Source organism: Gossypium hirsutum, chromosome A03, assembly GCF_007990345.1.
Source record: "Gossypium hirsutum isolate 1008001.06 chromosome A03, Gossypium_hirsutum_v2.1, whole genome shotgun sequence".
NCBI classification, from domain to species: Eukaryota; Viridiplantae; Streptophyta; class Magnoliopsida; order Malvales; family Malvaceae; genus Gossypium; species Gossypium hirsutum.
In genome coordinates this window covers 95,799,165-95,871,253 of record NC_053426.1, presented here as the reverse complement: position 1 = coordinate 95,871,253, position 72,089 = coordinate 95,799,165, and the positions used below count along the sequence as shown (strand labels likewise).

General features: G+C 35.7%; 2 protein-coding genes and 2 non-coding genes across 4 annotated transcripts; 2 read left to right on the top strand and 2 right to left on the bottom strand.

Moving 5' to 3' along the window:
* The first annotated feature begins 8,497 nt into the window (after positions 1–8,497).
* On the top strand, positions 8,498–11,735 carry LOC107938283 (uncharacterized). The gene is made up of 4 exons (XM_041095348.1): positions 8,498–9,175; positions 9,265–9,933; positions 10,089–10,431; positions 10,660–11,735. Exons 1-4 carry the CDS (start codon positions 8,498–8,500, stop codon positions 11,733–11,735), a joined length of 2,766 nt encoding a protein of 921 aa, XP_040951282.1.
* A 5,394-nt stretch (positions 11,736–17,129) lies between these two features.
* On the top strand, positions 17,130–17,235 carry LOC121225794 (small nucleolar RNA R71). The gene has a single exon (XR_005923698.1). It is a non-coding gene; the product is annotated as a small nucleolar RNA R71 (small nucleolar RNA).
* A 32,547-nt stretch (positions 17,236–49,782) lies between these two features.
* On the bottom strand, positions 49,783–49,889 carry LOC121226646 (small nucleolar RNA R71). Its single transcript, XR_005924390.1, has one exon. It is a non-coding gene; the product is annotated as a small nucleolar RNA R71 (small nucleolar RNA).
* Positions 49,890–57,004: 7,115 nt separating this feature from the next.
* LOC107936605 (uncharacterized) lies at positions 57,005–58,165 on the bottom strand. Its single transcript, XM_016869673.1, has 4 exons — positions 57,913–58,165; positions 57,652–57,840; positions 57,365–57,609; positions 57,005–57,247 (listed from the first exon to the last, which is right to left on the bottom strand). The coding sequence occupies exons 1-4, from the start codon at positions 58,163–58,165 to the stop codon at positions 57,005–57,007; spliced, it is 930 nt and encodes a 309-aa protein (XP_016725162.1).
* Positions 58,166–72,089: the final 13,924 nt, after the last annotated feature.

Here is a 72,089-nt window from a genome sequence, read left to right as displayed (position 1 = left end):
TTAACCAAGTAACTGGTATATTGATCATATGCCTGGTAATGTAATATTATTTTTATGCATTTAGTTTAGCTATAATAACTAGATTTCGGCTAGCAGTTAGTCTGCTATTGTATAAGATGATCAAGCTCACAAGAATTTTTTTTCCGCATTTGCACCGAGATTTCTTTATGGGTTTCTATACCTCCCCTTGTTTTATTTGTTGAGATATATTTTTTATTGTTTTCCTTTTTATTCAATGTAGCTTAGTGTAATCTTGTTGCGTCATATTCTCTGCTTCTGTTTAAAATGTTTTAAGTATTTAATTGATTCATGTATTCTTATAGCTAAACAAAATAACAGTTATTCGTTCATATTATGCTCCATTCCCCGAGTGATGTAGCAATACTAACATTTGAAAATAATATAGAGTCATGGTGTCATTGTAATAGGATGTGTTGAAATTACTATAACAGTGATACTTCTAATCATAAAACGATAATAATGATAATTTAAGTTATTGAAATTCATACTACCGATGTGGTATAAAATGCATTAGTCATGTACCTACGTTTAATCTGTAACTTTATCAAGCATCCATTAAAAGAGAAGAACAAAACTATATTGAGGCAATTTCGTTAGCCCAAATGATGAATGAATGATAGCTTTTCAATATACATTTATATATAATGCTAAGCTAACTATGCATACAGGTGGTGATTTAAAGGCGTTATATATGCTTATTTGTATGTTTCTATTTTCCTCATTAAAATAGTTTTATTATTTTCCATGACTATTTGCATATTTCTTAAATAATGTTTTCTTTTAAAGAAATATGAAAATTTCTAATTTTTGGTTAAACCCAAGAATAAATACATTGTTACATAGATTTTGCTATAACATATTCTATCTTTAAGGTAAAGATTTTCTCATTAATATCTTATTAGGTAATGCGAAGTAATAAAGGCTTCAGAAGAGCTATAATAGTATTTTCAAGGGTAAGTATATTATAGATGATGCATTTTTTTCTTTAAGTCTAAAAAAAATAGCTTTATAGATATTCACTGAAATGGATATCTATCAAGACTACAAATGAGAAATATTGAATATCTATATGTTAAATGTTGAATGTGGAAAGAATATGTTTTGCAAAGAGTATCTGCTTTTCATCAGGTTATACTATGCACATATTAATGCAATTAAGACACATGTTACTACAAACTAAAAGTTTGTAAAGCACATACTTTTACTATTTGATATGAACGGTTAGACCATCCTAGATCATATATGATGAAAAAAATAGAGAATTCATATGGACATTCAGTCGGAACAGAAGTTCTTTACTTAAAGAATTCTCATGTGTTGTTTATTCTCAAGTAATTGATTATTACAAGCTCATTAGTTAAGTTGAGATTTAGGTTTTGCGTTTCTAAATGATATGGGCTCATTCATCCACATGTGGATGGTTGTGATATTATATGATTTGGTAGATGCATCTACAAAATCATATGTATTATCAACGCACACTTGTCGTTTGTGAGATTGCTTGTTTAAATGATCAATTTTAGATTATACAATTAAACATTCATCTTGCTAATGCTGGCGAGTTTACATTCCAAACTTGAATAATTATTTTATGTCAATTGGGATAAAAGTTGAAATCCTGTAGCTCATGTTCACATGCAAACGTTGGCTGAATCGTTTATCAAACGCCTCCACTAATAGTTAGATCATTTCTTATGAGAACAAAACTCCCTGTTATAGCTTGGGATATGATATTTTGCATGCAGCATGTAACGCCCCAAAATTTGTTTTTCAGCTTTTGTAAATTTGACACAAATCTATATCTGCTTCGTGGTTAAGTGTTCTAGGACTGTGTATGAGTCCCAAGTTCAGCCCTGTCTTGGAAAATTTTTGCATTTTTCTAAGTGAAGCCTTAACTGGCCTGTAGGGTTTAAGTTTAATTATTGGTAGATCATATCAGAATGGCCTTTTGGTCTGGTGGTTAATTATGTGTTGGCTTGCTATGGTCCTGAGTTCGAATCCTTGCTAATTTTTGCTTATTTCTTGAGGTATTTCGTAGAGTTGGATTTAAGTAGTAGGTGGTGGTTGTGAATCTAGATTTGAGTAAATTTATTCCAAAGAATTCTCTGCAGAAATTGACGTCTTTTCCCATTTTCTTTTTCCTTTTGCCGAAATTATCTGAGTTTTTTCGTCTTCCATTATCAATTTCTTTTCCTGAATTCTTTCCTGTCCTTTCGTTACTGGTATTTTTCTATCCCTCCCACTGTATTGTTAATCACGCACGAGTGGTAAGTGTATGGTGGTTGTTATCGTTTTTAAATGTTGTTGTATTCTCGTTAGTTTGATTTTGAATTTTTGGCAGCAGCGTTTCGTGGGGATTGAGGCTCTCATCATACTATTCCGTAAACAAATCAATAAGAAGTGTTAGGGGTAAGTTTTATCGCTCAAGGAAAGAGTATATTATTTCGGGATTGGTTAATTCGATTATGTAAATGATTAACTAAGTGAAATATTGGTCATCTTAAGTACTGGAGTGCTCATGATGGTTTATACATAAAAAACGACACAGGTGTGTACCCGAAATGCAGAAAACTAGGTTCGAAAAAAAGCCGAAATAACCTTCTGTCGACGCCACATTAGCGTGTGGTCACTCATGTAGTAGGCCGTGTGATAGAACACAGGCGTGTGGTCGACGAAGCCAGGCCGTGCGCACCAGACATGGCCGTGTGAAGACACGAGCTTGACCGATTTGGGCTATGTGGGCCACACTGACTTGTGGGCCCATAGAGGCAAACCACATGGCGTGTGGGATTCTGGGCCAGGTCGTGTGATCCATACGACCAAGGCCAATTTAGGCCGTGTGGCCACACGGGCATTTTGGCCCACACAGGCAAACAACACGAGCGTGTGAGCCCATTTTCACTAATTTTTTTGCTAAAGTTGCACGAGTCGCCGAGACGACTGTGAACCTACTGTAAGTCGGTAAGTTTACCTAGACCCTAATTGTATGAAATGACTGAATGACTGTCACACATATATAAGTATTTGAGCATGATAATATTTCACTGAACTAATATTGTATGAACTATTACTATGAGATAGCATGACATAATTGCATGTTGCATTGCATCGGGTTAGGGTTTGATATTGACAGGAGGAAGTGTACTGAAAGGCTTCGAGCCTAATTTACTGGTAGCTCAGCTGCAAATCACTGTCTAGTGCTGCATCTAGTACTAATTTGGAGTGTAGGGATGGGTGGGTTTATTATATCCTCACATAGAGTGTAGGGTTTGACAAAGATGAAGTGTAGAGGCTATAGTTAGGTAGGATTTTTTTTGTATCTGCATATCTGTTACTGAGATAGGCTATGGCCCAACTGACACTGATATTGATATTATAGAGGGCTTAGGCCCAGACTATGATTATTTATTTACTATTTGATTGTTGTATGGGGATTACACACAGAGTTTACGTAAACTTACCCCTTCTACTTAATCTATGCAGGTAACCCCCAGACATAGGCAGATCAGTGCGGCGGAGGACTCAGGGGTGACCACATGTCTTCTATTACACTATCTATTACCTATTTATGAATTTACTTTTATTTGGGTTTATTTTGATGTAATATGGCCTATATATATTTTTCCTTAAATTTGGGATTTTACTAGTTTTGGATTATAATTACTAGACCTTTAAAAATTCGATTTTCCAAAAAGGCAAAGTTTTCTCTAAACACACGATTTACACAAATGACTTTTAAAAGCTTTCGCAACAAAATATGTTAAGTGATTGAATAAATAAGTAACGATCTTGAGGGCAAAAAGTGCAAACAAATAAAAATTATTTTATTGTGACAACTTAGTTTCAAACGCTATTATGTGACATCATCAGATTCGACCATAACGTCTAGGCTGGGTTTGGAGTGTTACATTTAGTGGTATTAGAGCCAAGTTATAAACTCAACTGTGGATTTGGGTTTTAAAGAAAAACTTATTTTTAACTTATTTTTGAATACCGGATATTTTATTGAACGTGTGGTACATTGAGTCTCCAACATTGATTCTGTAAGTTCTCTATAACTGTTATATATTTTTGATTGAAACAACTATAGGTAGTATATACTGCGACTATTATGATGAACTGTACAAAAAACACTCAAGATAGTGTACACTAAGACTATAGTTAAACTGATAGACACTGCGTAGTATGAAAACAAACTCCGAATTACTGATATTGTTCTACGTAAAACTTTTGTTATAATTACTAAAACTGTAAACTGATGCATAAACTGTTAACACAGATAAACGCATTAGATAATGAACACACGAGGTACTAGCGAAGAGGTACAAGAGGCCATGGTAAAGGCCGTAGAGGGCTGAGCTGAGTCCTCTTCACTAGGCTGTATGTTAAATTTAGACACTAGCGAAACACCGATGGCACCTGTTATAGAGACTGGGTCTGGGTCTGGGTCTCATGATCGAGCGGCTGGGACGACGCATTGTCCCAGCCATGTTGAGGATTTTAAGGAGGGTCGTTGGGCCCAATTCTAAGTTAGAGCCATGGGTCGGTTATAGAACGACTCCGGTCTAATAGAGCCGAGATTTTTAGAGATATAGCTGGAGTTGCCCCTAACGTGGCTAAGTACTAGATTGAGGCCAGAGGAAGGATTATGGACGATTTAGACTGCACCTCGAACAGAAACTGAAGGGTGCAGTGTCACTGCAAATATGAGGCTTACCAGTGGTGGCTCACTGTTAAGGAGGGCACTCAGCCTAATCGACTGACCTGAGAGTTCTTTAAGACTGCTTTCTAATGGAAATATGTGGGGGCTAGTTATGTGGATACCCGTAGGAGGGAGTTCTTAAATTTGACTCAGGCAGATATATTAGTGGTCGAGTATGAGGTCAAATTTTTAGATTGAGCCACTATACACGATGTATGGTAGCGACTGAGTATGAACAATGCGTTCACTTTGAGGACAGCCTTAGGGATAACTTGAGGGTTCTAATAGCTCCACACAGAGAGCGATACTTTGCTGCACTGGTTGATAAGGCAAAGATCACTGAGGAAGTGAAGCGAGCTGACCGCTAGAACCGAGAGAGAGGTAGGAGCATGAGGGAGTCGGAGCCCTCAAGTTTTATTCAGAGGCCTGAGAAAAAGGCTAGAATTGATGGGCTAATCAGAGTTGGGGCGCCTATCAATACTACTGGACAGTCGCCGTGTACTAACTGCAGTAGACGCCATCAGAGTGAGTGTTGGAAAAGAACTGGAGCTTGTTTGAGGTGTGGTCCATTAAAGCACCGTATTAGAGAGTGTTTGTGGAGGTCCGATCAGATGCAAGCTCTGAGTACTGGTACTGCACCACCACCAAGAGCGGTTCAGCAGCCACCGAGAGGCCATGGTCAGGCCAGAGGTGGTAATAGGTTGGACTGTAGTCAGAGAGTATGTAATGACCCAAAATTCATGGGCATCGAAAAAGTATAATATCGGGCCTCCGTCCTAGTAAATTGAGTCCGAAAATAATTATTAGAAATATTTACGAGACTAGTTGTGTGTTTAATTAAGTTTTAGATAGGTGAATTTAGTTTAATTATGAGTAATTAGTAAAAAGGATTAAATTGAATAAAGAGTGAAAGCATAATTATAGATTAAAAGAAATCATAAGGGACCAAATAGGTAATTAAGCCTATTTTATTACATGAGGCGGCAAATGTGCATAAAAATCTTAGATTTTTATGACAATTAATTATAAAATATTAAATATATTATTACTATTATTATTAAATAAATTAAAATAAAGACATGATAAAGTAATACATGTGTAATTAAAGTATGTATATATTTGTAGTTTATAGATTTAATTTGCTTATTAATTAGTATAAGATATTTATTATTTATTATTAGTTATTAGTTATTATTAAATTAAAAGATATTTAATAATTAAATAATTAGTATAAGATTTTTGGGTAATAATAAATTATGATTTTGCCAAGTGTGTGGTAAAAATAAAATACAAGTGTATTACATTTATTTATTTACTTGAAAATTAAGTAAAAGATAATTGTTAATTAAATAATAATATTATGAGATTTTTATTGATAAATTAGTTAGATTGAGACAAGTGTATGTGATGAATTAATGCAAGAGTACTAATAAAATACATACATTTGTAATACTTATAATTAATTAATATAATATAAAGTAAATGAAATAAAAAGAAATAAAAACAAAGCAAAAGAAAGGAAAGAAACAGAATAGAAGAGACGAAACAGGGGAGAAACAGGGGAGAAAGAAGAAAAAGAAGAAAAAAGGGAAAATAGGGTTTTTGAAGCTTGAAATTTAAATTGGTAAGTCAAATTAGCCCTTTTCTCTTAATTCTAATGTTCTAAAAGCTTTAAAACAAAGTTTTGATGGAATTAAGTTGATATTTTGTAAGTTCATAGGTTTTCAAGTATAGTTTATGTTGAACAAAAGAGATGAATTAGGGATTAACTTGAAGGAATTTTAAGTTAGAATTGAAAAGGGATTAAATTGTAAAAGAAACTATAAGTTTTATGTTTTAGGGACTAAATTGAGGGAAATTCGAAATTAGCAAAATATGCTGAAATTTTGATAGTTAAATTTTAGTTTGGATGAAATTTGAATAGAAATAGAGTGTGAATTGAATTAGGAAAGTAAGTGAATTTAGTTAGGATTAAATTGAGAATTAGGAAGAAATTGAATAGAAATTCAATTATTTATTATAATTATAATTAGTGCTGTAATTAATATTACAAATTATTATTATTTTCGTAGCTAACAAAGAACCCGAGGCATCGGCGTCAAAAGGAAAGGAGAAAGTTATCGAGGACTAAAACGGGAGAATAACGGTTTGTATTACTATAATTCAAATTATTTATTTTTAAATGTTAAATTTTAATTTATGTGTCTAGTAAATGAAATGTGAGGTAAGTATTAATATTAGTATTAGTATTATTATTAGTATTATTGTTATTATTATGAGTGGGAATTAAATTGAATAGTTGATGTGAAATAATATTTGAATTGTTTGTTGATTGAAAGCGGGAAATGAATTTGAATCGAATTGTGAATGGTATTAAATTGTATGGAAATGTATTGAGTTGTGAAAATGTGTGAAGTTGTGAAATAATTATTGATTGAAAGGTGGAAAAATGATTGAATTGAAAATGTGAAAAATTGTAATTGAATTGAGAATATATGTGATTTAAATACCCTATTAACTAGTCGGGCTGAGTCGGATATAGTTGGCATGCCATAGGATTGGAAGAGTTCAGGGATACTTCGACCTCGAGTCGATGAGACACTGGGTGTCACTATATTTCTTCGGATAGATTCGATGAGGTACTGGGTACCAACTTTCTTCGGCTTTGCCGATGAGACACTGGGTGTCAACTATTGCTTCGAACTATCCGATGAGGCACTGGGTGCCATTCTGGTGTGTTTGGTTGGATCCGTGTATCCGCCAAAGTCCGAGTTTTGTTAATAGGGTAAATGATGAAATGATAAACCGAACGAGTTGGTCAAACGAGCTATTGAAATGATATGAAAAAGTTGAATTGTGAATTGAAATGTGAAATGAGATTGAGAAATGAACCTAAGGTTCGTGATTTATTCAAACTCAAATTGTGGATATACGATATTGGTTGATGATTTGCTATTGTTGAAATATTGAATTTAAATTGTATATACGATTTATGCATTACATGTACATTATTGTTATAATTTGAATTATGGTAATACCACTGAGTATGAATTACTCAGCGTACGGTTGTTTCCGTGCGCAGGTCGATAGAAGTCAAAGGTCCCGGTTCAGCATCCAGATTAATCCCGGCTTCGGCAAAACTTGGTGATGTATTTTTCCTTTGGTAAAGGTGGCATGTACATAGATTGTGTATAAAGGTTATTATGTTTTATTATACAATGGTTAAAAATGTTAGTGTTAAAAGTTTATGGATTTTAATGAAAGAAGTCTATCTATTTTATCTAATTAGTACATTGTTAAATTTTAAATTGATATTGTGTAGATTGAGTTTGATTAGAAGTATTTAGAATAGAAAATGTGAATGTGAAATGAATTGGTTGAATTGGTGATATTTGGGAACTATATGGTTTTAATTTGCAGGGGGTTTTATGTAAAAATAAGCAGAAATGCTGCCGAAATTTTATAAAAAAAATGAAGTCATTTGGTAAACAAACTAATAAATTTTATGAATTATTTTAATATATTGGTTATTTATTTAAGAATTGTTGTAAATCGTTCGATACGTCCGGTAATGCCTCGTAATTCTGTTCCGGCGACGGTTCGGGGTTAAGGGGTGTTACATTTTGTGGTATCAGAGCTATCAGGTTTAGCCGATTCTCGGCCTAAATCGGGCTTGGAATTGAGTCTAGATGTACATGCCACTGTCGAGTCAAACTGAGTCGAGATTTTTTTTGGATGCTGACCTATTTGTGTGTTTTGTTTTATAGATTAAAGATGTCTGAAGAAAGAATAAATGATACTGATGAAAGAATGTATACTGAAGATAGAGAATTAGATGAAATAGAATCTGTTGCACCGAGTGTGAATCCGTTAGGCAACCAACCTTCTAATGTAGAACGAGAAAATGTCAGAGATAGAGATGAATCCCAATTACTGAGAATTATAGCTGATGCATTACAAAGAGTAGCAGGAACTACTCCTGTTACGACTTCAGTACCTACTGTTAGACTGGCTCCGATAAAGGAACTGAGGAAATATGGTGCCACTGAATTTATGGGTCTAAAAGGAGTTGATCCATCCACAGCTGAAAATTGGATGGAGTCGACTAAAAGAATTTTGCAGCAATTGGATTGTACCCCCCGAGAGTGTTTAATCTGTGCCGTATCGTTGTTACATGGGGAGGTTTATCTATGGTGGGAATCCGTGGTTCGACATTTACCAGAGAGTCAGATAACGTGGGATCTATTTCAGAAGGAGTTTCAAAAGAAATATATCGGAGAGATGTATATTGAAGACAAGAAACAAGAGTTTTTGTTGCTACAACAGGGTGATATGTCAGTAATAGATTATGAGAGGGAATTCTCGAGACTCAGCAGATATGCCTCCGAGTTTATCCCGACAGAAGCTGATAGTTGTAAAAGATTTTTACGGGGTTTGCGAGACGAAATCAAGGTACAATTAGTATCTCATCGGATCACTGAGTTAGTAGATTTGATTGAGCGGGCTAAAATGGTAAAACAAGTTTTGGGCCTCGATAAAAGATTGAAGTTGTTAGACCAACCGGGAAGCGTACAGGAACAACCAGTTCGAATCCTCAGCCGAAAAGACTAAAGGAATTCCAAAGTGGTTGGAGATCCAGTTTCAGGTCAGACAGAGGTGGTAGAAGTAGGGGAAAACAGACGATGATATCTACTGGCAGTGTGAGAGGTCCTTCCCGAGAAATAGATATTCCAGACTGCCAACACTGCGGAAAGAAACACAGAGGGGAATGTTGGAAATTAACTAGAGGTTGTTTTCGATGTGGTTCTACAGACCATTTCATCAGAGACTGTCCGAAAGTTGATAGTACTGTACCCGTGACATCACAGAGATCGGTATCTACAGCTAGAGGCAGAGGGTTAGGAAGAGGTGGTTCGGTTTCAAGGGGAGGAAGTATTAGGAGAAGTAGTGATATTGCTACTCAGCAGTCTGAGGCTAAAGTACCTGCCAGAGCTTATGTGGTCAGAACACGGGAAGAAGGTGACGCCCACGATGTAGTAACAGGTATATTCTTACTATATTCTGAGACTGTTTATGCTTTAATTGATCCCGGATCTTCACATTCTTATATAAATTCAAAATTAGTTGAATTGGGAAAATTTAATTCTGAAATATCTAGAGTGACTGTAAAAGTGTCGAGTCCGTTGGGGCAAACAGTATTAGTGAATCAGGTCTGTCCGAGATGCCCGTTAATTATACAAAATAAAACTTTTCCTATTGACCTGTTGATTATGCCATTTGGAGATTTTGATATAATACTGGGGATGGATTGGTTGGCTGATCACGGAGTGGTATTGGATTGTTATAAAAGAAGTTTAGTATTCAGACAGAAGACGGGGACAGAATTGAGGTAAATGGTATCCGTACTAATGGGCCGGCACGTATTATTTCGGTGATAAAGGCTAATAAATTGCTTCAGCGGGGTTGTACAGCGTATTTAGCCTATGTTATTAATTCTGATTTGGTTGGTAGTCAGTGCAGTAAGATTAGAACCGTATGTGAGTTTCCAGATGTATTTCCTGAAGAGCTACCGAGTTTACCACCTGACAGAGAGGTTGAATTTGCTATAGAAGTGTATCCGGGTACAGCACCAATCTCTATACCACCGTATCGAATGTCGCCCACTGAGTTGAAAGAGTTGAAAGTGCAGTTACAGGACTTGTTAGATCGTGGATTTATTAGACCGAGCATTTCACCTTGGGGAGCTCCAGTATTGTTTGTTAAAAAGAAAGATGGATCGATGCGGCTTTGTATTGATTACCGGCAGTTAAACAAAGTGACGATCAAGAACCGGTATCCGTTACCCCGTATAGATGATTTATTTGATCAGCTAAAAGGAGCTTCAGTATTTTCAAAGATTGACTTAAGATCTGGGTATTATCAGCTGAAGGTAAAAGAAAGTGATGTTCCGAAGACTGCATTTCGTACTCGATATGGTCATTATGAATTTTTTGTGATGCCGTTCGGGTTGACTAATGCTCCAGCTGCTTTTATGGATCTGATGAATCGTATTTTTCAGCCGTATTTAGATCAGTTTGTGGTGGTTTTTATTGATGACATATTGGTTTATTCAAAGTCAGAGTCAGAGCATGATCAGCATCTCAGAACCGTGCTACAGATTCTGCGAGAAAAACAGTTGTACGGGAAACTAAGTAAATGTGAATTCTGGTTATCAGAGGTAGTATTCTTGGGACATGTTGTATCTGCGGATGGGATTAGAGTTGATCCGAAGAAGATCGAGGCAATTGTTCAATGGAAGGCACCAAAGAATGTATCAGAGGTACGCAGTTTTCTTGGTTTGGCTGGGTATTACAGAAGATTTGTAAATGGGTTTTCGAAGATAGCTTTGCCGATGACCAAATTACTACAGAAGAATGTTCCATTTATCTGGGATGATCAGTGTCAGAGGAGCTTTGAAACATTGAAACAAATGTTAACAGAGGCACCAGTTTTAACTTTACCAGAATCAGGGAAAGATTTCATAGTGTACAGTGATGCTTCTTTGAATGGTTTGGGTTGTGTATTGATGCAAGAAGGAAAAGTAATAGCTTATGCATCTCGACAGTTGAAGTCACATGAACGCAACTACCCGACACACGATTTAGAGTTAGCTACTGTAATCTTTGCATTGAAGATTTGGAGACATTACTTGTATGGTGAGAAATGTTATATTTACACTGATCATAAAAGTCTTAAATATCTTCTGTCACAAAAGGAGTTGAATCTGAGACAGAGACGGTGGATTGAACTTCTGAAAGATTATGATTGTGTTATAGATTATCATCCAGGGAAGGCAAATGTGGTAGCAGATGCATTGAGTAGAAAAGCAGCGGTTGAATTACGGGTAATGTTCGCTCGACTTAGTATTAAGGATGATGGAAGTTTGTTAGCTGAGTTAAGAGTCAAGCCGGTGATGTTTGATCAAATCAGAGCAGCACAGTTAAAAGATGAAAAGTTGATGAAGAAAAGATAAATGGTACAGTATGGTGCGGTAGAAATTTTAGTATTGACGAGCATGATTGTTTGAGATTTCGGAATCGAATTTGTGTTCCATCTACTTCTGAGATTAAAGAATTGATTCTCCGAGAAGCACATGATAGTATTTTTGCTTTGCACCTAGGAGGAACGAAGATGTATCGTGATCTACGAGAACTGTATTGGTGGCCAGGAATGAAGAAAGATATAGTTGAATATGTCAGTAAATGCTTGACTTGTCAGCGGGTAAAAGCAGAACATCAGGTACCAACAGGCCTGTTACAGCCTATTACTATTCCCGAGTGGAAATGGGATCGCATTACCATGGATTTTGTTACGGGGTTGCCATTGTCAGTGAGTAAAAAGAATGTTATTTGGGTGATTGTTGATCGACTCACAAAATCAGCTCATTTTATAGCAGTTAGAACCGACTGGTCATTACAGAAGCTTGCCGAGGTTTATATTCGAGAAATTGTTAGATTACATGGTATTCCGGTATCAATAATTTCAGACAGAGATCCTCGATTCACTTCGAGATTTTGGAAGCAACTGCATGAATCATTGGGTACTCGACTTAGTTTCAGTACAGCTTTTCATCCTCAAACTGATGGACAATCTAAACGAGTAATTCAGATATTAGAAGATATGCTTCGAGCTTGTGTCATTGATTTTGAATCAGGTTGGGAATGTTATTTACCATTGGCCGAGTTTGTTTATAATAATAGTTTCCAATCTAGTATTCAAATGGCTCCGTATGAAGCACTTTATGGTCGAAGGTGTCGATCACCAATATGTTGGACAGAATTAAGAGAAAGAAAAGTGATTGGGCCGGAATTGATTCAAGAGACAGAAGAAACAGTTAAAAAGATTAAAGATAGACTGAAAGCCGCTTTCGACAGACAGAAATCTTACGCAGACTTGAAACGACGAGACATTGAATATTCCGTTGGTGATAAGGTATTCCTCAAAGTATCGCCGTGGAAGAAAATTTTGAGATTTGGTCGGAAGGGAAAATTAAGTTCGCGCTTTATTGGGCCGTATGAGATAGTGGAAAGAATTGGGCCTGTTGCTTATCGATTAGCCTTACCTCCAGAGTTACAGAAAATTCATGATGTTTTTCATGTTTCGATGCTTCGGAGATATAGATCGGATCCTTCTTATGTTATTCCCACTGAAGACATTGAACTTCGATCTGATTTAACTTATGAAGAAGAACCAGTTCAAATATTAGCACGAAAAGTGAAAGAATTAAGAAATAAACGGGTTCCTTTAGTAAAAGTTTTATGGAGAAGCCATAGTGTGGAAGAAGCAACTTGGGAACCGGAAGAGACAATGAGAGCACAATATCCTCATCTCTTCTCAGGTAAATTTCGAGGACAAAATTTATTAAGAGGGGGAGAAATGTAATGACCCAAAATTCATGGGCATCGGAAAAGTATAATATCGGGCCTCCGTCCTAGTAAATTGAGTCCGAAAATAATTATTAGAAATATTTACGAGACTAGTTGTGTGTTTAATTAAGTTTTAGATAGGTGAATTTAGTTTAATTATGAGTAATTAGTAAAAAAGATTAAATTGAATAAAGAGTGAAAGCATAATTATAGATTAAAAGAAATCATAAGGAACCAAATAGGTAATTAAGCCTATTTTATTACATGAGGCGGCAAATATGCATAAAAATCTTAGATTTTTATGACAATTAATTATAAAATATTAAATATATTATTACTATTATTATTAAATAAATTAAAATAAAGACATGATAAAGTAATACATGTGTAATTAAAGTATGTATATATTTGTAGTTTATAGATTTAATTTGCTTATTAATTAGTATAAGATATTTATTATTTATTATTAGTTATTAGTTATTATTAAATTAAAAGATATTTAATAATTAAATAATTAGTATAAGATTTTTGGGTAATAATAAATTATGATTTTGCCAAGTGTGTGGTAAAAATAAAATACAAGTGTATTACATTTATTTATTTACTTGAAAATTAAGTAAAAGATAATTGTTAATTAAATAATAATATTATGAGATTTTTATTGATAAATTAGTTAGATTGAGACAAGTGTATGGTGATGAATTAATGCAAGAGTACTAATAAAATACATACATTTGTAATACTTATAATTAATTAATATAATATAAAGTAAATGAAATAAAAAGAAATAAAAACAAAGCAAAAGAAAGGAAAGAAACAGAATAGAAGAGACGAAACAGGGGAGAAACAGGGGAGAAAGAAGAAAAAGAAGAAAAAAGGGAAAATAGGGTTTTTGAAGCTTGAAATTTAAATTGGTAAGTCAAATTAGCCCTTTTCTCTTAATTCTAATGTTCTAAAAGCTTTAAAACAAAGTTTTGATGGAATTAAGTTGATATTTTGTAAGTTCATAGGTTTTCAAGTATAGTTTATGTTGAACAAAAGAGATGAATTAGGGATTAACTTGAAGGAATTTTAAGTTAGAATTGAAAAAGGGATTAAATTGTAAAAGAAACTATAAGTTTTATGTTTTAGGGACTAAATTGAGGGAAATTCGAAATTAGCAAAATATGCTGAAATTTGATAGTTAAATTTTAGTTTGGATGAAATTTGAATAGAAATAGAGTGTGAATTGAATTAGGAAAGTAAGTGAATTTAGTTAGGATTAAATTGAGAATTAGGAAGAAATTGAATAGAAATTCAATTATTTATTATAATTATAATTAGTGCTGTAATTAATATTACAAATTATTATTATTTTCGTAGCTAACAAAGAACCCGAGGCATCGGCGTCAAAAGGAAAGGAGAAAGTTATCGAGGACTAAAACGGGAGAATAACGGTTTGTATTACTATAATTCAAATTATTTATTTTTAAATGTTAAATTTTAATTTATGTGTCTAGTAAATGAAATGTGAGGTAAGTATTAATATTAGTATTAGTATTATTATTAGTATTATTGTTATTATTATGAGTGGGAATTAAATTGAATAGTTGATGTGAAATAATATTTGAATTGTTTGTTGATTGAAAGCGGGAAATGAATTTGAATCGAATTGTGAATGGTATTAAATTGTATGGAAATGTATTGAGTTGTGAAAATGTGTGAAGTTGTGAAATAATTATTGATTGAAAGGTGGAAAAATGATTGAATTGAAAATGTGAAAAATTGTAATTGAATTGAGAATATATGTGATTTAAATACCCTATTAACTAGTCGGCTGAGTCGGATATAGTTGGCATGCCATAGGATTGGAAGAGTTCAGGGATACTTCGACCTCGAGTCGATGAGACACTGGGTGTCACTATATTTCTTCGGATAGATTCGATGAGGTACTGGGTACCAACTTTCTTCGGCTTTGCCGATGAGACACTGGGTGTCAACTATTGCTTCGAACTATCCGATGAGGCACTGGGTGCCATTCTGGTGTGTTTGGTTGGATCCGTGTATCCGCCAAAGTCCGAGTTTTGTTAATAGGGTAAATGATGAAATGATAAACCGAACGAGTTGGTCAAACGAGCTATTGAAATGATATGAAAAAGTTGAATTGTGAATTGAAATGTGAAATGAGATTGAGAAATGAACCTAAGGTTCGTGATTTATTCAAACTCAAATTGTGGATATACGATATTGGTTGATGATTTGCTATTGTTGAAATATTGAATTTAAATTGTATATACGATTTATGCATTACATGTACATTATTGTTATAATTTGAATTATGGTAATACCACTGAGTATGAATTACTCAGCGTACGGTTGTTTCCGTGCGCAGGTCGATAGAAGTCAAAGGTCCCGGTTCAGCATCCAGATTAATCCCGGCTTCGGCAAAACTTGGTGATGTATTTTTCCTTTGGTAAAGGTGGCATGTACATAGATTGTGTATAAAGGTTATTATGTTTTATTATACAATGGTTAAAAATGTTAGTATTAAAAGTTTATGGATTTTAATGAAAGAAGTCTATCTATTTTATCTAATTAGTACATTGTTAAATTTTAAATTGATATTGTGTAGATTGAGTTTGATTAGAAGTATTTAGAATAGAAAATGTGAATGTGAAATGAATTGGTTGAATTGGTGATATTTGGGAACTATATGGTTTTAATTTGCAGGGGGTTTTATGTAAAAATAAGCAGAAATGCTGCCGAAATTTTTATAAAAAAAAATGAAGTTATTTGGTAAACAAACTAATAAATTTTATGAATTATTTTAATATATTGGTTATCTATTTAAGAATTGTTGTAAATCGTTCGATACGTCTGGTAATGCCTCGTAATTCTGTTTCGGCGACGGTTCGGGGTTAAAGGGTGTTACAGAGTACCGGGTAGAGGTGCTGGTCATAGTGAGGCGAGGCAGCCAGCTCTAGTTTATGCTGCATGTCGCCGAGAGGATGAAGATGTTCTGGACGTCATTATGGGTATGTTCTTTATTTATAATGTACCTTATACTGCACTGATAGATATAGGATCCACTCACTCCTATATAGCTTGTACCGTATCTGAAAACTTGGGTATTCTAGTTGAGAGCACTACAAGTGAAGTCAGTGTACTGAGTCCGTTGGAGCAGTCAATAAGGGTTAACAAACTATTTAGAGATGTTCCTTTAGAGGTTCAAGGGGCTATCTTTCTGGCTGATTTGATGGAACTGCCTTTTGGAGAGTTTGATCTAATACTGGGAATGGGCTAGTTGGTTAAGCACCGAGTGAGCTTAAATTGTGCCACAAAAAGGGTTGTACTGAGAACAAAAAAGGACAGTGAGGTAGTCGTAATTGGAGAACGTCAAAATTACTTATTGAATGTGATTTCTGCACTAAGGGCAAAAAATTGGTTCATAAGGGATGTGAGGCATATTTGGCCTATATCAGTGTTTCAGATTCTAGGGATTCTTCGGTGAAGGATATCAGGACGGTTAAGGACTTTTCAGAAGTTTTTCTTGAAGAGCTACCGAGGTTACCTCCAAATAGAGAAGTGGAGTTTAGGATTAAGCTCTTTCCTGGTACAGCTCCGGTGTCCATCGCTCTCTATAGAATGGCACCAAATGAGCTCATGGAGCATAAGGTTCAGATTCGAGAGCTACTGGATCGTGGATTCATCCATCCTAGTGTGTCTCCGTGGGGAGCACCAGTTTTTTTATGAAAAAGAAAGATGGATCAATTTTCTTATTCAAGAGTTCTACCTGATTAGAGACTATGGTGACCGAATCGACGTTATAAACGCTGGCTGTTTTCGTTGGCTTTGTCCTCATGACTTGCCACTGATAATTATTCAGTGACATCTCTTCTATAAATTCATAAGTATCTTCAGGTGTCTTATTATTGATGGTTCCACCAGCGGCTGCGTCAACCATTTGTCGAGTTGAAGGATTCAGGCCATTATGAAACGTTTGAACCTGTAGCCAGAGTGGTAACCCATGGTGAGGGCATCTTCTCAAGAGGTCCTTGTATGTCTCCCATGCATCGTAGAGTGTTTCTAAATCCATCTGTACAAAAGAAGAGATATCATTATGTAATTTAACCATTTTAGCCGGCGAAAAATATTTTAGTAAAAACTTTTCGGTCATTTGTTCCCAAGTAGTGATTGACCCTTGTGGTAACGAATTCAACCACTGTTTAACTTTGTTTCTCAATGAAAAAGGGAATAACTGAAGGTGAATGGCGTCATCAGAAATGCCATTAATTTTAAATGTATCATATAGTTCCAAAGAGTTTGCCAAGTGAGCGTTCGAATCTTCGTCCTACAAACCATCAAACTGAACAAATTGTTGTATCATTTGAATTGTGTTAGGTTTCAGTTCAAAAGTATTTGCAGCTACAACAGGTCTAACTATGCTCGATTCAGTTCCTGTTAAAGAAGGTTTAGCATAATCAGACATAGTACGTGGAGCAGGATTCTGATTAGCAGCAATCGCAGGAGGTAGCGGATTTTCTTAGTTTTCAGCCATCTTCTCGGTTGTGGTTGAAGTATCGTCCACTTGCTCTTCCTCAGTGTATCTAAGCTTCGCATTATTTCTCTTAAGTTTCTACGAACTGTGCGATCAATCTTACTATCGAACAGTAATGGTCTTGACGGGTTTCTTCTAGTCATAAACTAAAAAAACCTGTCAGAAGAAAATAAATGAAGAATTAGAAAAGAAAATAAAAATTTAAATTGCTATAGAAGTAAAATGGCTAAAGTAATAAAAATCGAGTGTTCCTAATATCCTAGTTCCCCAAAAACGACTCCAAAAACTTGGTACATGATATTCGTGACAAGTTTTAAAGATTTATGAATGAATCGTTCTTGAGACTAACTTTTTTTTCACGATTAAGGCAAGTGTACCTATCGAACAGTAGTATAGTTTAGCAAGACTGGATTGTTGAACTTAAAGGAACCACGATAGTATTTACTTCCTTTTTATTATCTAGCCTAAAAATTAAGAGATTTGGTTATCTAAACTAATTACTAAACTAAGAATGCACAGAAAGAAAATTTGGGAAAACACTTTTGGGAAAATTTGATTGATTAAGACAATAACTAAGGAAAAATCCACCTAGACTTCACTTGTTATTTGATTCTGAATCAGACAATTTATTCATTTGACTTGATCCGTAGAAATCTCTAAGTTATATTATTATCTCTCTCGAGACTAATAACGTCTAACCCTAGGTTGAATAATTGAAATATCTTTCTAATTAACACCCTAGAATTGCATTAACTCAATCTATGGATTCCCTTATTAGGTTTCACCCTAATTCGGCAAAATCTTGTCACCCTATCTCTAGGCGCGCAATCAACTCCACTTAATTATGAAAATTTTACTCTTAGACAGGGTCTGTTCCTTCTCTGAATAAGAGCTTAGCTTGAATCAATATCCTGGAATATTAAAACAAGAATTAAGAACACATAATTAAGAACAAGTCAAATATTTATCATACAGTTTAGATAATAATAACAAGATCAGTCTTAGGTTTTATTCCTCTTAGGTATTTAGGGGGTTTAGTTCATACTTACGAAAGAAAACAACTCAAAAGCATAAAGATAACAAAATATAAGAAACCCAAAACTCTTAAAGGAACTTGAAGGGAGATATTCAGTCTTGATGATGAATTCAGCTTCTGAGATGGATCAATCGGCTTTCCTTGAGTAATTCCTTGCTTCCTACTCTGCTTCCCTCCTTCTAAGTGCCTCTTTAGGTGTTTAAATAGGCTTTAGAATGCTTAAGAGCCCTCAAAATTGGCTTTTTTCGAATAGGGTTATACTTGGGCTCGACAGGGACATGCCCGTGTGCAATTACTCTAGCTCGTGGTCAAGGCTGTTGAATAGGCACGGGTGTGTAGTCTACCTGTGTAAGTCATGCTTCTATCCTGCCAAAGAAACACGGCCATGTGACACACCCGTGTGAGGAAGTTCAAGCCGTGTTGATTTCCCATGTGGGTCCATTTTCTTCATTTTCAGCCCGTTTCTTGCTCTTTTTACTTTTCTATGCTCATCTAAGTATAAAACATGAAATTAAAGAATTAGGAGCATCTAATTCACCAAATCTAAGGAGAAATCATCCATAAATGTGTTAAGCATGGGATAAAAAACATGTATAAATTACGGTTTATCAGAAAACAAATGAATATTATTTTTTTGTGACAACTTAATTTTAAACGCTATCATGTGACATCGCCAGATTCGACCATAATATCTAGGCCGGGTTTGGGGTGTTATACAATAGCATTTGTAAACTTTAGGCCTGTAACACCCGTAACCCGTAACCGTCACCGGAATAGGTTAAGAGGCATTACTGGACTTGTAACTCAGTTTAAAATAATTATTTATCTGATAACACCTATTTTCTGTCTATATCATTCATTCACATTCAATATGTACTTAAAACAAGCATACAAAGCTTTAATCATGCATTTGGAACTAAATCATAACATATTAAAAATTTCAGAAACATAGAAAAATTTCCACTTTTTTAGTGCCACACACCCGTGTGAATAGGCCGTTTGCCTCACACTGCTAGTAGACACGCCTCTGTCTTAGTTTGTGTGAAAATGAGGCATACATACTGACTTGTGTCACACGACCGAGGACAAGCCTGTGTGTCAGGCTGTTTGAAAACTGGAGAGGATACTGACTTAGGTCACACGACCAACCACACGCCTGTGTGTTTAGCCCGTGTGCCCTTCAAAATGGCCACACACGCCCATGTATCAGGCCGTGCCGAAAATGTAAGGTATACTAACTTATGCAACACGGCCAAGTCACACGCCCGTGTGCTAGGCCGTGTGCCATGTAAGGGGGTATACTGACTTGTACCACACGGTCGGTCACATGCCCGTGTGTGAAGTCGTGTGGAGCATACAGACTTCAATTTTTTTACACAGCAGGGGACACATGGCCGTGCAACATGACTGTGTGTCACACTAGGCTGAGACACACGCCCGTGTCCCTGCCCATGTGGACAAAAATAGGCTATTTTCAAAGCCATTTTGCCACCCTATAAACACAAGCATTCATAAGCATAATTGACCACATTTTTATAACTCAATAAACAGCCAAAATAATCATTTCAATACACATTATAAGTCATACCAAAACTTACCATTTACATATCCAAATACCTATTTAACAACATGCATAATCCATTCATCTAACATCAATATAACAAGACTTCTCTTGCATAATTCAATTCCATCATTCCTTGTTAAAACACACAATAATTGAATACTTCAATTCAACCAAAATACAACATCAAAAGAAGCCAAATCACATGGCTTAACTTACACAAAAATATGCCAAAGTTATAATATCCAGTAACATAACTAACATCTTTCAAACTAGCCTATACATGCCATATTTACATATATCCACAAGATCAAAAGTACCGATCAGAAATTGGATAGTGTGATGCGCAACTCTGACTTGTCTGAAACGAGTGAGCTAACGAGCCTCTAAAAAAAACATAGAAAAAGAAACAGAGTAAGCTTTATAGCTTAGTAAGCCCGTATAATTTAGAATTAAACTTACCACTTATACATAATTAAAGAAACATTAAAAGGCCAACAATTCAATTAAGTAACACCTAATCACAAGTATACATCACATGTTAGTCATTTGAAAATTATATAAAATCATCCACTAATACAATTCTTTACATCATTCCAAAATTTACATATCATATAAATAACACTAGTAACATTTATAATTTGTAACTTATCCGTATAAACAGTATTTAGGCCCGTTGAACTTATTAGAACTTCAAAGGATACTCAAGTGAACAATCATCAGTAATCCATCAATTCATTAACATATATGCTCTTTTGAGCCATGATCGGTAAGCTCCTCTTGAGCTGATAAACAGTAAGCTCTATCGAGGTGAAATGATAAGCTTATCTGAGCTGAAACGGTAAGCTCCGATGACCTGGAAATAGTAAGCTCTTTTGAGCTGATATATTGGTAAGCTCATACGAGCTGAGGTGAGTCCATAACAAATGTAGGAGCTCGACCAAAACGGTAATCCCAGTAACATGTCACTTGTATCCAATGAATCCATACAGTTCAAACGAGGCTCGGGAACAAATACATTACATCAATAAAGCATTCATATTTCAATTATTTCAATTATACACATTCATTTCAATAATTTCTAGCATATAAAAGTTCGATTCTAATTATACGAACTTACCTTGAGTTGCTCGGATGAAAACTATCGTTTATTCGTCAACCTTTCTTTTTTCTCGATCTAGTTTCGGTATTTGTTTATCTTGATCTATATAATAACAAATTAACTCATTCAAACTTTCATTCAATTCAATTTAGCCTAAAACATTCATTTCGGCTAAATTAAAATTTTACCCCTATACTTTTGACTACTTTGTAATTTAGTCCTTAACACATAAAATTGCAAAATTACACAATTCAACCATAATCCCATGGTAGCTGAATTTTATAGGGACTTCTAGCAGCCCATTTCTTTCATTATTTCACACTTTTAACTACCACATTTAACATTTTCACAATTTAATCCCTATTTGACTTTTTTATAAAAAAATCACTTTATAAAACTTCTAAAACTATCATTAAACCTTTATAATCTTCCATTAAACATTAAAGAACTCAAATATTCAACAATGGCATCATTCAAAATCATGAACAATTTCAGAAATTGAGGTACGAGCTAGCTAGAATAAGAAGCAACGATCTCAAAAACATAGAAATCATTAAAAATTGAGCAAAATCTGTACCTAATTGAAGAATTATCAATACCGAATGAGGAACCCTATTTTAGCTTCTTCTACTTCAAATTTCGGCTAAAGATAGATGATATAACATAATTTTTGGTTTTGTTTTATTTTATTAAACCTTTAATAACTAAATTACCATTATAACCTTTTAAACATTTAATAATTTCAAAAATACCAATCCAACCACTTCCACTATGTCATTAAAGGACTAATTACCAAGAAGGTACTCCCATATTTCAAGTTTATAGCCAAATAGTTCTTTTAACAAGTAGAACCCTAATTTTACACTTTACATGATTTAGTCCTTTTTACCGAATTAAGCATTTAAACGGTAAAATTTCTTAACAAAACTTTCACATAATTAATCTATCATGCTGTAGACCTTATTAAAATAATAAAATAAATATTTCGACCTCAGATTTATGGTCCCAAAACCACTGTTCTAATTTGACCTAGGTACGGGCTATTACAAGGCTAACAAGTTCTAATAAATACTCTCCATTACAATTGGCTTTTGGTCAGGAGTCCCATCTTAGAATTTTTTGGATGTGCAATATACATTCCGAGTGCTCCACCACAACACAAAAAGATGGTTCCTCAAAGGAGGTTGGGAATATATGTTGGTTATGAATCTCCTTCTATAATTAAGTATGTTGAACCATTAACTGGAGATTTATTTACTGCATGATTTGTTGATTGCCACTTTGTTAAACAACATAAACAACATTCCCAACATTAGGGGAGAGAATAAAAAGTTGGATGAATAAATTACTTGAAATTAATTATCATTATCTAATATCCTTATACAAAGCAATGCAAATAAGTTCAATAGATAATTCACTTTACAAATCAAACGACTAGATTTATTTACTAACCTAAAATCACACATACTAGCTGAGAACGCTCCAATTCGACTTGATGTCTCAATAAGGCAAACTATTAGTACAAAAGAAAGTAATCCACGCTTGAAGCGTGGAAGACTAGTTGGTTCCAAATATAAAAAATTCTCATAAAAGAAAATGAGCAAACATTCAAGATGGTCATATAGTTGAGGCGAGAGTTCTTAAAGAAACCCATGACATAACTAATTATAAAACTCAAGAAGAGATTCAGATACCTAAAAGTGAAAATGAAAATGATGAAAATAAGGAGATCTCAATAAGTTATGTCAATATGAGAAAAAGATGAAACCAGAAAAATATAGTTGTCGACAACAATTTTGCTTATAATGTTGCTATTGAAATAGCAAAAAGAAAATGAGGATCCTAATCCTAAATCTATTGGGGAATATAGAAATAGAAAAGACTAGCCAAAATGAAAAGACGCAATTCAAGAAGAATTAAAATCACTTTCTAAACATGAGGTTTTGGACCTATAGTCTAAACACCTAAATATGTAAAGCCAGTAGGATATAAATGAATATTTGTGTGAAAACGAAATGAGAAAAATGAAGTCGTAATATATAGAGCACGACTTGTAGTACAAGGATTTTCGCAAAGGCCCGACATTGATTACGGAGAGACATATTCTCATGTGGTGGATGCAATCACGTTTAGATACCTTATTAGTCTAGCAGTATGTGAAAAACTTGACATGCGTCTAATGGATGTTGTTACAGCCTATTTGTATGGTACACTTAATAGTGAAATTTATATGAAAATCCTTGAAAGATTTAAAATCCTTAAAGTATACAAAGTTTATTAGGAAAATTGCTCAATCAAATTAAAATTTTTTTTTATTGGATTAAAACAATTTGAACATATGTGGTACAATCATCTTAGTGAATATTTGTTAAAAGAAGGTTATAAAAATGATCCAATTTGTCTATGTGTTTTTATAAAAAGGTCTGGTTCAGATTTTTTGATAATTGTTATTTATATTGATAATCTAAATATTATTGGAACTCCTAAAGAGCTTTAAAATGCAGTAAATTATTTAAAGAAAGAATTTGAGATGAAAGATCTTGGAAAAACAAAGTTTTGTCTTAGCCTGCAGATCGAGCATTTAAAAGATGAAATTCATTTCCATCAGTTAACTTATATAGAAAAGATCTTAAAGAAATTTTACTTGGATAAAGCGCATCCATTTAGTACCCCGATAATTGTATGATCATTAAATGTGAATAAAGATCAATTTCGTCCTTGCAAAAATGATGAAGAGTTTCTTGGTCCTGAAGTACCATATCTAAGTGCCATAGAGGCATTGATGTATCTTGCAAACAACACAAGACCTGATATAGCTTTCATTGTAAACTTATTAACAAGATTTAGTTCTTTTCCAACTCGTAGACATTGAAATAAAATTAAACATGTATTTAGATATCTCACAGGGATTATTGATATGGGGCTATTTTATTCAAATGATTCAAAATCCCTATTAGTTGGTTATGTTGATGTTGGATATTTATCGGATCCACATAAATGTTGATCTCAAGCTGGATATTTATTTACATGTGGAGGTACTGTCATATCATGGCATTCAACAAAGTAGACATTAGTTGCTGCCTCTTCAAATCATGTTGAAGTAATTGCAATGCATGAGGCAAGCCGAGGGTGTGTTTGGCTAAGGTTATTAACCCAACATATTCGGAAGATATGTAATTTTTCTTTACAATAAAAGATGCCAACTATCTTATACGAAGATAATGCAACATGTATAGCTCAATTGAAGAGTGATTACATCAAAGGTGACAGAATGAAACATATTTCACCAAAAATTATTCTTCAATCATGATCTTGAGAAGAAATGTGACATAAAAGTTCAACAAATTCATTCTAGTGATAATTTAGCAGATCTTTTTACCAATACATTGTCAACTTCAATGTTTGAAAGGTTATTACACAATATTGGAATCTGTCAACTGAAAGATGTAATGTGATATTGTCATTCGGGGGAGTAAAAAACACGTTGCACTATTTTCCTTTAACCAAGGTTTTGTCCCACTGGGTTTTTCTAGTAAAAGTTTTTAACGAGACAACTTGTAACAGGAGATTGTGTACTCTTTTTCCTTCATTAGGTTTTTATCCCACAAGGTTTTTCTTTATAAAGGTTTTAATGAGGCACAATTTTCTCTAGTGGACATCCAAGGGGAAGTGTTACAAATAAATGTGGATGTCCATATTCTAACCCCTTCATTTATGAGATAAAACCCCCTTATTCATTATGAAAGTAAATATGCAAGTTTTGTTAATGAAACACTTAAGTAAGCTTCATTTACATGTGTTGCATTAAATGATAATGAATTATAAATAGAACCCTTATATGAATGAAATGAGATATAAGAAAAATTTCCACTAATTTAATCTTTTGTTATTTTTTAGTATTATTTTATTTAATTATTTTATAACACAAATAAATTAATAAAAAAATTAGTCGAAGCACATATTTGTTTAAGTAATTGCTGCATCTATAAATGATGATAAACTTTTTTTTTAGGTGTCCCATAAGTTGACTTGTGCATGAAAGTGAGATTAACTATTTCCTTAAAAGCCACAATTAAATAAATCAATATAGTGAGATATATAACCCAGTATTTATGTTCTGAAAATATGCTTTATTGTTTACCTTAGTTACATTCACTATAAAAGAAATAGTTTTTTTATGCAATATCCGAATGAGTAAGTTGATATAAAAGAGATTTTAGTAAAAAAAATGTGTTGATTAATTTTTTTATTAAATTTTTTATTGATTTATATTAATTTCTATAAAAAAATCCGTTTCTATTTTTTTAGTTTATAATATTTTAGCTTTTCTCATAATTTTTATATATTATTAATTTTTTCATAAGTTGAGTTTTTTTTTTGAAAAAATTCGACTGGATTTATTAAATAAGAAAACAAAACAAAAGTTTGCTTTAACACTAGGCCTAAAACTCAAAACAAATAGGTTCTAACACCATACAAATAAATCAAATAATAGGGAAATAGACCCAAAAGCAGTAAAAGGACCTCGGGCAACTAAAATAGCTAACAAAATAAAAGAAAAATAGGAAACTTAAATCCTAAAAAAATATCTCCAGTCGACAGAAACAACTGGATTACTTAAATGTCATTTCTCTTTTCTCTGAGTCGTCACAGTCATTAAAAGTAGAGCTATTCATATCTTCAGAAAATCTTTAGGCTTTTGCAATACGTTTCCAAGGCCAAATCCTATCATCAGTCTGGACATCTTTGCTTTAACCTCTCCATCTCTTGTTGAATCTACTCTAAAATGCCGTTCTCTAGGTAAAAACCCACACCTTCCTTCAATGTTTCCTTTGCTATAACATGCGCAAGAACGTTTGCTGTTTTTGGGGTAAAATGAAAGCCTATTTCTTGAAAAAATGGCTTCGCATCTTGAATATCTCTTGTAATCCCTCCTATAATCGATTTGTCTCTTTTCGTGCTCTGACATTTTGTTATAACGGTTCTTGAATCACCAAATATACCACATGCCTGGAGGCCCAATGAAAACCTTAATCTTACTGCTTCTAATCCGGCATATGCCTCCATTGCAAACGGTGAGGCAACATTTGAGTGAATGACAGACTTTGACGCCAAAATTTCCCCTCGCCTATCTCTAACCACCAGCCCTGTGGTGGATTTGGAAGAATACTGGTCAAAAGCCGCATCGAAGTGAATACTTACGTTTGTCCTTCGGTTGTCCTAGTTATAGAGTCTGCCTGTTTCACAGATACGTAGTTTTTCCTCTAACCCATGCATTTCTGAGTTATTATCTGTCTTGAAATGTCTCTGCTATTTGAGATTTTATTTTCATAAATAAGTTTGTTTCTGTTTGACCAGATAAGCCAGAGCCCATAGCAGTAAAGGCGACACTGCTCGTTTGTCCTCTGAGTAAATACCCATATGAGCCATTCCCATATACTCTGAATATTATTATTGAGTACCCAAGTAAAACCTAATTGACTCCAAACTTCCTTCGTTGTAGGGCACTGTCGAAAAACATGGTTGCTATCTTCCTCTGCTTGTCTGCATCTAGGACACCCAGCTTCAGTAATCACTTTTTTCAGTTTGAGATTAGCAAAAGTAGGGATATAGTTCCAAGAGATCTTCCATACTGTAATTTTAATTTTCGAGGGATATGTAAATTCCATAATTTTCTATAGAAATTTTTATTTTCGACCTGTATAATTTCGTCACTAGGAAATCGAGTAGACTTCTGTAATAGTTTTTAGGCGCTTCGAACAGAAAAGATGCCTGATGGTTCTCTTCCCCATGCTTGGAAATCTTCATGTATCGATCTTGCCAAAGGGATCTGCATAATATTTTTCGCGATATCAGCACTAAAGGTATTAACCGGAGTATCTGCTTTCCATGTTCTATTGTCTTCATTAATCAACTTTGATACTAACTCCTTGTTTGTATTTCCTCTGTAATTCTGCAACTCGTCTGCTTCATGTCCTGGAATCCAGGAATCTGACCAGATGGAAATGTGGTCACCCTTACCAATCCTCCAACACAGCCCTTTCTCTAACAATCCTTTAGCTGACCAGATACTTTTCCAGGTAAGTGAAGGTAAGTTACCTAATTGAACACTTAAAAAATCAGATGATGGATAATATTTGGCTTTTAAAACTCTTGCTAACAACGAATTTGGATAAGTAATTAGACGCCAACCTTGTTTAGCTAGCAACGCGATATTAAACTTGTCAAGTTTTCGAAATCCAAGATCTCCCTCTTCTATAAATGAACAGATATCCTTCCAGGCACACCAGTGAATGCCCTTCTTACCCCTGTTTGTTTTCCACCAGAATTTTACTATTAATCCTTCCAATTCGGCACATAGAGACTTGGAAAGTAAAAAACAAGACATTGAATAAGTTGGGATGGATTGTAAAACGGCCTTAATAAAAACCTCCTTCCCCTCTTGAGAAATATGCTTAATGCTCCAATTTTCAATTCGTACCTGGAATCTATCCTTCAAATTTTGAAAAGACTCTTCTTTTCTCCTACCCACCAAATTCGGCAAGCCTAAATACAGTTCTGGATCGGTTGAACTACGAACTCCGACCACTCTGGTGATCATTCTTTTTTCCCCCTCTTCTGTCTTAGAGCTGTAGAAAATGGTGGATTTTGAATAGTTCACCTTTTGACCAGAACATGATTCAAATTCATGAAGAATCTGGTTCAATGAGGTTGCTCCTCTTTCTGTAGCCACCCCAAACAAAATGCAATCATCTGCAAATAATAAATGTGAAATTTGTGGACCACTTCTGCTTGCCTTGACTCCTCGAACTATTTTTCCTTTCAATGCTGACCTCATAAGACTAGATAATCCTTCCCCACAGAATAAAAATAAAACGGGCTCAGAGGACCCCCTTGTTGGAGACCTCTAGAGGGAAGAAAAGTGTGATCGATGTTATCATTAATAGCCACCGAATAAGACACAGTAGTGATCATTTCATCAGCGAGTCAACCCAATCTGAATCAAAACCCATTTTATTCATTATTTCTTTCACAAAACTCCATTCGACCCTATCATATGCTTTACTTGTATCCAGCTTCACTTCCATAAACCCTTTTTTCCCTATTCTCTTGTGCTTTCAAGTATGAAGAAGCTCATAGTCCAGTAGTACATTATCAAAGATTAACTTTCTGGGCACAAAAGCACTTTGTGCTGAATCAATACATTTATTTATCATAATTCAGAGACGATTAGCAATAACTTTGGCAATCAATTTATACAGCACATTACATAAGCTAATAGGTTGAAATTGAGTGATATTCAAGGGATTCACCACCTTCGAGATTAACACAATATTTGTCTTATTAATTGGGCTCATATCCATACCTTCGTTTAGTATGTTAAGGCAATAAGATGAAACTTCTTCCCTTATAATCGACCAGCATTTCTGGTAGAATATTACCGGAAAAACATCCTCTCCTGGTGCCTTTTGGACTTATTCCCCTATAATCGACCAGCATTTCTGGTAGAATATTACCGGAAAACCATCCTCTCCTGGTGCCTTTTGGGCCCATTTCTTTTAATGCCTCACGTATCTCCTCTTTCGAGTAGCGTGCCTTGAGTTTTAGATTGTCTTCTTCTTGGACACAGCGATCAATTCCCTCTAAAACGTGATTATAATCTCCTCTTCTTCCATCCAAGAACAGATGTTGAAAATATGATCTTGCTATTTCTTCCATTTCCTCCTAAACTTCCGTTTCCCTACCATAGTCCATTTGTAATTTTTTAATAAGATTCCTCCGTTGTCTTGTCTCTGCATCGCTTGCTTCGCTTGCTTATGGAAAAAAGGCAGCGTTCCTGTCACCTAATTTTAACCAATTAATACGCGCCCTTTGTTCCCAATACCGCTCATCTTTCTCAATCTCTAAGCTAAGTGCAATTTTTGTATCAATAAGTTCCACCAAATTTTCATCACTTATGTCTTCTTCTAGTAGTTTTGCCAACTTTAATTGGAGGACCTCTTTCTTAATTTTTCTACTATGTTGAATGTCATCAGCCCAATTCTGTAACCCATTTTGAACACAGTCCAGTTTATGAAGTAAGTTCCCATTTGAGCTTTCCCATATACTCTTAACCTTTCCCAAGAATGATTTCTCCATAACGTAACATGCTTCAAACTGGAACTTTCTTTTACCTTGCCTCCCAACTTCACGTATTGTGGTTCTAAGCAATGGACAATGATCTAAGAAGGAATGAGGGAGATGTCGAACTTGATACTCTGGGAAGAGAGACACCTAATCATTATTAGCTACACCTTTGTCCAAACGCTCTTGAATATTATTTTCTGAAAAATTACCCCTTTCCCATGTGAACCCGTTCTTAAAAAAGCCCAAATCAGATAAATTACAATGTTCTAGCGCCTTTCTAAAAGCTTTCATTCTCCATTCCTCACGAAGTAAACCATCTTTTTTCTCAAACCCATATAGAATTTCGTTGAAGTCTCCACGTACCATCCATAGAGGCTCTTCAGCATGACCCAATTGTCTTAATAGTCTCCACGTTACATCTCTATCTTGATGATAAGGTGATCCATGAAACCCAGTAAATCGCCATTTATGATATTCATCCACATCTTCTATTATCACATCAATATGCCTTCCCGAGAAACTCTGAAGTTAAACATTGATATCTCCTTTCCAAGCCAAACATAACCCACCCCTAGAACCACTTGAGTCGACGTCAATTCCATTAAAAAAACTAGAACTTTTGCGAACTTATTCCTTACGACTTCTGCAAACTTTTGTCTCCATAAAGAAGACTATTTGAGGATTATATAACTTCAGCGAATGTCGAGGTCTACGAATTGTCTGGGGACTCCCCAATCCACGGACATTCCAGCTTAAGATTTTCATTGCTTTTGGTCGGCATGCCTTGTGGTAGCCGCCAATAAATAATTAACTTCTTTTACCCCCTTGCTTCGTGTCACCTTAAAATTGTCCTCTTCACTTCCTGTTAAATCTTCACCTTCCCCTCTAGCCCTCTTTTTACCTTCCTCTCCAATTAATACACTATCTTTAAGATCATGATCCATAGTAATAGGCAGATAAATGGGGAATGAATTGTCGGCCCTTTGATGAGAATTATATAGTCACCTTTCCAAATTAAAACCCAAAACAGGATCAGTATTATTCTTGGTTTCAGCATTTTTTCCAACAACCCCGAACTTGTTTCTTGGGATTTTACGCCTCACTCGACTTTCTCCCCATTACCCTTCCCTTTCCTCACGTAGTCAAACGCTTTTCATAGCAAGAGCTCTTTGGGATTGAGCTCTCAACGATAAATCCCATCCCATTTTAGCAATTTCCACTCCTACCGTCATTTTTGCTTCACAGAAGGAATCACTATGGCCCAATCTACCGCTGTAAAAACAAAAAAGTGACAGTCTTTTATATTTAAAATGAACATATGAGCATTGTCCATTAAACATAAGCTATTTCTTTCGTTTCAAGGGATGACGAACATCAACTTGAACTCTTATACGCATATAATTATGATTTTCTTTCCCTAAATTAGAACCATCATATTCCATAAAAACCCCTATGAAATTTCGAAGTTGTAAAGCCATATGCTCAGAGAAAAGCCCAATAGGAATATTATAAATCTGAACCCAAAAGGGAGTAAAAATTAGAGGGACTTTCAAAGGATCCTCCCCCCACTACATCTTGTATAGTACCAATAAATGATTATTAAAAGTCTAAGGAGAACCCTTCAAAACTCTCTCCATATCCATAACGTGAAAAAACTAAAACAAATACCTTTTCTCTCCCAGATCCCGGATTTGAACACCCGTACAGGATGCTACAGATTTGCCATGGTACTTTTCATTGCTGGAAAGTGGATGATATGGCTATAAAGAAACAACCCACTAGATGAAAAACTCCTATCTCCCTTACTGCACTTTGCTCTACTTGTATTTGCAAGATCTCTTCTTCCTCCTCATTAATTGTTAATTCAACAAATTCCGACTCCATAGCCTCAGACCAAATTTGATTGAGGATCAGAAATCTCGAACGAAAAGGAAGACAATGAGTATGACCACGTTGACTATTGCAAATGGCTAATGAACATGAACCAATGACTAATACCACGTTGAATATCACTATTTACTAATGAAAAGAAACACTATGTAATACCTCGCCGTCCAACCCAAACAATGACTAAAAAGAACAAAAGACCTAAATTCTGCCAGAGAGAGCAGACAGAGATGTGCTAGGGTAGCAGGCCTATATTAAAAATTGAAATCCATAAGTTGAGTTTTTATAATTTATAGAATCTTTAAAGAAATTAAAATTTTCTAGAATTTTTTGACTTTCTTAGAATCTTCTAGTTTTTCTTAATTCTAGATTTTTAATTTTTTTTATGATTTTTAAAATTTTCTTTTAACGCTTGCACTTTTTATAAATCTTTATAACCTTTTAGAATTTTAGATTCTTTTAGAATTTTAAAAATCTTTTTTTAACTTGATTTTTTAATTTTTTTCTTAAATGTTAAAAAGCAATTATAAAATAACTAAAAAAAATTAATTAAACTTCATAAAGTTAGTTGACATATCATCACTTAATGGACAGTAAGTGGGTTTGACTAAAAATTAAATTTGAAGGGATTAATTAATTGCATGCTTTTAATTAAGACTTCAATTGAGTCTAATTTTTGATTAACGGCTTAATTGATTTTTTAGCATTTAAATATAATTGATGAATTTCAATGTGATTCGACAAATTATAGTTTGATTTTTTTAAAATTGATTTTTGAGTTAAGATGGAAAAACTCGCCTCTTCCTATTTTGAGATTACTATGAAAATATTCCTATATAACATAATTTTACTTATGTTTTTTTTATGCTGTGATGTATTGCATTCTAAGAAAAACACACAAAAAAGTATTACATAGTTACTGTTTAATTAATTTTATTAAATTGTATTATGGTTATATTTGGGTGACATATTGAGTTGGGTCGAGTCAAGGTCAAGTACATAATTTATATTAAGGATTGAGTTTTTGCTCGATAAAATGATATCAAAGTAAAAGGATAATCAATTTCAAGTACATCATTTATTGCGTAGTGGAGAACTTGGTGGGCATTAAGGCCAATTTTTGCAGGTATCATAGCTTCAGAGGCAAGCATTAGGTTGAAGGGTGTTTCTTTTGTGTCAAGTGGGATGTAGTTCGAAGGGCCCAAAGAATACTAGTCAGTTCATCCAACCATCCACCCTTTCCATCATTTAATTTCTTCTTCAAGGCCTAGAGAATCTTCTTGTTGGTGACCTCTGCTTGACTATTCATCTTACGGGTCTTAACAAAATTATGAGTCAAGGTAATATGAAGGCTTGCACAAATGTTCTCAAAATTTCCTTGGAATTGTGTCTTGTTGTATGTGGTGATTAGTTGTGGGATCCCATATTTACAGATGATGATCTTCCACACAAAATTCTCCATATGTTTCTCGGTTATGATGGTCAAGGCCTCCGCTTTCATCCACTCTGTAAAGTATTCAGGGGCTACCATAATATATTTCTTTTTTGTCACTGTAACACCCTTAACTCGTATCCATCGTCAGAACAGGGTTTTAGAGCATTACTAAAACTCTCAAAACAATTTTTGAATAATTTATGTAATTTACTATTCATTAATCAGAATCATTCAAAACGTCTCTTAATTGGACCATCGAGGCCCAATACGAGCATTAGAATCAAGTTGGGACTTAATTGGGAACTCTGAGAATTTTTTTGCGAAATTACAAAAACTTCCCAAGGTGTAGGGCTTACACACTTATGTGGTCCAAGGGACATGCTCGTGTGACCCTGTGACACGCCCGTGCTGCAGGCCGTGTTCGACCCCATGTAACTCTTTGACTTGTGCACACGGCCATGCCACACACCTGTGTGCTAGGCCAGCTAATTAATTTAATTCAAAATTAGGTGCAGGTTTCACATGGCCAAGACACGTTTTAGGCCGTGTAGCACACACGGCTAAGACACACGCCCGTGTCTCTACCGTGTGCTCAATTCTAAGCATTCTGTTTCTCAAAATTAAGGTGCAGGAGACACATGGCCTAAGCACATGCCCATGTTACGAGGTTGTGTGTCAGACACGGTCTAGACACATGCCCGTGTGAACAAAATGAAGCCATTTCTAGCTTCATTTCTCACCCAAAATTTCACCCAAGACTTACACTTGAAACACACATCCAATAGCATCCATTCTAAGCATTCAAATTAAACAATGTTAGTCACCAAATTCAAACTAAACAATTGTCTAAACACATACACTCAATCAAACATGTTAGTCACCAAAATCTTTTTATCAATCAAATAAACATAGATGAGCTCATCATGCAATTTTCTTTTAAGCCATTATCATTACATCTCATAATTCTCATGTCATGTCAAGAGTTTTATTTTCGTTGAATCATTGAAATTCAGATGGATGCTCAAGTAGGGCACTCGAGGTGTACGATTCAACAATCCATTAATTCTTATTCAAGGGTACCCATTAGGGCACCTAACCAAGGAACACACTCAGGAGCCATATATCGAATATCAGGATTACCAGTTCAGGCTAAATCCTTTATATAATGTATACTCAGAAGAGCTCAATTAAGATTACTAGTCCAGGCTAAACCTTAATCATAGCGTATACTCGAAAGGTATTATATCAGGATTGCCCGTCCGGGCTAAATCTTTTCTATAACAAGGTCAATAGGTTTACTTGTAACACCCCGAACCCGAAATCGACACCGGAGTCGAACACGAGGTGTTAACTGGCTTTAACCCCTTACAAAATTTATTTTCCAGACACTGTCCAATCTGTGTACTAGTCGTTTTAAAAATCATATCTTGAGTTTCGTAACTCGAAAATCAGTTTCGTAATTTTTCCCAGAAACTAGACTCATGTGCCCATCTATGTATTTTTTTCTAGAATTTTTAGTTGGGCCAATTAGTACAGTTTATTAGTCAAAGTCTCCCAAGTTGCAGGGGTCGACTACACTGACCTTTGCCCATTACGACTTGGATATCTCCCTGCACGGGGCTTCAATACTGATGCCGTTTGTTTCTATGAAAACTAGACTCAGAGAGGAATTTGTACATATATGGTACGACCCCTAATTATCTCTGGTTAATTTATAATGAATTTCCGAAGTCGGAGCAGGGAATCTAGAAACCGTTCTGGCCCTGTCCCACAAAAATCTGATTATCTCTTAATATACTGCCCATATGATCTTTTCGTTACTTCCTCATGAAAGCAGACTCATCGAGCTTCGATTACATAATTTATTCATCAATTAATTCCACTCCTACTATTTTTAGTGATTTTTCAATCTCATGACACTGCTGCTGCCAGCATTTGTTACGAAAGTAACTAGGTCCATTTCATGCCTACCCTTGATCCAACTCAATCGAACATTCGTGCCATTTTCGCATGGCTTAAAGTTTACATGCCATAATTCAAACACAACGTACTAGCTTATACATGCCAAAATGATCTTCTAAGCACACTAAGAAGAAAGTACCAAAACTTGCTATCCGGTGTGATGACTTCGATGACGGCCCGACCCCGCAAAAATAGATGAGTCCAAGCAACCTATAATGGGTGACAAGGAAACACCGGGTGAGTTTATAACTCAGTAAGTCATAAGCAATGCACTACTATACATCAATAACATTATCACAAGAGGAAACAAAATGGAATGAGACAATTTACTCCATCCATACCGAACCATGCCATAGTTCCTCCAACCTATCGATTCAATTTCATATCAATTCATGCATTCACAATCCATATACTCATCAATAGGACATTGAAGCATTTTCATAAATCAATTTACTTTCGTTACAATCAAACAACAAAACGGCCTTTCACCCATCCTACGATAAATTTTTATGTACGTGACTTCAAGTATAGTTGTCACATAGGTTCAACTTACCGAGCTCAACACCAAGTATAAGCATAGCACATATTAGCCATGTACTCAAGACACTTACCCGATCCGCTGTCCGCGATCGACTCAATGGTGTCGCACACATAGTGTCCATAATGATTCACGAATGTATATTGAGCCCGCACACTCAGTGCTATATAATCAACTCGCACACTTAGTGCTACGTAATCAAATCGCACACTTAGTGCTACATCGTCAGACTCGCACACTTAGTGCCGCATGGTCAATTCGCACACTTAGTGCATCATATTCATTTCGCACACTTAGTGCAACATAGTCGAATCGCACACTTAGTGCTGTACAATTTAATCCCGCGCACTTAGCGCCAATCTCATGGTCATAAATGGTTATCCCGCACGTTTAGTGCCGAGATCAACAACTCAGTACATCTTACCTCTTTTCTTTCATTCAACAATTTCATCATCACATACGTAAATGCATATATATATATGTATATTTATTCATTCCATTCAGCATCAATACATACACATTATGACCATTTGAAATAATACCAGCTACATGCTTAATGACTTACCTCGTGTTGGGTAAGACGGTTCCAACTCGGCTACTCGATAACCTTTTCTTTGCCTTTGCTCGATTCACCTCCTTTAACTCCTTGAGCTAAATCAATAATTTAACTAGTTTAACCACCTTGCTAAATATTTACAATCCAATTTCACATGTATATGTATGTTAGTATATTCGGCCAATAACCTCATGCAACTACCAAAGCCGAATCAACTAAATATACTTATGAATATATATATATCATCATCGAAATCACCTAAGCTTAGACATCAATTTTTAATTCCAAGCAAGTTGCCGAATGCAACCTTACTAAATTTTCATGGATTCAATATACCATTACCATGGGATCAACAACCAAAAATTCATAGACAATTTAGGAAAATCACATTACAAATCTCAAATTCAAGCAAAGACCATGGCCGAAATGCATGTATACATGTACAATGTCAACTATAACATCATTTAAGTCCACATATAACTACATTTCTTAAGTTCCACATCTTAATGCCCATTATAGCCACTCCCCTAGTCTAAATCTAGCAATCGGCAACACCACCTTTCCACTATGTTAGCCGAATACTCATTCTCTTCCTAGTCCTAAGTTTGGCACCTCCAACAAAATAGCTTAACAATTTTCAACTTTCATGCTAACATAACAAGCAACTTAACACATCCATATAACTAGCATGCTAATAGCATCAAGGTATCAACTAGCTTTTATTTTTAAACTCCTTAGCCGAATCCTAACTCTCCAACAACCCCAAATCCAACCATGGAATAGATAGAATCTAGACTCATCACCCCAAAGGTAGGGTAAGCTTCCAAAAATATCATTGAACATACCTTGGTCTAAAGGACCACCTTGGCCGAATCTTGCTTCCTCTTCTTCCTCTAGTTAGAACAATTGCAAAAGAAAGAAAATATGAACACTCATTCTTCCCTCCTTATTAAGCATTCAAACTCCCTCATTTTTCATGCCACAACATCAAACACTCCCCCTAGGCACAAGCAATGGCCGAATTCCTTCCAAGTTCTTTTCTCCCCTTCTTTTTCTTGGTTTTTCGGCTAGGAGATGGCAAGTATGACACCCATTTTTTTTTTGTTCCCTTTTCTATTATTATCCCCATCATTCGTTCACCAAAGAAACATATTAAATTAGAATGAGTGGAGCATCATCACTCCTTGGCCGGCCACCATGAATTTTATGGGCAAATTGACATGCAAAGCCATGCTTCCTCAACCTATTATTAGTTAATCCTTATAATTCATCTATCATCTTTTCTAACTTCGTCAACTAGGTCCTTTTTGAATGAATTCACAATCCTAATGCTAATATTAAGCATTTAATTTCTCATATATCCACTGTCACACAACAATTTATGCAATTAAAACACGAAAATAAATTTTTGGCTCGATAATGTGGTCTCGAAACCACATTCCGACCAGGGTCTAATTTGGGTTGTCACAACTCTCCCCCACATAAGAAATTTTCGTCCCCGAAAATCTTACCGGTAAATAGGTTTGGGTATCGTTCTTTCATCGAGCTCTCGGTTTCCCAGGTTGCTTCCTCGATCCCGTGTTTAAGCCACAACACCTTAACCAACGGAACCCTTTTATTTCGCAACTCTTTCACTTCACGAGTTAGGATACGAATCGGTTCTTCTTCATAGCTCATATCAGCCTGAATTTCAACCTCCGACGGACTAATTATGTGCGAAGGATCAGATCTATAGCGCCGAAGCATCGAAACATGAAAGACATAGTGAATCTTTTCAAGTTCAGGAGGCAAAATCAATCTATATGCAACCGGCCCCACTCGTTCGGAAATTTCGTACGGCCCAATGAATCTCGGGCTCAACTTGCCTTTACGGCCAAATCTGAGTACCTTTTTCCAAGGCGAAACTTGAGGAACACTTTATCTCCCACCTGATATTCAATGTCCTTCCGTTTCAGATCCGCATACGATTTTTGACGATCTGTGGCTACCTTCAGACTTTCACGGATTACATTTACTTTCTGTTCGGCATATTTAATCAAATCAACTCCAAAAATTTTACTTTCACCGAGCTCCGTCCAAAACAATGGCGTTCGGCATTTACGACCGTACAAAGCCTCGTAAGGTGCCATCTTAATACTTGATTGAAAACTATTGTTATAAGCGAATTCAATCAAAGGTACATACCGTTCCCATGAACCACTAAACTCAAGGATGCAGCATCTCAGCATATCCTTGAGTATCTGAATTATCCGCTCGGATTGACCATCGGTTTGGGGATGAAAAGCGGTGCTAAAATGCAGCTTGGTACCCAAAGCTTCTTGCAATTTCTTCCAAAATCGCGAGGTGAATCTCGGATCTCTATCCGACACGATAGAAATAGGTACTCCATGTAATCTCACAATCTGAGTAACATACAATTCGGCTAGTTTATCCAATGAAAAATCCGTACGCACGGGGATAAAGTGAGCCGACTTAGTCAGCCTATCAACAACAACCCAAATCGCATCCTTCTTACTTGAGGACAATGGCAGTCCGGACACAAAGTCCATTGTGACTCGGTCCCATTTCCACTCGGGTATCATGATCGGCTGAAGTAATCCTGAAGGCACTTGATGTTCCGCTTTCACCTGTTGACATATTAAACATCTCGAAACAAAGTCGGAGATGTCTCGCTTCATACCATGCCACCAAGACCGACGTTTCAAGTCGTTGTACATTTTCGTGCTCCCCGGGTGAATTGACATTCGGCTACAATGGGCTTCGTTCAGTATCATCGGAATGAGTTCCGAATTCTTTGGAACGCACAAACGACTTCTAAACCTCAAACAACCATCATCATCAATCTGAAACTCCGATTCCTTGTTCGGAACACACTCAGCTCGTTTTGCAACCAATTCATCATCACCTTTCTGAGCTTCACGAATTTGATGAGTCAATAATGGTTTGGCTTTTAATTCAGCTACTAACACATTGTCAGGTAGAACAGACAAGTGTACATTCATCGCTCGCAAAGCAAACAGTGATTTCCGGCTTAAGGCGTCCGCAACCACATTAGCCTTTCCCGGGTGGTAATCAATGACAAGCTCGTAATCTTTCAACAATTCAAGCCAACGTCTTTGTCGCAGATTCAAGTCTCGTTGAGTCATCAAATATTTGAGACTTTTGTGATCCGAAAACACATGGCACTTCTCACCAAACAAATAATGTCGCCATATTTTCAATGCAAACACAATGGCGGCTAGTTCAAGATCATGGGTTGGATAATTTCTCTCGTGTGGCTTCAATTGTCTTGACGCATAGGCCACAACTCGACCTTCTTGCATCAATACGCAACCCAACCCAAGTATGGATGCGTCACTATAAATGACAAACTCTTTACCCGATTCGGGTTGCACCAAAATTGGAGCTTCAGTCAGATGAGTTTTTAGTTGATCGAAGCTTTTCTGACATTTCTCCGTCCATTCAAACTTAACATCCTTCTGAAGTAGCTTTGTCATTGGTGTGGCTATCATCGAGAAACCTTTGACAAATCGTCGGTAATAACCGGCGAGCCCTAGAAAGCTCCGGACTTCGGTAACATTTCTCGGAGGCTTCCAGTTAAGTATGGCTGAAATTTTGCTCGGGTCAACTCGAATACCCAATGCGGATACCACATGACCCAAGAAGCTAACCTCTCTTAACCAGAACTCACACTTACTGAACTTAGCATATAACTGCTTATCCCGCAAAATTTGCAACACTTGCCTCAGATGCTCAGCATGTTCGGTCTCATCTCTTGAATAGACCAAGATGTCATCAATAAACACAACTACGAACCGATCCAAATACGGCCTGAAGATTCGATTCATCAAATCCATAAACACCGCAGGGGCATTAGTGAGCCCGAACGGCATCACTAAGAACTCGTAGTGACCGTACCTCGTTCTGAAAGCAGTTTTGGGTACGTCCGAATCTCGAATCCGCAACTGATAATAACCCGATCTCAAATCTATCTTTGAAAACACCGATGCTCCCTTTAATTGATCGAACAGATCATCAATACGCGGTAACGGATACTTGTTCTTTATCGTCACTTTATTCAGTTGACGATAATCAATGCACAACCTCATGGTTCCGTCCTTCTTTTTCACGAACAATACTAGGGCACCCCAAGGTGAGAAACTCGGTCGAGCGAAACCTCTATCCGTCAATTCTTGCAACTGAGCTTTCAACTCTTTTAACTCGGTTAGTGCCATACGATACGGAGCGATCGAAATAGGCGTAGTTCCAGGTACAAGCTCAATACCAAACTCTACCTCCCGAACAGGTGGCAAACCCGGTAACTCTTCAGGAAAAACATCCGGGTATTCACAGACCACCGGCACCGATTCGGGTTTCTTTTCTAACTCCTTGTCATCAAGTACATACGCGAGGTATGCTTCGCACCCTTTCCTTACATATTTCTGGGCCAACATTACTGATATTACAGCTGGCAACCCCCTTAAGTCCGCAGACTCAACTCGGATTATTTCGTTATTTGCGCACTTCAAATCGATAGTCTTGCTTTTGCAATTCACAACCGCATCATGCGCGGTTAACCAATCCAAACCAAGAATAACATCAAACTCGTCGAACGGCAAAAGCATCAAATCGGTCGGAAAACAGGATTCTCGGATTATTAGAGGGCATCTCTTACACACTTTATCAACAAGTACGCATTGGCCCAAAGGGTTTGATACTCGAATTACGAGCTCAGTAGACTCAACAGGTAGAGTCTTACTGGTTGCTAAGGTTTCGCATACATATGAATGAGTAGAACCAGGGTCAATCAATGCAATCACATTAGTATCAAAGAGAGTGAAGGTACCAGTGATGACGTCGGAGGAGGATGCCTCCTCTCGTGCGCGAATGGCATATGCTCTAGCAGGAGCACGGTTCTCGGCGCGATCGGCCGAATCAGAAGCCCCCCTCTGACTACCACCCCTGCCTCCAAAAATTCTCGGTGGTCTACCTCTAGATGTCACTCCACTAGGTCTTGCACCTTGAATCTTATTCTTCTCATCTAGCTCCGTGCAATCTCTAATGAGGTGGTCCTTCGAACCGCATCCGTAACAGACCCTGCTAGTAGACTTGCCCCAACATTCACCTAGGTGTCGTCTTCCACATTGGGGACATTCAGGTTTCTCGTGACGATTATTGCCCACACTAGCTACCGAAGTAGCTCGGGAGCCCATCGATGGTCTTGCCCTGATGGAAATTCCCGCAGTCGCCCTCGACTTATTAATGTCCTCCCTGAACTTCTTTACAGCTGAGAACGGAGCTTTACCCGTCGATCTTTTACGATAATCTCTAGCTTCAAATTCAGCCTTCCTCTTCTCCTTTCCAAGTTCTTCCGCCTTGCAGGCTCGTTCGACTAGTGTTACGAATTCTTTTATTTCCAAAATACCCATTAGTAGCTTTAAATCTTCATTCAATCCTTCCTCGAATCTTTTGCACATAGCAACCTCATCAGCTACACACTCCCGGGCATACCTACTAAGTCTTACGAATTCATGTTCGTATTCAGATACAGTCATACGGCCTTGCTTGAGTTCCAAGAACTCCTTACGCTTCTGGTCAATGAACCGTTGGCTAATAAATTTCTTCCGGAATTTCGTTTGAAAGAAGTCCCAAGTTACTCGCTCGTTCGGGACTATGGAAATCAAGGTCCTCCACCAATAGTAGGCTGAGTCTCGCAACAAAGATACAACACATTTTAGACATTCATCGGGTGTGCATGACAATTCATCGAACACCCGAATGGTGTTATCAAGCCAGAACTCGGCCCTTTCGGCATCATCAGTTACTAAGGCCTTGAACTCCTCGGCCCCACGCTTCCTAATCAAGTCTACAGGTGGCTTACTCAGCCTCACAGGATCAGCGACTGATGGCCTTACAGGCTCTTGGGGTGGATTATTCAAATTTGGGAATTGTTGGACAGCCGGGTTGGTTCGGGCATATTGCGCGACCCACTCATTCATCATGGTAAAGAAGGCTTGTTTAGCCCCCTCACCTTGATTATTCGCAGATGACTGAGGTTCAACAGGCGGCGTCCCTTGCGCAGGAGCAGCCGCTACGCTCTCAACGTCATCCGCTAGAGTTCTTTCTTCACCGGGATCCATTTACTAATCAAAACAAAACATTTCAACCGTCAGAAGTCATCACCCTTTTAAACATTAACATTATGGCATGTATAGCTAGACTCATACGTGCTATGGTAGTCCTAGAACCGACTAAACCTGGCTCTGATACCAATAAAATGTAACACCCCGAACCCGAAACCGACACCGGAGTCGAACACGAGGTGTTAACTGGCTTTAACCCCTTACAAAATTTATTTTCCAGACACTGCCCAATCTGTGTACTAGTCGTTTTAAAAATCATATCTTGAGTTTCGTAACTCGAAAATCAGTTTCGTAATTTTTCCCAGAAACTAGACTCATGTGCCCATCTATGTATTTTTTTCTAGAATTTTTGGTTGGGCCAATTAGTACAGTTTATTAGTCAAAGTCTCCCAAGTTGCAGGGGTCGACTACACTGACCTTTGCCCATTACGACTTGGATATCTCCCTGCACGGGGCTTCAATACTGATGCCGTTTGTTTCTATGAAAATTAGACTCAGAGAGGAATTTGTACATATATGGTACGACCCCTAATTATCTCTGGTTAATTTATAATGAATTTCCGAAGTCGGAGCAGGGAATCCAGAAACCGTTCTGGCCCTGTCCCACAAAAATCTGATTATCTCTTAATATACTGCCCATATGATCTTTTCGTTACTTCCTCATGAAAGCAGACTCATCGAGCTTCGATTACATAATTTATTCATCAATTAATTCCACTCCTACTATTTTTAGTGATTTTTCAATCTCATGACACTGCTGCTGCCAGCATCTGTTACGAAAGTAACTAGGTCCATTTCATGCCTACCCTTGATCCAACTCAATCGAACATTCGTGCCATTTTCGCATGGCTTAAAGTTTACATGCCATAATTCAAACACAACGTACTAGCTTATACATGCCAAAATGATCTTCTAAGCACACTAAGAAGAAAGTACCAAAACTTGCTATCCGGTGTGATGACTTCGATGACGGCCCGACCCCGCAAAAATAGATGAGTCCAAGCAACCTATAATGGGTGACAAGGAAACACCGGGTGAGTTTATAACTCAGTAAGTCATAAGCAATGCACTACTATATATCAATAACATTATCACAAGAGGAAACAAAATGGAATGAGACAATTTACTCCATCCATACCGAACCATGCCATAGTTCCTCCAACCTATCGATTCAATTTCATATCAATTCATGCATTCACAATCCATATACTCATCAATAGGACATTGAAGCATTTTCATAAATCAATTTACTTTCGTTACAATCAAACAACAAAACGGCCTTTCACCCATCCTACGATAAATTTTTATGTACGTGACTTCAAGTATAGTTGTCACATAGGTTCAACTTACCGAGCTCAACACCAAGTATAAGCATAGCACATATTAGCCATGTACTCAAGACACTTACCCGATCCGCTGTCCGCGATCGACTCAATGGTGTCGCACACATAGTGTCCATAATGATTCACGAATGTATATTGAGCCCGCACACTCAGTGCTATATAATCAACTCGCACACTTAGTGCTACGTAATCAAATCGCACACTTAGTGCTACATCGTCAGACTCGCACACTTAGTGCCGCATGGTCAATTCGCACACTTAGTGCATCATATTCATTTCGCACACTTAGTGCAACATAGTCGAATCGCACACTTAGTGCTGTACAATTTAATCCCGCGCACTTAGCGCCAATCTCATGGTCATAAATGGTTATCCCGCACGTTTAGTGCCGAGATCAACAACTCAGTACATCTTACCTCTTTTCTTTCATTCAACAATTTCATCATCACATACGTAAATGCATATATATATATATGTATATTTATTCATTCCATTCAGCATCAATACATACACATTATGACCATTTGAAATAATACCAGCTACATGCTTAATGACTTACCTCGTGTTGGGTAAGACGGTTCCAACTCGGCTACTCGATAACCTTTTCTTTGCCTTTGCTCGATTCACCTCCTTTAACTCCTTGAGCTAAATCAATAATTTAACTAGTTTAACCACCTTGCTAAATATTTACAATCCAATTTCACATGTATATGTATGTTAGTATATTCGGCCAATAACCTCATGCAACTACCAAAGCCGAATCAACTAAATATACTTATGAATATATATATATCATCATCGAAATCACCTAAGCTTAGACATCAATTTTTAATTCCAAGCAAGTTGCCGAATGCAACCTTACTAAATTTTCATGGATTCAATATACCATTACCATGGGATCAACAACCAAAAATTCATAGACAATTTAGGAAAATCACATTACAAATCTCAAATTCAAGCAAAGACCATGGCCGAAATGCATGTATACATGTACAATGTCAACTATAACATCATTTAAGTCCACATATAACTACATTTCTTAAGTTCCACATCTTAATGCCCATTATAGCCACTCCCCTAGTCTAAATCTAGCAATCGGCAACACCACCTTTCCACTATGTTAGCCGAATACTCATTCTCTTCCTAGTCCTAAGTTTGGCACCTCCAACAAAATAGCTTAACAATTTTCAACTTTCATGCTAACATAACAAGCAACTTAACACATCCATATAACTAGCATGCTAATAGCATCAAGGTATCAACTAGCTTTTATTTTTAAACTCCTTAGCCGAATCCTAACTCTCCAACAACCCCAAATCCAACCATGGAATAGATAGAATCTAGACTCATCACCCCAAAGGTAGGGTAAGCTTCCAAAAATATCATTGAACATACCTTGGTCTAAAGGACCACCTTGGCCGAATCTTGCTTCCTCTTCTTCCTCTAGTTAGAACAATTGCAAAAGAAAGAAAATATGAACACTCCTTCTTCCCTCCTTATTAAGCATTCAAACTCCCTCATTTTTCATGCCACAACATCAAACACTCCCCCTAGGCACAAGCAATGGCCGAATTCCTTCCAAGTTCTTTTCTCCCCTTCTTTTTCTTGGTTTTTCGGCTAGGAGATGGCAAGTATGACACCCATTTTTTTTTGTTCCCTTTTCTATTATTATCCCCATCATTTGTTCACCAAAGAAACATATTAAATTAGAATGAGTGGAGCATCATCACTCCTTGGCCGGCCACCATGAATTTTATGGGCAAATTGACATGCAAAGCCATGCTTCCTCAACCTATTATTAGTTAATCCTTATAATTCATCTATCATCTTTTCTAACTTCGTCAACTAGGTCCTTTTTGAATGAATTCACAATCCTAATGCTAATATTAAGCATTTAATTTCTCATATATCCACTGTCACACAACAATTTATGCAATTAAAACACGAAAATAAATTTTTGGCTCGATAATGTGGTCTCGAAACCACATTCTGACCAGGGTCTAATTTGGGTTGTCACATTACTCATCCGAGTTAAATCCCGTCCGCAACAAATGCAGGACCTTATTCGTTTTGAGAAAACGCATATATTCATCGGAATTCAATAGTCAATCGGGACTTAACCCTTTCTCACCATATCAAACATGCATTAAATTTATCATTATAGCATTCAAGTAATGTACATCAATATAATTCACATTACATACAAGCATAACATTCAATTAACATAATTACGTACTCGATTAAGTTACACGAACTTACCTCGGCACTTGTTTGTGTATAAAATCTACTAATCGAAACCTTTTCTTTTCCTCGGACTAACCTCAAATTTGTGTTGTCTGGATCTATATAAATAGCTTTAACCCTCAATTTCACATATTTCATATTTATTTGGACTCAATTTACATCCTAGGCAAAATTACCATTTTGCCTCTAACTTTTCCATAAATTTTAATTTCGTCCCTAGGCTCGAAAAATGAAACTTGTGCAATTTACTCCCCATTCCAAGCCTAACCAAAACCCCATTACAAAATTTACAGCACATGTATTCATAAAATTCATAATTTTTCTTCAATTTCACAAGTTTACATTTTAGTCCCTAAATCATGTTTCCATAAAAAATAACTTTGTAAAAGTTGTTTATCTATCAACAACCTCTCATTCTCTACCAAAAATTTTTAATTTTCAACATATACAGCCATGACCCATTTTCCATACTTTGATAACCTTTCAAATTAATCCCCTAAATAGATAGTTTAAGCTATCCTGATTTCAAAAATATCAAAATTACTAAAAACGGGACAAGGAAACTTACCCAATTAAGCCTTGAAAGTTTCTTCTCTCTCTCCTAGGGTTTCCATAACATTTTGGGGTTGAAGATGACAAAATAAGATGATATTTTCTTTTTATCATCTTTTAATTAATTATTTATTTCAAATTTCAATTTAGTCCTTACTCTTTTCTAATTTTTCCATGGATAAGTCACCAAAAATCTACATACTTTTCTTTTTACCATATAAGGACCTCTAGATTTGAGTTCCATAGCTATTTAATCCTTATAGCTACTAGAATTCAACTTTCGCATTTTATGCGATTTAGTCATTCTCGTAATTAAGCACTTAATCGATAAAATTTTCGTATCAAAATTTTCACATGACACATCTATCATAATATGGACCATTAATATAATAAAAATAAATTTTATTTTTGGTTCGGATTTGTGGTCTCAAAACCACTGTTTCGATTTCACTGAAAAATGGGCTGTTACAGTCACGGCTTGCAAGAAAGGCCCAACAATATCTATCCTTAAAGTTGAGAAAGGCTAAGGACTATAGATGATTTGCAAAGGCTCGGTTGGTGTCCTCGGCATAGGTGAGTGTTTCTGTTAGGGCTCACATTCAACACAAAGGTTACGGTACAGGCCAATAGTAAACTTGCCAGAGAGTCTTCTGAGCGAGAGCCTTTTCACCCGAATGGGACATATAAATCCCGTCATGTACTTCTCACATTACATATTTTGCCTCGGAAGGGCCCAAACATCTTAGGAGTGGCTGTAAATACCCTTTCTTGTACAAAACCCTGTCAATAAGTGAATACTAGAGGCAAGATTGTTAGGAAATATGTCCATATTGTAGTAAACTTGTAACTGTTTTCTAGGTGTTTGAACAATGAATAAATAAATAAATTTTATTTTACATTTCACTGTTATATCTTTTGTGTTTTTATCTTTCATGTTTTACAAGCATGGCAAAATTTTAATGATCAAATATTAACTTATTGATTATGTAAGTTCAAACTGATGATAAGCAACACTGTAAGAATGTTTACATTGCGAGAAAGGCAACTTACTTCAATAGATAATCTGAGCGAGTCCGTAATCCTGTAAAAGAATCAAAGTGAGCATTTGATTCAAATACTTAGAAGGATTATTATGTCGTCTAAAATTTCAATTGAGGATATGGCTAGTCTTAGCTACCGGAGTAGTTGACTCCACTGATAGAGTCATAGATGAATTCATTGGAAGAATGATACATTGGACTGGATCCAAAATGAATTAATTCTAAATCTATTTGTGAATTAATTCACTTGTGACGGTCATGGTGTGATTTACCTAAATCTTGAGTTAATCACTGACCATGCGTATGTAACTCTTGTACTTTGATATAAGTGGAGGCTTATACTTTAAAGATGATCAAGCCTATAGACAATGTACATGACTTGTGTATGGCATGACTTTACTAGCAATAATGAAACTCATAACTCAATTAAAGAGTTAACGATACCATCTCATTTGCATTGTATAGATTGATAAATATGGAACATGGCCACGGGTTGCTCGTGATAAATCGTAATTTATACATATTTTTACCCCATGCTTAACACGTTTTATGATGATTTTCCCTTAGAATTGGTGAATTTGATGCTCCAAATACCTTAATTTCATGTTTTATACTTAGGAGAGCATAAGAGAGAGAAAGGAACGAGAAATGAGCCAAAAACAGAGAAAATGGGCCAAAGTACGAATTCGACACAGCCTAGACCTCCTCACACGGGCAGACCATACAACCGTGGAAACTTGGCAGAATCGAAGCACGACTCACACGGGTGGACCACACGGCTGTGCCTATTTAACAGGCTCGAGCACGGCCTGAAGTAATCACATACGGGTGTATCACACGGGCGTGTCCCTACCGAGCCCAAGTTGAGTCCAATTTGGAAAAGGCCAATTTTGAGAGTTTTTAGGCATTCCAAAGCCTATAAATACACCCTAGAGGAGGAAGAAACAGGGAGGCCTAGGGAGGAAGGAAAGAATTACTTGAAAGAAGCCGATTGATCCGTCTCAGAAGCCAGATTCATCCTCAAGACTGAAGATCTCCCTTCAATTTCCCTTCAGGAGTTTTGGGTTTTCTTTATGTTTTGTATTCATTATTTTTCTGAGATGTTTTCCTTTTTAGTTATGAACTAAATCCCCTAAATACCTAAGGGGGATGAAACCTAAGACGAATCTTGTTATTATTTTCTGAATTGTATGATAAATATTTAACTTGCTCTTAATTATGAGTTCTTAATTCTTGTTTTGATATCCCAGGATACTAATTCAAGATAAGCTCTTATTCAGAGGAGGAATAGACCCTGTCTAAGTGTACATTTGTCATAATTAAGCGGATTTGATTGCGCGCCGAGAGATATGGTAACAAGATTTTGCCAGATTATGGTGAAACCTAATAGGGGGATCCATAGATCGAGTTAATGCAACCCTAGAGTGTTAATTAGAGAGAAGTCTCAATTTTCAATCTAGGGATTAGACGTTATTAGTCTTGAATAGGGATAATAACATAACTTAGGGATCTCTATGGAACAAGTTAAATGAATAAATTGTCCAATTCGAAGCCAGAATAACAAGTAAAGTCTAGGTGGATTTTTTCTTAGGTATTGTCTTAATTCAATCGTTTTCCAAAAATAATCCCCCAATTCTACTTTCTGTGAATTCTTAGTTTAGATAATTAGTTAGTTAAGACAAAACCCCTTTTTTTTACGCTAGATAATAAAAAGACAGTCATTACTAGTACTTTTAGTTCCTTTGGGTTCGACAATCTGGTCTTGCTAAAACTTTACTACTGTTCGGTAGGTACACTTGCCTACATCGTGATAATAGTTAGTTTTAAGAACGATTCATTATAAATATTTAAAACCTATCACACTAAAATCGCGATCAAGTTGTTGGTGCCGTTGCCGGGGAACTAAGATATTAGGAACGCTCAATTTTTATTACTTTAGCCGTTTATTTTTCTTGTAAATTAATTTTATTATATTATTTATTAATTTACTTTTTCTTTCTCTTGGCAAGTTTTTATAGTTTATGATTGGAAGAAACCCGTCAGGACCACTACTTTTTGACAAAGAAATCGATCGCACAGTTCGCAGAAACCAACGAGAAATAAGGCAAAACTTAAGATACACAGAGAACGAGAAAGAGGACGATACTCAACCCCAACGGAAGAGATGACTGAAAACCAAGACAATCAGTTACCTCCTACAATTACGTTAATCAAAATCCTGGTCCACGCACTATGTATGATTATGCTAAACCTTCTTTAAGAGGAACTGAATCAAGCATAGTTAAACCTGTTGTAGCTGCAAATACTTTTGAACTAAAACCTATCACTATTCAAATGATACAGCAATTTGTTCAGTTTGATGGTTTGTAGGATGAGGATCCCAACGCTCATTTAGCAAACTTTTTGGAATTATGCGATACATTTAAAATCAATGGCATTTTTTATGATGCCATACGTATTCGGTTGTTTCCCTTTTCATTGAGGAACAAAGTAAATAGTGGTTGAACTCGTTACCACGAGGGTCAATTACTACTTGGGAACAAATGACCGAAAAATTTTTACTAAAATATTTTCCGCTTGCTAAAACGGTTAAATTACGTAATGGTATCTCTTTTTTTGTGCAGATGGATTTAGAAACACTCTACGATGCATGGGAGAGATACAAGGACCTTTTGAGAAGGTGCCCTCACCATGGGTTACCCCTTTGGCTACAGGTTCAAACGTTCCATAATGGCCTGAATCCTTCGAATCGGCAAATGGTTGATGCAGCTGCTGACGGAACCATCAATAATAAAACACCTGAAGATGCTTATGAGTTTATAGAGGAGATGTCACTGAATAACTATCAGTGGCAAGTCATGAGGACAAAACCTATAAAAACAACCAGTGTTTATAATGTTGATTCGGTCACCATGCTCTCCAATCAGGTAGAACTCTTGAATAAGAAAATTGATGGTTTTCTTAGTTCTTCACAGGTTCACCCAGCAATGCAGTGTGAAGCAAGTGGAGGTGGATCAAGCAATTCGGAATACCAATTTTATGGCCACAACATGGATAACGAGCAGTTAAATTACATGGGTAATAATCATTGATCTCAAAACATTCCATATAATAATAGTTATAATGCAGGTTGGAGGAACCACCCAAATTTCTCATGGAGAGGTCAAGGAAATCAAAGACCACCTCCAGGCTACCAACAACCACCCTACCAACAAGAGAAGAAGCCGAACCTTGAAGAGATGCTGTCTAAATTTATCTCGGTGTCAGAAACTCGTTTCCAGAACACCGAGACAGCACTTAAAAATCAACAAGCATCGATCTAAGGGCTCGAAACTCAGATAGGCCAGCTGTCCAAACTAATCTCCGAACGACCATAAGGTAGCTTGTCAAGTAATACTGAACCCAACCTAAGGGAAAAACTCAACGCAATTAATATTCAAGATGACAAAGGAGTTGTTGAGCCTGAGCCATAACCGAAACAAGAAACTGTGGTAGGCAGAGGTCAATGTGTGGTAGGTCATAATAAAAACAAATTAGTGAATGTCGAATATAAACCTAGTGTGCCATACCCCAACGCAATAAGGAAAGACCGCTCAGATGAAAAATTTGGTAAATTTCTTAAACTCTTAAAAAAATTACATATTAACTTACCGTTTATTGAAGCTCTATCGCAGATGCCAAATGCAATGAAATTTTTAAAGGAGCTTTTAGCAAATAAATGGAAGTTGGACGAGGCATCTCATGTGGAGCTAAAAGCAGTTTGCTCAGCTATTCTCTAGAATAAACTACCCAACAAATTAAAGGATCCAGGGAGTTTTACAATTCCTTGCTTAATTGGTATTTAGATGTTAATAATGCATTAGCTGATTTAGGGGCTAGTATTAACGTCACGCCCTACAAAATTTTTAAACAATTAAGTCTTGGGAAACCCAAACAGACTAGGATGAGCATTCAATTAGCAGATAAAACTATAAGATTCCCTAGGGGTATTATTGAAGATGTGTTAGTTAAAATTGATAAATTTATATTTCCCGTTGACTTCATTATTCTAGACATAGAGGAGGACAACAACTCCTTCGATTTGAGGATGACCTTTCTTAGCAACTGCTAAAACTATGATTGATGTTGGCACAGCTGAACTCACACTCCGTGTGGGAGACGAAACAATCACCCTTTAAGCTCGCAATTTTGGCAACATATCAGAAATTGAAGGTGATCTTCTAAACCATTCTACTAAAAATGACAATCTGGTACACCCTACTTTGTATGAAATGAGTTTGAAGGAAGCACATGAGTTATTCTCAAGCAGTAGCAGAGGACATATTCATGAAGATCGAAGGCTGCAAATCGAGGAACTAGATGAATGGCGGACGCATAAACCGAGAACACATGATAAACCAAAACTATGCCAGAACGAGCTCAACACCTTCCCACATCAACTTAAGGTTGGAGATAAAGTCTTATTAGATGTCACAGATCCTCACATTGTCGCTACCACACCGAATGAAGAAATCTCTCTTACTGTAACACCCCTTAACCCCAAGCCATAACTGAAATAGGGCTACCAGGTATTACCGACTTATACATTAACATTTATACAAAATCGAGTCATAAACTTTACATTCCAGATCAATTCTTATCAAACTTTATCTTAAAGTCCCTATTATGGGCCTACAGGGCCCGATATATGTTTTAGAAGTGATTTGAGACTAAACCGGGAACTTTGAAAAATTTTCCTTAAAGATAAGGGCACATGCGCGTGTGGCTTGGGACACATCCGTGTGGCCTGGGACATGCTCGTGTGCTGCGGCATTGTGATACATAGCTAGCTATTGGCTTAAGCCCATGGCCAAATGACATGCCCGTGTGTTAAGGCCCTGTAATATTTAGGAGGTTACTGAGTTTCTTACACGGCCATAAGCCACGCCCGTGTCCCCTGACTGTGTGGCACCATGTAGGCTTGATTTAAGCCAATTTGCCACCCCTTCTAGAGGTAGTTTTCACAAGCCATATTATATAATATTTATACCTAAAAATTTTCAACCAAACAATTATTTCATTTTCCAATCATAAAACATCACATTCAACATAGTTTGTATACTTAATTATTCATATAATTACATTACTAAATCAAATCCTTTACATGCCATATAAACCAAAAAGTTGTTTAACAAAATCTACCGGAGTAAATCTGGATAGTGTGACCCTTGGTGTAGAGCCGATCCTCCGTATATATATAAGTCAATCTACAAAACAAATCACATACACCAGTAAGCTTATAGAAGCTTAGTAAGCTCATAGGCATAATAGCACAAATCTTATCGAACACTGTACACAATTATATATGTATTAGTTAAACTATTTTATCCTGCAAATCACAACTTCATTAATAAACTCATTTGAATGATTTTCATGATGCAATTCACGGACTTAATTCTTTTGGGCCCATTTCTTATTTATTTCCATTGTCAAATTAGAGAACAATAATGGAATTGAGTGCTTCATTATCATATTGCCATAGTAAATTATGGACTTTCACATTGTCACATATCACACACTGAAGCCATAGCCCTGCCATGGTCTTACACGGATCACATATCATACCGATGTCATATTCCAGATATGGTCTTATACGGAATCACATTATCACATTACATTGATGCCATAGCCCTGCCATGGTCTTATACGGGAGTATGAATCACATTGTACCGATGCCATTGCCCGGCTATGGTCTTATACGGAAATATATATATCACATGTTTTCCGTCAATTCATTATGGTCATAAAATGAAAGCACTCAAACCATTGTTCCAACTAATTTGTTCTTTTAGTTACACATTATTCATTAGTTAATACAATTTGATAATGTTCATCTACAAAAAAAAATACTTTAACAATCATAAGATTTTCATATCAAACATTGAACTTTGCCATAAGAACTTACCTGGGCTAATTTGCAAAAGTCGTAGAAATTTAAGGACTATTCTTGAATTTTCTCCTTTCCATGATTCACTTCGTTTTCTTGATATATAATTATAAAATCATTCCTTCATTAGCATCTATTTAAATTCCATTCTATTTCACAATTTATGCCCTTAATTTTCAAAATTACACAATTACCCTAAACTTTTCAATTTTTACAATTTAGTCCCTATTTAATTTATTCATCAATCAAACTGATTCCTTTCAAATATCATTTTATCTAAACACTAAAAACTGCTTCACAGCCTTTGACATTCCAAGCTTCAACACAATCCTAATTCCAACAACTTTCACAATTAGGTCCTAAAATAAATTTCTATGCAAATCTCTTCATAAAATCATCATATAATGAAATTAAAGCCTTAATTCCATGATAAATCATCATAAACTTTCAGCACTTACTCATGGTAACTTTCTAAAATATTCATCAAAGTAAAAACTATTGACTTAGATATTAGGACCTAGTTGCAAAAGTCTCAATATCACAAAAATCACAAGAAATAATCAAGGATTGAGCTTACATGTAATAGAAATATGAGAGACCAGCTTAAAAGAACCCTTCAATGGTGTTTTTGCTGGAGAAGATGAAGAAAATTGAAGAAAACTCTAGATTTTTACCTAATATACCATATTTTACAATTTAATATTTACCCAATTCCAATTTGCCCCTTGTTCACACTTGATTTTTATTTTCCAGCACACACCTACCGTCCAGCCCAATAATAGGTGTTTAATTGCCTATTTAGTCCTCCTTAAATAATTATTAGAGCTATTTAATCACATTTCACAATTTTGCACTTAATTCAATTTAGTCCTTTTTACCCGATTGATTACCGAAACCTTAAAATTTCTTGACGAAACTTTAATTCTAACTTATTAACACTCCATACATATTTCTAAAAATATTTATGGCTCAGTTTATGAATTTGAGGTCTCGATACCTCATTTTTATCTCATTTAATCTACAAATTTCTTTTAATTCACAATTTCACTAATTAAAAATTATTTCTAAAACCACACTTAGCATTTACTTACTAATATCTAAACTCACATGTCGAATTTAGTGATCTCGAATCACTGTTCTGATATCACTAAAATTTGGGCCGTTACAACTCTCCACCCTTAGGAAATTTCGTCCTCGAAATTTCGTACCTGAAAACAAATGCGGATATTGTGATCTCATAGATTCTTCCGTCTCCCAGGTTGCCTCCTCCAATCCATGTCGATGCCATAACACTTTTACTAACGGTACTCGATTAGTCCGTAACTCTTTAACTTCTCGAGCTAGAATTTTTACTGGTTCCTCCGAATAAGTCATATCTGATTGTAGCTCTACCTCAGTATGAGGAATCACATGTGAAGGGTCTGATCTATACCGTCTCAACATAGATACATGAAATACATTATGAATTTTCTCTAGTTCTGGAGGCAAGGCCAATCTATAAGCTACTGGACCAATCTTCTCAATGATCTCATACGACCCGATAACTCGTGGACTAAGTTTTCCCTTTCTACCAAACCGTAGAACTTTCTTCCACGGAGAAACTTTCAAGAACACACGATCACCCACGTTGAACTCTATATCTCTTCTTTTCAAATCCGCATAGGACTTTTGACGATCAGAAGCAGCTTTTAAACTTTCTTGAATAATCTGAACTTTCTCTTCAGTTTCCCAAATTAAATCCACTCCCACTAATTTTGATTCACTTAATTCGGACCAATACAATGGGGTTTTACATTTCCTTCCATACAAAGCTTCAAATGGTTCCATTTTGATACTAGCTTGATAACTATTATTATAAGCAAATTCAGCTAAAGGTAAATACCTTTCCCAACTACCACTGAGCTCGAGTATACAGTACCTCAACATATCTTCCAAAATCTGAATCACTCGTTCTGATTGCCCGTCAGTCTGAGAATGAAAAGCTGTACTAAATTTTAACTTAGTACCTAAAACTTCCTGTAGTTTGCCCCAAAACCTCGGATCTCGATCTAAAATAATTGATGTCGGCACCCATGTAATTTCAAAATTTCTGACACATATAATACCGCTAATTTTTCAAGCGAAAAATTCGTTCTGACAGGAATAAAGTACGCTGACTTAGTTAATCTATCCACTACCACCCAAATCGAATCTTTCTTTTTCGGAGTCACAAGCAACCTAGATACAAAATCCATAGTCACATTTTCCCACTTTCATTTTGGAATCATTACGGGTTGTAACAAACCCGTGGGTACTTGATGTTCTGCTTTTACCTGTTGACAAATCAAGAATTTCACTACAAATTCACAAATTTCTTATTTCATTCCTGGCCACCAATACATTTTCTTCAAATTACAATACATATTCGTACTGCCCGGATAAATCGAGTACATGCTACTATGAGCCTCTGATAAGATATCATTCTTCAACTCAGGCTTCTTCAGAACACAAAATCTATTGCGATAGTATAACATACCACCATTATCAATAGAGTACTCTAAGTTCATATTGTCTTGAACCATTTGTCGTTTCAGCACCAACTTCGGATCTTTATCTTGCAACTCCCAAATTCGTTGAAAGAATACTGGTTTTGCCTTTAATTTGACTAACATAGGACCATCTTCATTAATAGACAAGTGAGCATTTAACGCCCGAAGAGCAAATAATAATGATTTCTGACTACGTGCATCTGCTACTACATTTGCCTTACCCGGATGATAATCGATGACAAGATCGTAATCTTTCAATAGCTCTAACCATCACCTCTGTCTTAAGTTCAGCTCTTTCTGCGACATTAAATATTTCAAACTTTTATGGTCTATATACACATAACATTTCTCCCTGTATAGGTAGTGTCTCCAAATTTTTAGAGCAAATACTATAGTAGCTAGCTCAAGATCATGTGTAGGGTAGTTTCTCTCATGTGGTTTCAATTGACGAGAAGCCTATGCTACAATTTTTCCTGACTGCATCAGTACACAACCTAAACCATTCAAAGAGGCATCACTATATACTACATACGACACACCTAATTTAGGCTGAGTCAACACTGGGGCCTCTGTCAACCTTTTCTTTAACTGATCAAAACTTCATTGGCATTCTTCCGACCATACAAATTCAACATTCTTTTGTAGTTACGGGGTCATCGGCGAAGTAATCATTGAAAAATCCTTCACAAATCGACGGTAGTAACTAGCTAACCCAAGAAAACTTCGCACTTCCGTAACATTCTTTGGAGTTTTCCAATTAATCACTGCTGACACCTTGTTCGGATCTACTCGTATACAATCAGCTGACACAATGTGACCCAAAAATCCCACTTCATGAAGCCAAAATTCACATTTGCTGAATTTTGCATATAATTGTTTTTCCCTCAAAATTTGCAATACAATTCTCAAGTGTTGAGCATGCTCAGATTCTGTCCTTGAATAGATCAGTATATCGTCAATAAACACAACCACATATCTATCCAGGTAGGACTGAAAAATTTGATTCATTAAATCCATAAAAACAGTAGGAGCATTTGTCAAACCAAATGGCATAACTAAAAACTCATAGTGACCATACTGAGTTCTAAAAGCTGTTTTCGGTACATCACATTCCTTTACCTTTAACTGATAATACCCAGATTTGAGATCTATTTTCGAAAACACCTCAGCATCCTTAAGCTGATCGAATAAATCATCAATACGAGGCAAAGGATATTTATTTTTAATCGTTACCTTATTCAACTGTTTGTAATCTATACACAACCTCAATGAACCGTCCTTCTTTTTCACAAATAAGACAGGTGCACCCCATGGTGACATACTCAGTCTGATAAACCCTTTGTACAACAACTCTTACAACTATGTTTTCAACTCTTTTAATTCAGCTGGAGCCATTCTATACAGTGTCATTGATATGGGAGCTATTCCCGGAAGCATATCTATCACAAACTCAACCTCTCTATCGGGTGGTAAGCCTAGTAATTCTTCAGGAAATAGATCCATGAATTCATTCACAACAAATAATTGCTCTAACTTTGATTCAGAACTTCGAGTATCAAGAACATAGGCTAAATAAGCCTCATTTCCTTTACGCAACAATTTCTGAGCAAAAATAGACGAAATCATTCTAACAGTATCACCCAAATTTCCATACTCAACCAAAATAATATCTCCTGTCTGACATTTCAAACTAATTCATTTTTCTCGACAATTCACTACCGCATCATGTTTCATTAACCAGTCTATTCCCAAGATAATGTCAAATTCCCGAAACGGTAGCAACATCAAATCGGTGGGGAAATCACAGCCCTTAACTTTCAGTGGACAGTTATGGCATATTAAATTAACTACCACACTTTGTCCTAATGGATTTGTAACTTGTACATCATAATCAGTAGGCTTAACACATAGATTCTTTTTAGATGTTAACATAGTAAAAATACATGAATGAGTAGACCCAGGGTCTATTAAAGCATACACAGGAACATCATAAAGATAGAAAGTACCAGCAATTACATCCGGAGCTGTTGCTTCTTCTCTTGCTCGAATGGCATAAGTATGAGCAGGAGCCCTAACTTCTGATCGACTAGCAGTATCTTTCATACCTGAACGAGTAGCCCCTATAGCACTGCTCTGACCAGAGCGTCTTCCTTTTTGAGGAGGAGTTTTTTGTTTCTCTTTCTGTTTCACTTCTTCTACTTGTAGTTAGGGACAATCACGTATAAAGTGATCAGTGGCCCCACATTTATAACAAGCACCTAACTTACTTCTACATTCACCGGGGTGACTTCTTCCATAATGTTGGCACTTAGGCCTTTGGGTATTTTGTACACTACCCACACTAACAGCACGTCTGTCAGATACCTTATAATCAGATTGTCTTGGTCTACTCTTTCCTGATCTTTCCAGTGCTGAAGTGGCTTGACTAAATTTCTCTTTAGATTTCTTCACTGGTAAAGCTAAAAATGACTTAGATGCACTTCTTTTGAAAGATTCTTTACTTCTTCTATCTCGTTGCATCTTTCTATTATATACTTATTCAAGTTTCTGAGCACGATCTGATAAAACAATAAATTCCCGTATCTCAGTGCCCCCTATCATCATTCTAATCTCATCATTAAGCCCTTCTTCATATCTAATACACATTTCTTCCTCAGTTGGTACGACATCTCGAGCATATTTACTCAGATAAACAAATTCTCTTTCATATTCAGCCACTGACTTGTTTCCTTGTCGCAAGTCAAGAAATTCTCTTTTCTTCTTATCCAAATATCTTCTACCGACATATTTCTTCTTAAATTATTTTTGGAAAAATTCCCAAGTGATCTTCTTAGCCGGTACTACAGCTTCTATTATTTCCCACCAGTTATAAGTTTCTTCTTTCAGTAATGACACGACACATACTAAGTAATCATTTGGTTGGCACGCCATTTGCTTAAACACCCTCATTATGCTTTATAACTAATACTCAGCTTTGATGGGGTCATCGTCTATTCTTTCTTGAAATTCTTCGGCCCCATGTTATCTGAGCTTTTCAAATGGACAACATTTACTAGATTCAGTTGTCGGATGAGGTGGAGGAGCAACCAGGGGTACTACCAATGTTGAAATAGGGGGAGGAGGTTGCTGAGTCTGATTTCTTTCTCGCACATTCTCATTATACCGTTGATTCATGAATCCATAAATCATATTTTTGAGTTCTTGTTCTCGCATCAATGAAATTGGAACTTCACTACTTGTTCCTTGTTCAGAGGTTTGTACCCTGCTATTAACTTCTTCTTGCTCAATTTGTTCTGGTCTATCTGACATCTTTTCAAATCGAAGATAATCTATAATAAAAACAAGGATTAGATCTGATTATACACATCACACTATCACAGATTTATATGCCATGTACTTCTAGACACTTTTCACATCATACATATTCCAAGAATCGGCTAAACTGAAGCTCTAATACCAATAAATGTAACACCTCTTAACCCCAAGTCGTAATCGGAATAGGGCTACGAGGCATTACCGGACTTATACACTAACATTTATACAAAACTGAGTTATAAACTTTACATTCTAGATCAATTCTTATCAAATTTCATCTTAAAGTCCCTATTATGGGTCTACGAGGCCCTATATATGTTTTAGAAGTGATTTGAGACTAAACCGAAAACTTTGGAAAATTTTCCTTGAAGATAGGGGCACATGCCCGTGTGGCTTAGGACATGCTCGTGTGGCCTAGAACACGCCCGTGTGCTACAGCCGTGTGATACATAGCTAGCTACTGACTTAAGCCCACGGCCAAATGACACGCTCGTGTGTCAAGGCCGTGTAATATTTAGGAGGTTACTGGGTTTCTTACAATGCCATAAGCCACGCTCATGTCCCCTGACCGTGTGGCACCATGTAGGCTTGATTTAAGCCAATTTGCCACCCCTTCTAGAGGTAATTTTCACAAGCCATATTATATAATATTTATACCTAAAAATTTTCAACCAAACAATTATTTCATTTTCCAATCATAAAACATCACATTCAACATAGTTTGCATACTTAATTATTCATATAATTACATTACTAAATCAAATCCTATACATGCCATATAAACCAAAAAGTTGTTTTAACAAAATCTACTGGAGTAAATCTGGATAGTGTGACCCTTGGTGTAGATCCGATCCTCTGTATATATATAAGTCAATCTACAAAACAAATCACATACACAAGTAAGCTTATAGAAGCTTAGTAAGCTCATAGGCATAATAGCACAAATCTTACCGAACACTATACACAATTATATATGTATTAGTTAAACTATTTCATCTTGCAAATCACAACTTAATTAATAAACTCATTTGAATGATTTTCATGATGCAATTCACGAACTTAATTCTTTTGGGCCCATTTCTTATTTATTTCTATTGTCAAATTAGGGAACAATAATGGAATTGAGTGCTTCATTATCACATTGCCACAGTAAACTATGGACTTTCACATTGTCACACATCACACACCGAAGCCATAGCCCTGCCATGGTCCTACATGGATCACATATCATACCGATGCCATATCCCAGATATGGTCTTATACGGAATCACATTATCATATTACACTGATGTCATAGCCCTGCCATGGTTTTATATGGGAGTATGAATCACATTGTACCGATGCCATAGCTCGGCTATGGCCTTATACGGAAGTATATGTATCACATCTTTTTCGTCAATTCATTATGGTCATAAAATGAAAGCACTCAAACCATTGTTCCAACTAATTTGTTCTTTTAGTTACACATTATTTATTAGTTACACATTATTTATTAGTTAATACAACTTTATAATGTTCATCTACAAAAAAAATACTTTAACAATCATAAGATTTTCATATCAAACATTGAACTTTGCCAAATGAACTTACTTGGGCTAATTTGCAAAAGTCGTAAAAATTCAGGGACTATTCTTGAATTTTCTCCTTTCTACGATTCACTTCATTTTCTTGATCTATAATTATAAAATCATTCCTTCATTAGTATCTATTTCAATTCCATTCTATTTCACAATTTATGCCCTTAATTTTCAAAATTACACAATTACCCCAAACTTTTTAATTTTTACAATTTAGTCCCTATTCAATTTATTCATCAATCAAACTAATTCCTTTCAAATATCATTTTATCTAAACAATACAAACTAATTCACAGCCTTTGACATTCCAAGCTTCAACACAAAACCCTAATTCTAACAACTTTCACAATTAGGTCCTAAAATAAATTTCTATGCAAATCTCTTCATAAAATCATCATATAATGAAATCAAAACCTTAATTCCATGATAAATCATCATAAACTTTTAGCACTTACTCATGGTAACTTTCTAAAATATTCATAAAAAACTATTGAATTAGATATTAGGACCTAGTTACAAAAGTCTCAAAATCACAAAAATCACAAGAAATAATCAAGAATTGAGCTTACATGTAATAGAAATATGAGAGACCAGCTTAAAAGAACCCTTCAGTGGTGTTTTTTCTGGAGAAGATGAAGAAAATTGAAGAAAACTCTAGATTTTTACCTAATATACCATATTTTACAATTTAATATTTACCCAATTCCAATTTTGCCCCTTATTCACACTTGATTTTTATTTTCCAGCACACACCTACCGTCCAGCCCAATAATAGGTGTTTAATTTCCTATTTAGTCCTCATTTAATAATTACTAGAGCTATTTAATCACATTTCACAATTTTGCACTTAATTCAATTTAGTCCTTTTTACCCGATTGACTATCGAAACCATAAAATTTCTTGACAAAACTTTAATTCTAACTTATTATCACTCCATAAATATTTATAAAAATATTTATGGATCGGTTTATGAATTTGAGGTCTCGATACCTCATTTTTATCTCATTTAATCTACAAATTTCTTTTAATTCATAATTTCACTAATTAAAAATTATTTCTAAAACCACACTTAGCATTTGCTTACTAATATCTAAACTCACATGTCGGATATCATTAAAATTTGTGTCGTTACACTTACGGTACTTAGAATTTTCCCATTCGGTACAGTCGAGGTAAGTCATCCCAAGTTCGACACTTTTAAGGTAAAAAAACACCCGTCTGAAACCATATTTTAATGAGAATAATAGAAGGAATGAGAAGTATAAACTCCTCGAACAATCATGACCATTCAATGGAGAGGTAAGTCGAGCGTATACTATAAATAAGCCCTTCTCGGGAGGCAACCCGTGCACTAACAATATTAATTTCTTTAAATTTTAGTATTTAACACCTAACTTACTAACAGAGATCTTGGATACAGGTTTTTCCATACAGACACGGCCAAGCACACGGGCGTGCTTCGGGCCGTGTGAAAACAAGGCAAATATTTCCCCAACACGGGCTACGATAAATCTCCACGACTGTGCGACATTGCCGTAGGCGAATGTGCCAAAACAACACAGGCATTCGACACGCCCGTGTCTAGAACCCGTGGCCGTGCCACTTGAAAAATTAGATTATCTATCTTTTTTTATTTTTCTTTCATTAATTTTTGAAGTTTCTTTTGTTTTTAAACACGGCTTATCTTTATGATTACTACCAAATTATTCCCCCAATTCTCCTTTTTTTCTTCAGAATCATGTTTGTCCTCCAGCTTTATTTCCAACAACTCCCTCTCGCTAATCCAGGAATTTCATCCATTTTTAACTCAGGAAGTTTCACTTCTCTCCCTATCTTATTTTTATATTTTTATATCTATTTTTGTACATTGAGGGCAATGTACATCTTAAGTGTGGGGGGTATCCATTTCATTATCAAAAAAATCCCTGAATGACTGTCTTGTTCTCTTGAAAAGCTCTTATATCATATTTAGGATAAATTTTGATTGATTTATGATTTTGATTGATATATCCTAAATTAAAACATAGGCATTTATGCATTGATTGTTTGAACTTTAAGACATTAAGAGAATCAAGCATGATAAGTTGATTTTTAAGAATTTAAAATTTTAGGTTGTTTTCCCCAAAGTTTAGGTATTACTTTGAGTTGGAATTCACAAGTTTTAAACATCAAAAAACCATAATTTTTGTGAGATTTTTGAGCATCTATTAATTCTTTCATGCTCACTTTTATTATTGCTTTGAGTGCGTCAGTAATTGAAACTGTTATTCTAGAACTTGCTTGATTATGCATGTCAAGACCACACTATTTGACTTGATATGTAAAAATGATTAAGGCACTTAGGATTAACCCACTCATGCCATGAAAAGCCTACCTCCACGAGTAACCCTTAGTAAACCCCGTTGAGCTAACAAGCCATTTCTTGTATGACCCTTAATATTAACCCTTAACCCATTATTGTTGAAATCCCTTAAATTAATCTGACCCCTATTTTTGTCGAGATTTGAATTGAAATAGTTACTTAGCTATGTTTTATTCTATTTTGTAATTTAACTAATTCTTAAAAAAAACATGTATACATCTTAGTAGTAGTAATCTTCTGAGCTAAAGAAGTTAAATTCCATATTCTGAGAAAAGCTCTGTTGTACGCAATCGATAACTAGCTACTTTTCTAGTTAGGTAATTTTTCAAGTCAATCTCGATTCTGACCTTTTCTTTCAGCTTGTGACCAAACCCCCTAACCAAAGCCACGTTATAACCCTCTAAAGACCTTTGGATTGATGTATCATCTCAATTTATAGTGGTGGAGATTTGCTTTTCATGCAAGCCTATGGTAATGACTTTTCATTGTTGACTATTGAGTGATTCATTTATTATCCTTAAGCACCTTGAGTGATTTGAGTGAATCTTTAGTGAGGATGTGAAACTTTGTGACATTTTGAATCCAAGGTAATTACTTAGACAAAGGGAGACACCTATATTTTCATGATAAAGTGTTCAACTTGGAATGATTGAAACTTTGATGTTCTTTCAGTTAAATTTTCAATGTATGATTACCTATGGATTATTTTGAGATATTATCGATAGGAATTATAAGTTGAGAAGGATTTATTTTGATTATGAGTTGATAATTTTGCTTGAAGACAAGCAAATGCTTAAGTGTGGGGTTATTTGATAAATCGTAATTTATACATATTTTTACCCCATGCTTAACACGTTTTATGGATGATTTTCCCTTAGAATTGGTGAATTCGATGCTCCTAATGCCTTAATTTCATGTTTTATACTTAGGAGAGCATAGGAGAGCGAAAGGAATGAGAAATGGGCCAAAAATAGAGAAAATGGGCCAAAGTACGAATTCAACACGGCTTGGACTTCCTCACACATGCAGACCAGACGGCCGTGTCAACTTGACAGAATCGAAGCACGACTCACACGGGTGGACCACACGACCGTGCCTATTTAACAGGCTCGAGCACGACCTGAATTAATCACACACGGGCGTGTCCCTGTGAAGCCCAAGTTGAGTCTAATTCAGAAAAGGCCAATTTTGAGGGTTTTTAGGCATTCCAAAGCCTATAAATACACCCTAGAGGAGGAAGAAACAGGGAGGCCCAGGGAGGAAGGAAAGAATTACTTGAAAGAAGCCGATTGATCCGTCTCAGAAGCCAGATTCATCCTCAAGACTGAAGATCTCCCTTCAATTTCCCTTCAGGATTTTTGGGTTTCCTTTATGTTTTGTATTCATTATTCTTCTGAGATGTTTTCCTTTTTAATTATGAACTAAATCCCCTAAATACCTAAGGGGGATGAAACCTAAGATGAATCTTGTTATTATTTTCTAAATTGTATGATAAATATTTAACTTGTTCTTAATTATGTGTTCCTAGTTCTTGTTTTGATATCCCAGGATACTGATTCAAGATAAGCTCTTATTCAGAGAGGAATAGACCCTGTCTAAGAGTACATTTGTCATAATTAAGCGGAGTTGATTGCGCGCCTAGAGATAGGGTGACAAGATTTTGCCGGATTAGGGTGAAACCTAATAGCGGGATCCATAGATCGAGTTAATGCAACCCTAGAGTGTTAATTAGAGAAAAGTCTCAATTATTCAATCTAGGGATTAGACGTTATTAGTCTTGAATAGGGATAATAACATTACTTACGGATCTCTACGGAACAAGTTAAATGAATAAATCATCTGATTCGGAGCCAGAATAACAAGTAAAGTCTAGGTGGATTTTTCCTTAGGTATTGTCTTAATCCAATCGTTTTCCAAAAGTAATCCCCCAATTCTACTTTCTGTGAATTCTTAGTTTAGATAATTAGTTAGTTAAAACAAAACCCCCTTATTTTTAGGTTAGATAATAAAAAGACAGTCATTACTAGTTTTTTTAGTTCCTTTGGGTTCGACAATCCGGTCTTGCTAAAACTATACTACTATTCAATAGGTACACTTGCCTACATCCTGATAATAGTTAGTTTCAAGAACGATTCATTATAAATATTTAAAATCCGTCACACGAAAATCGCGATCAGCTCATTCGAGAACAAGCAATTTATCACAGTCATTTGTTGACAATGATCATATTAATCATTAAGAAGACACAATGGTGACAATGAGGTAAACTATGATTTTATTGACTGAACAGATTTAACTCAAAGGATTCAAGGATATCATTTGAGGGTAACACAAACATGATGAGGTAATTAGACAAAACAATTGGATGAATTGCTTTCTTAAAGGGTGCACAATAAGGAGTTTTCAATCATGACACTTGTTTTAGATCGACTCCATGATTAAGTAAATTGAGAATTATTGGAACAATACTTCTATACATAATTGCAATTACTAGAGCCTAATTGTATATGTTTGATTGATCTCTTCGCTAGCTCAACAAAAACTTGATCGGACTGCATTTGTAGAAGGAAGTTCTACTGTAACAACCCAAAATTTACCCTAGTCGGGAAGTGGTTTCGGGACCGCTAAACCGAGTCATAAAAATAATTAGCTGTCATATTTGATGCTTATTATATGTATATATGCATGTGTGAAAATTTCATATTTGAATTTTGATTAATTGTAGGTGAATTTTTGTAAATAGGACTTATGTGAGAAAATTTTGAAATATGATAGGTCAAAGCATAAGGATCTATTAGTGCATGTAAGAAAAAGGGGGGACTTGCATGTCAATTTCCCCCCCCATTTAGTAGTGGCCGGCCATGAGCATGAGAGTGGACAAAATGTTATGGGGTGAAACATGTTGGAAACATGTTGTGTTAGTGTGTTATGGGAGAAAAAAATATAATAAAGGGTTAGTAATAAAGAAATGAAAAGGGAGGGGTGATGAGAACAAAGTTGTCTCATCCATGTTCTTTCCCCCCCCATTGCCGTGACTTGAGAAGGAAAGAAAAAAAAGAAAGTGAAGCTAAGGCATTTGGTCATCTTCAAGTTGATTAAGAAGCTCTTGAAAATTCGGTGCCAAGGGGAAAGGTTTCTAAGAGGTTTGGCCATGCATGCAACTAGAATGAGGTATGTATTGAAGGATTCTTGAAAATCTATGCATGTTTGAGATGGTTAGTTTAAATTCTACTCATCCTATAGATTGGACTTAGGATTTTGAGGTTGAAGTTCGGCCAAGAAGCTTGAAACTCTTAGTAGATGTGTAATGTCATTAAAAGGGATAGTAATGTAGGATATGGTGAGTGGTTAATTGCTTTTAACTTGAAGGTTGAGGTTAAAATGGGTTAAGTGATTGCCGAATCTAATTTAGGGGTGGAGGATTGTGTTCATGTTATATTGGATAGGTAGAAGTTGTAATGAGGTTGAAATTGTTGAATTTGTTAGCTTGGTAACTAATGTAGTAATCGGCCATATGGGGTAAAATGGGATGTTCATTTTAGATGTTGTTTCATTTTTTAGAGACTTGGGTCAAGTATTCATGAGATGAAATTGTGTGACTAGATAAATTGAAGGTAATAATATAGTTGATGAATAGATATAGACATACATATTCGGCCATCACTTAGGAACATAGGTGATGTTGAGTTAAGCTTTGCATATTCGGCCATATATATATATACACAAATATATGTAAGCCCATTCATGATACTACCTTAGGACTATGTATATATAACCGACAAAAGAATGGGAAAAACTAGCAAGGGTGAAGGCCGAATGAGCTATAGGTGGTGTGGATGATTTTTATACATGTGGGTGAGTGTGTATGCCATTTAGTTGGTGACATTCGACATTTCTTAATTAACATTAGAAATGAGTGAATGAAATCGGCATGTGTGTTTGTGAAAATGCCGAATGTGAATTTGGATAATATTGAGTAATGTATGTGCTTTAAAATGATGGAATGGAGTGGATGCTTTAAATGTGTTATGAACAATTATGAGTTAAACTAAGGGTTGCTAAATTACCATTGTCATTGCCGAATATACAAACATACATATGCATGTGTAATTGAAGTATGAATGGTTAGCAAGATGGTTAAACTAGTTAAATTATTGATTTAGCTCAAGGAGCTAAAGGAGGTGAATCGAGCAAAGGCAAAGAAAAGGTTATCGAGTAGCCGAGTTGGAACCGTCTTACCCAACACGAGGTAAGTCATTAAGCATGTAGTGGGTAGTATTTTAAATGGTCATAATGTGTATGTATTGATGCTGATTGGGATGAATAAATATGCATATATATATGCATGTACGTATGTGATGATGAAATTGTTGAATGAAAGAGAAGAGGTAAGATGTAATGAGTTGTTGATCTCGGCACTAAACGTGCGGGATAACCATTTATGACCATGAGATTGGCGCTAAGTGCGCGGGATTAAATTGTACAGCACTAAGTGTGCGATTTGACTATGTTGCACTAAGTGTGCGAAATGAATATGATGCACTAAGTGTGCGAATTGACCATGCGGCACTAAGTGTGCGAGATGGACTATGTGGCACTAAGTGTGCGATTTGATTACGTAGCACTAAGTGTGCGAGTTGATTATATAGCACTGAGTGTACGGGCTCAATAAATATTCGTGAATCATTATGGACACTATGTGTGCGACATTATTGAGTCGATCGCGGACAGCGGATCGGGTAAGTGTCTCGAGTACGTGGCTAATAGGTGCTATGCTTATACTTGGTGTTGAGCTCGGTAAGTTCGAACCTATGTGACAAATATACTTGAAGTCACGTACATAAAATTTATCGTAGGATGGGTGAAAGGCCGTATAGTCGTTTGGTTGTAACGAAAATAAATCGAGTTATGAAATTGCTTCAATGTCCTATTGATGAGTATATAGAATGTGAATGCATGAATTGATATGAAATTGAATTGATAAGTTGGAGGAACTATGGTATGGTTCGGTATGGATGGAGTAAATTGTCTCGCTCCATTTTGTTTCCTCTTGTGATAATGTTGTTGATAGATGGTAGTGCATTGCTTATGACTTACTGAGTTATAAACTCACTCGATGTTTCCTTGTCACCCACTATAGGTTGCTTGGACTCATCTATTTTTGCGGGGTCGGGCCGTCGTTGAAGTCATCACACCGGATAGCAAGTTTTGGTATTCTCTTCTTAGTGTGCTTAGAAGATCATTTTGGCATGTATAAGCTAGTATGTCGTGTTTGAATTATGGCATGTAAACTTTAAGCCATGCGAAAATGGCACGAATGTTCGATTGAGTTGGATCAAGGGTAGGCATGAAATGAACCTAGTTACTTTCGTAACAGATGCTGGCAGCAGCAGTGTCATGAGATTGAAAAATCACTAAAAATAGTAGGAGTGGAATTAATTGATGAATAAATTATGTAATCGAAGCTCGATGAGTCTGCTTTCATGAGGAAGTAACGAAAAGATCATATGGGCAGTATATTAAGAGATAATCAGATTTTAGTGGGACAGGGCCAGAACGGTTTCTGGATTCCCTGCTCCGACTTTGGAAATTCATTATAAATTAACCAGAGATAATTAGGGGTCGTACCATATATGTACAGATTCCTCTCTGAGTCTAGTTTTCATAGAAACAAACGGCAACAGTATTGAAGCCCCGTGCAGGGAGATATCCCAGTCGTAATGGGCAAAGGTCAGTGTAGTCGACCCCTGCAACTTGGGGGACTTTGACTAATAAACTGTACTAATTGGCCCAACCAAAAATTCTAGAAAAAAATACATAGATGGGAACATGAGCCTAGTTTCTGGGAAAAATTACGAAACTGATTTTCGAGTTACGAAACTCAAGATATGATTTTTAAAGCGGCTAGTACACAGATTGGGCAGTGTCTGGAAAATAAATTTTGTAAGGGGTTAAAGCCAGTTAACACCTCGTGTTCGACTCCGGTGTCGGTTTCGGGTTCGGGGTGTTACATCTACGACTTTGGAAATAATTTAATTAAATTGATTTATTCGATGTGGAATTAAATAAGCCAGTCATGATAATTGTTCAATTAGAGAATTTAATTAAAGAATTTTCTTGAAAAATTAATTTGGAAAATCTTAGTGATTTTTAGGAAAACTAATTTTGATCAAGTAAAATTAAATTAATAAAAATAATATGATATTTTTGGAAATTAATTTTCAAGTCAGACAATTGGCCCAATGGGTAATTGAACTTGAAACTTGGACCTGAGATCGAAAATTGGGCTCAAGAACTAAAAATTGAGATTGAAACCCAAAATTGGTCGAATTAGGCCCAGTATGTGAAACCGGGTTGACATTCCAACTGGTGGCTTGATTGGATTAGTCAGGCCATCACTAGCTCAGATCGAATTGGCTCAGGTGCTGCGAGGGTGTCACACCTACGATAGCACCGCCTGACACAGCGTGCCGGCGACTACAACGGCAGTATTCCGATGGCTGGCAGATGATAGATAACAATGGTTCTTCGGTGGTTAAGTGGTGGAAGAAGTACATTCCTACTGGAACTTTACCGGATAATTTGATTTTAGATTAAGTATTCCAAAAAATATTATTTTAATAGTTTTAATATTAAATTTAATTTGATACTTATTTTGATAGTATTTTATTAATTTAATATTAAAATTATTATCTTAATATTAAATTAAATTAAATATTTATCTTATGGATAAATATTCTATTAATTTAATAAATTTAATATTAAATTTAATCTAATATTTATCTTGATAAGTATTATATTAATTTAATATTAAAGTGAATAAGTTTAATCATAGTTGAACTCACTAAACTCTCATTATATAGAGTCATGAGTCATTATTTTACGTACATTTGATTTCAAGAGAAAGTTCTAAAGAGAAAATTTTTTGAAGAAATTATTTTAGAAAATTTCTAGAGATATTTTTCATATTTACAATTTGACCCAAAAGTTTAGAGAAATTACGAAATTACCCTACTAGTAATTTTGTGAAAAATTTTCTGATTTGAAACGAGCCCAATCTCAGCAGACGTGAGCTTGAGGATAATAGAAAAGACTACTCGAGCAAAACATTCATCCTAGACGAATCGAAAATGTATAATTTTGACTAAGAGTTTATTATTTTAGATATCACAACCAAGTTCTTGTTTTTGGAAAAAAATTAAAATCTTGGTTTTTCTATTAAACTTATTTTCTGCTGTGTTTTCCAAACTTGTTTTTCCAACAATTGGTATCACAGTCAGGTTTTGCTCTATCTATAAATATAAATAGATAATCAAAATAAATTTCTCTTCTTCTTGAATGATTTAATTATATAGAAAGTGACATTCTTTAGAACTTATGCATATTTTGAGTTAAACATGGGAATAGATGTGGTATTATATGTTTTGTTATATAATTGTTATTTTTTGCCAAGATTTTGGTTTTTAAGAAATAGACTGTGGACTATCATCTCCATGTAAGACTGTTTTTTTTAAATTGATATAATTCTTGTGAAGTTGGAAACAGACAAAGGACTTAAATGTAATTTTTCCAAAAGAGGTTGATGAGGAGAAGATGAAACAATGGCGGTTGAAGACCCAAGGAATGCCTTGTGGTGAAAAATTGTGTAATTTTTGCTTTTCATTTATTTTTTAGAAATAGAACTATGGAAACCTTGGCTGACAATTTTATTTTAATTACCCATCTCCTTATATATATATTTTTATAATTGTTTATAATATTTATATTATGGTATATTATAAGTTTGTATATATGTATGAGATGATCCACAGTTGATTGATTAAAAAAATAAGAAGTGTGGTAATGAGAAAATATATATGTTTTATTATTCCATTCACTTCTTTACGTTATTCGATTGCTATGAGAAGTGTGGTAATAAGAATGTGCATGTCTAAGATTGGCTTTGGCAAGGAAAGACTTGGTTTTTAAGTGGCCAAATGTAACACCCCAACCCCGGCCTAGATGTTATGGCCAAGTTTGAAGAGCTACATTAAACCATTTTTGGAAAATCAACTTTTAATAATGAAATTCAAAAGATATGAAACATATAAAGGATTATAAACAATCAGAAAGTCAAAGAAATAACGATGAAATTACTGATAACATAATAAGATAATTAAGCAGAATGACTAAGCTCGTCATACGCCAACTCGATCAGGTCTGTGGGTTACCTGAAATCCAAACATACAAACTAGTTGAGTTTATAACTCAGTGTGTGTAACTTATGTATACAATCAAACAAATATATATATTAGTTAGGTGTTCAATTTCTCTTTATTTAGATAACTCTCAAATTTGAATATAGAGTCAAAAATAGAGGATACTCGATATAGATATAGAACAGATCAAATACAGATGCAGAACATATCAGATACAGATGCAAATTCCTACCTCCATTCTCTACACACCATCTTTGTCCATCCCAACACACCATACAGGGTATAAAGTACCCATCTAGCCTTACACACCACTTAGTGTCGGTATGACATGTTTTAGAATGCTTGTAGACTAGCTGCCAGATCAAAATGCAATAAATCACCAGAATCAGATAGATGATTGTGGCTTAGCCACTAAAATCGACAAATTATTAAACTGCCCACACAATCCCAACCTAATATAGATGTAGATTTATCAGATATCAGATATGCATATACAATGATACAAATTTAGATCATACTCATGTAATGCTATCACATTAAATTATTAGATTTCAAATCAATATATATGTGTAAACAACAGGTTATTTAGTAATAGATCATCAGATAACGGATTTCATTGCCTGAATTAGATCATACGAACCCTACGGTAAGCCTACGTTTAAATTGAACGACATTTACGACTATAGGGAAAAAATTTTGATTCTTGGCCCGTACGTCCCTGTGGATTCGTACGACCTGGATGGCTGGCCTGTGTGGTCCAGATGACCTAGCACACGCCTGTATGGCCCACCTTAGTGTCACACACAGCCTGCCACACAACCTAGAACATGACCTAGCACTGGGTCCTGGACCCAAAACAATGAGTTACATGGTCTAGCATACGGCTAAACACACATTCGTCTGTCTCAAGACCCAAAAGTTCTCTCACACGGCTTGGACACACGCTCGTGTCTCTGGCTCGTATGACTCTAATTCCAAAACAGTGAGTTACA

Excerpts from the sequence above, each read along its gene's own strand:
- LOC107938283 (XM_041095348.1), top strand. The coding sequence starts at position 8,498 with ATGTCTGAAGAAAGAATAAATGATACTGATGAAAGAATGTATACTGAA. Across the intron at positions 9,176-9,264 it reads GTTTGCGAGACGAAATCAAG|ATTGAAGTTGTTAGACCAAC; the intron begins GTACAATTAGTA and ends CCTCGATAAAAG. Across the intron at positions 10,432-10,659 it reads GTTACAGGACTTGTTAGATC|AAAGTGATGTTCCGAAGACT; the intron begins GTGGATTTATTA and ends TGAAGGTAAAAG.
- LOC107936605 (XM_016869673.1), bottom strand. The coding sequence starts at position 58,165 with ATGCAACGAGATAGAAGAAGTAAAGAATCTTTCAAAAGAAGTGCATCT. Across the intron at positions 57,610-57,651 it reads AGCTCCGGATGTAATTGCTG|ACCCTGGGTCTACTCATTCA; the intron begins GTACTTTCTATC and ends ATGCTTTAATAG. Across the intron at positions 57,248-57,364 it reads GGTTAATGAAACATGATGCG|AAATTGTTGCGTAAAGGAAA; the intron begins GTAGTGAATTGT and ends ATTTTTGCTCAG.